The sequence below is a fragment of the Oncorhynchus nerka genome, linkage group LG15 (genome assembly GCF_034236695.1).
Source record: "Oncorhynchus nerka isolate Pitt River linkage group LG15, Oner_Uvic_2.0, whole genome shotgun sequence".
Classification (NCBI taxonomy): domain Eukaryota; kingdom Metazoa; phylum Chordata; class Actinopteri; order Salmoniformes; family Salmonidae; genus Oncorhynchus; species Oncorhynchus nerka.
In genome coordinates this window covers 37,938,164-38,010,252 of record NC_088410.1, presented here as the reverse complement: position 1 = coordinate 38,010,252, position 72,089 = coordinate 37,938,164, and the positions used below count along the sequence as shown (strand labels likewise).

The 72,089-nt window shown below is 42.9% G+C and overlaps 2 protein-coding genes across 2 annotated transcripts in view; both read right to left on the bottom strand.

The window, feature by feature from the left end:
• Positions 1-13,235: 13,235 nt before the first annotated feature.
• LOC115103560 (voltage-dependent calcium channel gamma-4 subunit-like) lies at positions 13,236-44,037 on the bottom strand. The gene is made up of 4 exons (XM_029624398.2): positions 43,542-44,037; positions 16,573-16,656; positions 15,670-15,810; positions 13,236-15,479 (listed from the first exon to the last, which is right to left on the bottom strand). Exons 1-4 carry the CDS (start codon positions 43,756-43,758, stop codon positions 14,938-14,940), a joined length of 984 nt encoding a protein of 327 aa, XP_029480258.1. The 5' UTR covers positions 43,759-44,037; the 3' UTR covers positions 13,236-14,937.
• Positions 44,038-62,276: 18,239 nt separating this feature from the next.
• LOC115103559 (voltage-dependent calcium channel gamma-5 subunit) overlaps positions 62,277-72,089 on the bottom strand; it is a 29,359-nt gene continuing 19,546 nt past the window's right edge. Inside the window, exons 4-6 of the mRNA XM_029624397.2 lie at positions 66,683-66,823; positions 65,455-65,600; positions 62,277-64,978 (exon numbers count right to left, since the gene is read on the bottom strand). Of these exons, the coding sequence (XP_029480257.1) occupies positions 64,706-64,978; positions 65,455-65,600; positions 66,683-66,823 (560 nt within the window). The 3' untranslated portion in view covers positions 62,277-64,705. The remainder of the gene's footprint in view (positions 64,979-65,454; positions 65,601-66,682; positions 66,824-72,089) is intronic.

Sequence of the window (72,089 nt, the reverse complement as noted above, 5' to 3'; positions counted from 1 at the left end):
TTACGTACTATTGTTTGTACAGATGAACGTGGTACCTTCAGGCATTTGCAAATTGCTCCCAAGGATGAACCAGACTTGTGGAGGTCTACAATTTTTCTTCTGAGGTCTTGGCTGATTTCTTTTCATTTTCCCATAATTTCAAGCAAAGAGGCACTGAGTTTGAAGGTAGGCCTTGAAATAGATCCACAGGTACACCTCCAATTGACTCAAATGATGTCAATTAGCCTATCCGAAGCTTCTTAAGTCATGACTGTTTAAAGGCACAGTGTATGTAAACTTCTGACCCACTGGAATTGTGATACAGTGAAATAGTCTGTCTGTAAACAATTGTTGGAAAAATTACTTGTGTCATGCACAAAGTAGATGTCCTAACTGACTTGCCAAAACTGTAGTTTGTTAGCAAGAAATTTGTGGAGTGGTTGAAAAACAAGTTTCAATGACTCCAACCTAAGTGTATGTAAACTTCCGACATCAACTGTATGTATATTAAATGCATAAAATTATCTAAATTGTGACACTTTATTTGTACTTATATTCTTAGTATATCAGATAAAGAGAACAACAAATATACTTTGAATACATCTTAAGTACATTTTATGTATATTTCTAATAAATGAGAAGTATACTAAAATTCGAATTCACTGTAAATGTGTTGTATGTTTGATGTAGTTGACCAAATAACGTCATTGTATTATTAGTATACTAGCATCATCAATGAAATTGTTTTTGAATTAGAATTCCTGTACTTTCTTTACAAATAAAGTGCATTTATGTTTTTCAAGTAAACTTATACAAATAGACATCTACTTATTAACCACATTGGCTATTGTAATTAGCCATGTAAAGGTTAACTTGATTGACCAAGGCATCTTCTCAGCCAATGTTACAACAGGCTACTTACACAGCACTTGTGGTGGGAGCAGCACTTTAGAAGCAAAATTGTTTAACTGTGCACCAGTAGCATTTTGCACTTTAGATGTTCACATTACACTGATAAATTAACAATGAAAAACATTTGTAATGTGTAACGTGTAATTCAAAGTACAACATTATTAAATTGGAAAACATCAACAAATGTGAATAAGCTAAATAAGAGGAAAAGCATCATATTATAAATCAACTTAAAACTGCAGAAAATTATCCTGGGTAATGGTGGAAAAAAGTACTCAAATACCTGAATAAAGAGGCCTTAATAAAAATGACTAAGTAAAGATAAGTCACCTAGTAAAATACTACTTAAGTAAAAGCCTTAAACGATCTGGTTTTAAATGTACTTAAGTACCGTGGTGGAAAAAGTACTGAATTGTCATACTTAAAAAGTAAAAGTACTTCAAATTCCTTATATTAAGCATATCATTGCCTGTGTGTGTGTGTGTGTGTGTGTGTGTGTGTGTGTGTGTTCAAAGGTTTGGGATCACTTAGAAATGTCTTTGTTTTTGAAAGAAATAGAGTGTAGACATTGTTAATGTTGTAAATGACTATTGTAGCTGGAAACAGCAGATTTTTAATGGAATATCTACATAGGTGTACAGAGGCCCATTATCAGCAACCATCACTCCTGTGTTCCAAAGGCACGTTGTGTTAGTTTATCATTTTAAAAGGCTAATTGATCATTAGAAAACCCTGGAGTGATAGGTGTGCAGAAGATGATGAATGCGCAAGTAGAAATACTGGGGTGTAAAGGAGGAAAAAACAATATGGGGATGAGGTACAGTATAAGCACCATGTGACCACGCAGCCGTCATACCACTCAGGAAGGAGACGCGTTCTGTCTCCGAGAGATGAACGTACTTTGTAGCGAAAAGTGCAAATCAATCCCAAAACAACAGCAAAGGACCTTGTGAAGATGCTGGAGGAAACAGGTACAAAAGTATCTATATCCACAGTAAAACGAGTAATATATCGACATAACCTGAAAGGCCGCTCAGCAAGGAAGAAGCCATTGCTCCAAAACCGCCATAAAAAAGCCTGACTACGGTTTGCAACTGCACATGGGGACAAAGATCGTACTTTTTGGAGAAATGTCCTCTGGTCTGATGAAACAAATATAGAACTGTTTGGCCATAATGACCATCATTATGTTTGGAGGAAAAAGGGGGAAGCTTGCAAGCCGAAGAACACCATCCCAACCATGAAGCACGGGGGTGGCAGCATCATGTTGTTGGGGTGCTTTGCTGCAGGAGGGACTGGTGTACTTCACAAAATAGATGGCATCATGAGGAGAAAATTATGTGGATATATTGAAGCAACATCAAGACATCAGTCAGGAAGTAGAAGCTTGGTCGCAAATGGACAATGACCCCAAGCATACTTCCAAAGTTGTGGCAAAATGGTTTGGTAACAAAGTCATGGTATTGGAGTGGACATCACAAAGCCCTGACCTCAATCTTATAGAAAATGTGTTGACAGAACAGTAAAAGCATGTTCGAGCAAGGAGGGCACTAAACCTGACTCAGTTACACCAGCTCTGTCAGGAGCTATGGGCCAAAACTTATTGTGGGAAGCTTCTGGAAGGCTACCCAAGTTAAACCATTTAAAGCCAATGCTATCAAATACTAATTGAGTTTATGTTAACTTCTGACCCACTGGGAATTTGATGAAAGAAATAAAAGCTGAAATAAATCATTCTCTACTATTATTCTGACATTCTTAAAGTAAAGTGGTGATCCTAACTGAACTAAGACAGGGAATTTTTACTAGGATTACATGTCAGGAATTGTGAAAAACTGAGTTTAAATGTATTTGGCTAAGGTGTATGTAAACTTCCGACTTCAACTGTAAATGCTAATAAAGTAATATTAAATGTGTATATATATAAAAAATATTTATTACATTTTAAATATACTTTAGTGTCTTTCTTACAGATACTTAAATATATTAATGAAGTATGATTTAAGTATATTTAAAGATGCATTTTTCTGACTGGGTTGTGATGATGGAGTCTATTGCTAACACCTAGAAAGGACACCAGTCAGTGATTACCACCCTGCCGCTGTCTTACTGACAGTTGTGGCTACTTTGCGTGATGTATTGTTGTCTCTACCTTCTTGCCCTTTGTGCTGTTGTCGTGCCCAATAATGTTTGTACCATGTTTTGTGCTGATGCCATGTTGTGTTGCTACCATGCGGTGTTGTCATGTGTTGTTACCTTGTTATGTTGTCGTCTTAGGTCTCTCTTTATGTAGTGTAGTCACTTGTTGTGATGTGTGTTTTGTCATATATTTTTTTTAAATATTTAATCCCAGGCCCCCTTCCCGCAGGAGGCCTTTTGCCTTTTGGTAGGCCGTCATTGTAAATAAGAATGTGTTCTTAACTGACTTGCCTAGTTAAATAAAAAAACAGCAACAGTTCAGATTTGTTTATGATGTTTCTGTGGCTGAATTAGACTAATCCGCTAATTTAAAGGCATGTTCACATACTTTTGGCCATGTAGTCTATTTAAAGTCACAGAATGCATTTATAGCACATTGTTTGTTAAAGACTTCATGTTAGTATTTTTCCTGAAGCACAAAAAGCATTGTTATGATTGAAAACAATTGTTGTATTCAACACACTGAAACCAGACACATACTACAGTATGAAGTATTGCCTCCAGAAATATGTTTTGGGGTTGTTCTCCTAGTCTCTGAAACGGAACCTTTTATTATACTAATGACAAATCTCCACTTTTAGTTGTTTTTCATTGTTCTTAAAGTAAAACTATAATAGTTTTTGGAATTGAGGGAGAAGGAAAAGGAGAGATTTCATTTTAGCACAGCAAACTTCTTTGTATGTTAATTTCTAAACCAAAACACAATAGAGAGGGCAAGGAAGCGCTCAACCACACTTTCAGATTTAGTATCAATTACAGTAAAACAGTGTCTGATATTTCATCTTCTGAAACAATACAGTCCTCAAACATAATCAAATGAATTTAAAAAATGTACCCTCACACATGGATGTATTCTACAGAGTGATTAGGAACAGAACGCTAGGGGATTGAATTCCCGCTATGAGAAATGTCGGCCATTTTGAAAATGAGGATTCAAGCTTTTAAGAAGAAAAAATGTTGCGGGATGGCAGTGTTTTTTCCCCAGTTCTGTGTTCTCTGTTTGAGTATTCAGACAATATCTTGGAACTATAAATGTGGATGAGCACAACTCTTTGGTGCTCTCAACTCAATAAAATCATGTTTCACACAGTGAAAATGACTTTTTTGTTCAGACACTTGGAATCATATACAATACATATTTTAGAGGGATGCCTGACAGAGATTTCAGTGGATTGATGTTGTGTGTCCCTGCCCTAAGAATGGGCCTTAAAGACAAAAAGCCTGGCAGATGATAGAGCTACTCTCATTCATTCTGTGTCTCATTTTTACCCTCTCTCTCTCTCTCTGTAAATGGTTTACCAAGGCAGCATCACCACATACACTGCTCCCAAGTGACGCAACAGTCTAAGGCACTGCATCTCAGTGCATGAGGTGTCACTAATAGTCCTTGGTTTGAATCCAGGCTGTATCACATCCAGCCGTTATTGAGAGTCCCATAGGCTGGCGCACAATTGGCACCAGCGTCGTCCTGGGTAGGCCGTCATTGTAAATAACAATTTGTTCTTAACTGACTTGTCTAGTTAAATAAAGGTTTAATTAAAAAAATAACTTTCATGTGCCCCAATGGAGTTTTCAGAGATTAGCCAAAATAAGGCCTATAGCCTAATATTATCTTCCCGGAATAACATTACAATTAAGTAGTACTGGCTGTTACCATGACGATGGCAGACATCAATACCTACATTGAGAGAGGAAAAACATCAAGCGGATGGCTACTCTTTTCTCCCTGTTCACCCATGACTACTGCCTGTTCTACCACGACTGCGTGGCCAAATACGACTCCGACATCATCAAGTTTGCTGATGACATGGCGATGGTAGGCCTAATCACCGACGGCGATAAGAGTCTTGGCACCGCCCTTGACCGAAAAAAGTGCTACAGAAGGTGGTGTGGACAGCCCAGTACATCACCGGGGCCGAACTCCCTGCCATCCAGGACCTCTATATCAGGCTGTCAGAGGAAGGTCCGAAAGATTGCCAATGACTTCAGCCACCCAAGTCATAGACTGTTCATTCTGCTACTGCCTGGCAAACGGTACCGGAGCATTGGTTCTCGGACCAACAAGCTCTGAGACAGCGTCTACCCCCAATCCAGAAGACTGTTAAATAGTCATAAGACTGCTAAATAGTTCCTTAAATGGTTACCCATTCTATCTGCACTGACGCTATGCACACTCACAAGACAATACAGTATACTATACACACTATACTCACACACTACACTGACACTCTCACACAAAACCACTCTCATATACTACATACAGTTGAAGTGGGAAGTTTACATAAATATATTTGGCTAAGGTGTAAGCAACATTTTTCACAATTCCTGACATTTAATCCTAGTAAAAATGACCTGTTTTAGGTCAGTTAAGATTACCACTTTATTTTAAGAATGTAAAATGTAGGAATAATAGTAGAGAGAATGATTTATTTCAGCTTTTATATCTTTCATCACATTCCCAGTTGGTCAGAAGATTACATACACTCAATTCGTATTTGGTAGCATTGCCTTTAAATTGTTTAACTTGGGTCAAATGTTTCAGGTAGCCTTCCACAAGCTTCCCACAATAAGTTGGGTGAATTTTTGGCCCATTCCTCCTGACAAACCTGGTGTAACTGAGTGAGGTTTGTAGGCCTCCTTGCTCACACACACTTTTTCAGTTCTGCTCACAAATTATCTATAGGATTGAGGTCAGGGCTTTGTGTTGGCCACTCCAATACCTTGACTTTGTTGTCCTTAAGCCATTTTGCCACAACGTTGGAAGTATGCTTGGGGTCATTGTCCATTTGGAAGACCCATTTGCGACCAAGCTTTAACTTCCTGATTGATGTCTTGAGATGTTGCTTCAATATATCCACATAATTTTCCTGCCTTATGAAGCCATCTATTTTGTGAAGTGCACCAGTCCCTCCTGCAGCAAAGCATCCCCACAACATGATGCTGCCACCCCCGTGCTTCACGGTTGGGATGGTGTTCTTCGGCTTGCAAGCTTCCCCCTTTTTCCTCCAAACATAATGATGGTCATTATGGCCAAACAGTTCTATATTTGTTTCATCAGACCAGAGGACATTTCTCCAAAAAGTACGATCTTTGTCCCCATGTGCAGTTGCAAACCGTAGTCTGGCTTTTTATTGGCGGTTTTGGAGCAGTGGCTTCTTCCTTGCTGAGCGGCCTTTCAGGTTATGTCGATATAGGACTCGTTTTACTGTGGATAGAGATACTTATGTACCTGTTTCCTCCAGCATCTTCACAAGGTCCTTTGCTGTTGTTCTGGGATTGATTTGCACTTTTCGCACCAAAGTACATTCATCTCTAGGAGACAGAATGCGTCTCCTTCCTGAGCGGTATGACGGTTGCGTGGACCCATGGTGTTTATACTTGCGTACTATTGTTTTTTACAAATGAACGTGGTACCTTCAGGCATTTGGAAATTGCTCCCAAGGATGAACCAGACTTGTGGAGGTCTACAATTTTTCTTCTGAGGTGATTTCTTTAGATTTTCCCATGATGTCAAGCAAAGAGGCACTGAGTTTGAAGGTATGCCTTGAAATACATCCACAGGTACACCTCCAATTGACTCATATGATGTCAATTAGCCTATCAGAATCTTCTAAAGCCATGACATCATTTTATGGAATTTTCCAAGCTGTTTAAAGGCACAGACAACTTAGTGTATTTAAACTTCTGACCCACTGGAATTGTGATACAGTGAATTATAAGTGAAATAATCTGTCTGTAAACAATTGTTGGAAAAATTACTTGTGTCATGCACAAAGTAGATGTCCTAACCGACTTGCCAAAACTATAGTTTAACAAGACATTTGTGGAGTGGTTGAAAAAGGAGCTTTAATGACTCCAACCTAAGTGTATGTAAACTTCCGACTTCAACTGTACGCACACATACTTTGTCTATGGAGATTGCTTGGCTTTGTACTCGATTTTATACACCTGTCTGCAACAGGTGTGGCTGAAATAGCTGAATCCACTAATTTGAAGGGGTGTCCACATACTTTTGTGTGTATATACAGTGCATTCAGACCCCTTGACTTTTTTCACATTTTGTTACGTTACAGCCTTATTCTAAAATGGATTAAATTGTTTTTTCGCCTCATAAATCTAGAAGAAAAAAATATTACATTTACATAAGTATTCAGACCTTTACTCAGTACTTTGTTTTTGCACCTTTGGCAGTGATTACAAACTCGAGTCTTCTTGGGTATGACGCTACAAGCTTGGCACACCTGTATTTGGGGAGTTTCTCCCATTCTTCTCCGCAGATCCTCTCAAGCTCTGTCAGGTTGGATGGGGAGTGTCACCTCACAGCTATTTTCAGGTCCCTCCAGAGATGTTCAATCAGGTTCAAGTCTGGGCTCATTGAGACTGCGTTGTCTTGGCTGTGTGCTTAGTCATTGTCAGGTTGGAAGATGAACCTCTGGAGCAGGTTTTCATCAAGGATCTCTGTTCTTTGCTCCGTTCATCTTTCCCTCGATCCTTACTAGTCTCCCAGTCCCTGCCGCTAAAGAACATCCCCACAGCATTATGCTGGCACCACCATGCTTCCCCGTAGGTGCCAGGTTTCCTCCAGACGTGATGCTTGGCATTCAGGCCAAAGAATTGAACCTTGGTTTCATCAGAGCAGAGAATCTTGTTTCCGTCTGGCCACTCTACCAATAAGGCCTGATTTGATGGAGGGCTGCAGAGATAGTTTTCCTTCTGGAAGGTTCTTCCATCTCCACAGAGGAACTCTGGAGCTCTGTCAGAGTGACCATCTGGTTCTTGGTTACCTCCCTGACCAAGGCCCTTCTCCCCCGATTGCTCAGTTTGGCCGGGCGGCCAGCTCTAGGAAGAGTCTTGGTGGTTACACACTTCTTCCATTTAAGAATGATCGTGGCCAGTGTGTTCTTGGGGACCTTCAATGCTGCATACATTTTTTGGTACCCTTCCCCAGATCTGTGCCTCGACACAATCCTGTCTCGGAGCTCCACGGACAAATCCTTTGACCTCATGGCTTGGTTTTTGCTCTGACATGCACTGTCAACTGTGGGACCTTATATAGAAAGGTGTGTGCCTGTCCAATCAATTGAATTTACCACAGGTGAACTCCAATCAAGTTGTAGAAACATCAAGGATAATCAATGGAAACATGCACCTGAACTAAACTTTGAGTCTTATACTATAGCAAAAGGGTATGAATATGTATGTAAATAAGGTATTTGTTTTTGATTGTTCATTCATTTGCAAATATACCTAAAAACCTGTTTTCGCTTTGTCCATATTGGGTATTGTGTGTAGATTGATGAGAAAATACGTATTTAATTAATTTTAGAATAAGGCTGTAACGCAACAAAATGTGGAAAAAGTCAAGGTGTCCGATTACGTTCTGAATGCCCTGTATAGTATCCCTCAAATACCTTATACACCTGCACAGTGATATGGTACTGGTACTCCCTGTATAGAACTTCATTAGTGTCCTATTCCTTTTGTGTTACTATTTTTATTTTTATTATTTTATATATTTATTATTTGTTCTTATATATATATATTTTTACTCTACCTAGTTGGGAAGGGCTCTCTTCTTGAAGCATACCAAAATCACTAGCGGGAAGCTGTTCAGAAATAAAATAAAAATATACAGTGCAAATCATGTTATGGTGATAGCCATGGACCAAGGTTAAAGTAAAGAAGTTAAAGTAAATAATGATTGAAAGTTCATGATAAAAAAATCTAATGAAGCTGTCTATCAATGTGAAGTTCAAATGAAAAACTAACATGGAAAAGGTTGATGATTAAATGTGTTCCTAAAAGGACTGCCATTCACTGTTTTGTCGGTCATCTTCTCCTCAATTGCTATGAGACAGACCCAGACCAATCGTTCAACAGAGTGCAGGGGTACTGTCACACAGTAGCTCGCTAACTAACAGCTAAATCATTGGCCAAGTGGAACACAAAATCCTGTCATTTCTGTCTCTATTAGAGGGGGAAGAAAATCACTGGCGCACACTGGAAAAAAAGCTTAGCTTTATCATGGATGAAACTATCGGTGGTGAGGGGAGAGAATTGTTCAAATCAAATCAAATCAATCAAATTTTATTTGTCACATACACATACACATGGTTAGCAGATGTTAATGCGAGTGTAGCGAAATGCTTGTGCTTCTAGTTCCGACAATGCAGTAATAACCAACAAGTAATCTAACTAACAATTCCAAAACTACTGTCTTATACACAATGTAAGGGGATAAAGAATATGTACATAAGGATAAATGAATGAGTGATGGTACAGAGCAGCATAGGCAAGATACAGTAGATGGTATCGAGTACAGTATATACATATGAGATGAGTATGTAAACAAAGTGGCATAGTTAATGTGGCTAGTGATACATGTATTACATAACAATGCAGTCGATGATATAGGGTACAGTATATACCTATGCATATGAGATGAATAATGTAGGGTAAGTAACATTATATAAGGTAGCATTGTTTAAAGTGGCTAGTGATATATTTACATCATTTCCCATCAATTCCCATTATTAAAGTGGCTGGAGTTGAGTCAGTGTCAGTGTGTTGGCAGCAGCCACTCAATGTTAGTGGTGGCTGTTTAACAGTCTGATGGCCTTGAGATAGAAGCTGTTTTTCAGTCTCTCGGTCCCAGCTTTGATGCACCTGTACTGACCTCACCTTCTGGATAATAGCGGGGTGAACAGGCAGTGGCTCGGGTGGTTGATGTCCTTGATGATCTTTATGGCCTTCTTGTAACATCGGGTGGTGTAGGTGTCCTGAAGGGCAGGTAGTTTGCCCCCGGTGATGCGTTGTGCAGACCTCACTACCCTCTGGAGAGCCTTACGGTTGAGGACGGAGCAGTTGCCGTACCAGGCGGTGATACAGCCCGCCAGGATGCTCTCGATTGTGCATCTGTAGAAGTTTGTGAGTGCTTTTGGTGACAAGCCGAATTTCTTCAGCCTCCTGAGGTTGAAGAGGTGCTGCTGCGCCTTCTTCACGATGCCGTCTGTGTGAGTGGACCAATTCAGTTTGTCTGTGATGTGTATGCCGAGGAACTTAAAACTTGCTACCCTCTCCACTACTGTTCCATTGATGTGGATAGGGGGGTGTTCCCTCTGCTGTTGCCTGAAGTCCACAATCATCTCCTTAGTTTTGTTGACGTTGAGTGTGAGGTTATTTTCCTGACACCACACTCCGAGGGCCCTCACCTCCTCCCTGTAGGCCGTCTCGTCGTTGTTGGTAATCAAGCCTACCACTGTTGTGTCATCCGCAAATTCATGGCTGATGAACAGAACAGGATGTATGTTCAGTGGACCATTATTGGATAACAAAGGCATCATACTCTGTCTCCAGAAGTCGTGAGTGACAACTAGCAAAGGAAGCAGCAGAACCACGCAACCAACCCTGATGATTTAAACACACATAGTCACCTGAAACGACACACATAGTCACCTGAAACGACACACATAGTCACCTGAAACGACACACATAGTCACCTGAAACGACACACATAGTCACCTGAAACGACACAAATAATCACCTGATGAAATAAATCAAAATAGCCACTAAAAATAAACACCAAAAGATCAACTGTGACAACGACGAGACAGCCTATAGGGAGGAAGTCAGAGACCTGGCCGGGTGGTGCCAGAATAACAACCTATCCAAGACTAAGAGATTATTGTGGACTACAGGAAAAGGAGGACCGAGCACGTCCTCATTCTCATCGACGGGGCTGTAGTGGAGCAGGTTGAGAGCTTCCAGTTCCTTGGTGTCCACAACAACAACAAACTAGAATGGTCCAAACACACTAAGACAGTCGTGAAGTGGGAACGACAAAGCCTATTCCCCCTCAGGAAACTAAAAAGGTTTGGCATGGGTCCTGAGATCCTCAAAAGGTTCTAGAGCTGCAACATCGAGAGCATCCTGACTGGTTGCATCACTGCCTGGTATGGCAACTGCTCGGCCTCTGACCGCAAGGCACAACAGAGGGTAGTGCGTACGGCCCAGTTCATCATGGGGGCTAAGCTGCCTGCCATCCAGGACCTCTACACCAGGCGGTGTCAGAGGAAGGCCCTAAAAATTGTCAAAGACCCCAGCCATAGACTGTTTTCTCTGCTACCTCATGGCAAGCGGTACCGGAGTGCCATGTCTAGGACAAAACGGCTTACCCCCAAGCCATAAGACTCCTGAACAGGTAATCAAATGGACACCCGGACTATTTGCATTGTGTTCCCCCAACCCCTCTTTTTACGATGCTGCTACTCTCTGTTTATCGTATATGCATAGACACTTTAACCATACATTCATGTACATACTATCTCAATTGGGCCGACCAACCAGTGCTCCCGCACATTGGCTAACCGGGCTATCTGCATTGTGTCCCACCCACCACCCGCCAACCCCTTTTAACACTACTGCTACTCTCTGTTCATCATATATGCATAGTCACTTTAACCATACCTACATGTACACACTACCTCAATCAGCTGGACTAACGGGTGTCTGTATGTAGCCTCGCTACTGTATATAGCCTGTCTTTTTACTGTTGTTTTATTTCTTTATCTACCTATTGTTCACCTAATACCTTTTTTTGCACTATTGGTTAGAGCCTGTATGTAAGCATTTCACTGTAAGGTCTACTACACCTGTTGTATTCAGCGCACGTGACAAATAAACTTTGATTTGATTAGAATCTAACACAAGGATCCAATGACGGGTGAACAATCCCAGGAATGAGTCAGGTGAACTCTAAATGAACTCCGGTGATGTAATAGGCGTATTACCCAATTCCCTTCTAAAGTCTCCAGTTGGGAGAGAGAGGAGAGATATTGGAGTCTGTTAGTAGACTCATGCTTGAAGTGACTTGATGTTGATTCCCTTCATTCGCACCCTGTGGACGCTCGTAATGTCTTAATGCCTTCCGCGCTGCCACAGAATGGAGCATTACAGGCCTATCAAGCCTGCCTCATTAGCTCAATGTGAGGGGGAACTGAACACCATGAACAATGTGGCGTAAAGGAAGTTGACTCTGAATTAGGGGCCTTTTTAAGCCTTGTTCACACTGCAAGCCTTAATGATCAAATCCATTTTGGAATATTGACTGTCCAAACAGCAAGTACCCAAATCAGATTTGTGTGTGTTCAGACAGAAGTAATTTGCTGACATGGCTACGCTAGTTGTCATAGTAAAAATGGGTGTGTGTGTGCAGTGGTGTAGGCTGATTGGCGGTGGTGCTCCTACTTCCGATCACTCAGAAGTTATGTAGCAAGTTAAAGTGACAACAATACCTGCCATGGATGTTTCCCAGTTGCTTTGAATGTTCAAAATCATAGTGTGAGAACATGATCCAACTTTCAAAACAAGTCCTTTTTAGTTAGCCACAGCAGTCAACTAGCTAGCGGTTTAGCTCTCTAGCGCATTCACTCATTTGTTTGTAAACAATTAACTAGCTAGTTGGCTACATGTTCTTGTCAAACTGTCAACAAGAGTAGCTAGCAAGAAGGAAGATATTCCAAATAACAGTCTAAAACCCACTTGAGGGCAAATAAATCAGATTTGACCATTCAGACACAAGTCGCATGGCCAGGAATCAGATTTCTATCGGACTTCAAACCCCCTACAGAGGTGGTTAGAAATGTGGCTTCAACTATCCAATTCCATGTGCTTTTGGGCTGTTCGGAAAATAACATATTCAAGTAAGATATGCAATTTTTGGGTGGGGAGGGGCTTTAGTTTTCCAACACGTAAGGGAATGACATTTTCTCAAGATGCTGATCCAAGGTAAGTTTAGCATTTTATCCCCTCATGTTTAAGGTTAAGATTTTAGTACGCTGATGCTAGATCTGTGCCTATGGGCAACATCTACATGGGAACTTGCCATACACACAGTCCTCCACAGAAGTACATGATTAATAGGTAGACTCATAAACAACAAGACATAGCCCAGTGTGATCTCACCTCTATTCGTGGACACTGATGACAGTCTTTATGGCATTAGATAAGATATAACACAAATGCTTTTCTGTAATATACCTAATAGGTAACACTTCATAATGGTGTAAATGAGTTAATACCAACACAGCGTCCCTGAGCAAAATCAAAAATAAACTAACACTCAATAAAGACAATGTACGTTTGATTGAAATAAATCTATTATTTATATTGATTGGAATGTTATTCATGAAAAGGAGTTCAGTATTTCCATACATCCCCGTACTTATTTTCAATCTACAAAGGGTTAGTATTTGGATATTTACTAATAGTAAGAGTATGGCAGTGGCTCAGATAATAGTACAAACATACAGGTACACCAGTTCCCTCCAATACAAAGACCACAGAGGATAGATAGATGAGTATCACATAACAGTTGGAGAGAAGGATTAGAGTTACAAAATTCCAGTAAGTTTACCAAAATTCCCCGGTTTTAGGAGAACATTTGCTATCTAGGACCAAAAAGGGTTCTTCAGCTGTCCCCATATCAGAACCCTTTGAATAACCCTTTTTAGTTCCAGGTAGAACCTTTTGGTGTTTAATGTATACTGAACAAAAATATAAAACGCAACAATTTCAATGATTTTACTGAGTTACAGTTCATATAAAGAAATCAGCTAATTGAAATAAATTCACTAGACTCTAATCTATGGATATTACATGACTGGGGCACAGGCATTGATTGTCCTGGGAGGGAATAGGCCCAACCACTGGGGAGCCAGGCCCAGCCAATTACAATGAGTTTTTCCCCACAAAAGGGCTTTATTACAGACAGATAAATACTCCTCAATTTCATCAGCTGTCCAGATGGCTGGTCTCACACGAATCTGCAGGTGAAGAAGCCGGATGTGGAGGTCATGGGCTGACATGGTTAGACGTGCTGCCAAATTCTCTAAAACGTTGGAGGCGGCTTATGGTAGAGAAATTAACATTAAATTATCTGGAAACAGCTCTGGGGGACATTCCTGCAGTCAGCATGCCAATTGCACACTTCCTCAAAACTTGAGACATTTGTGGCATTGTGTTGTTTGACAAAACTGCACATTTTAGAGTGGCCTTTTATTGTGTCCAGCACAAGGTGCACCTGTGTAATGATCATGCTGTTTAATCAGCTTCTTGATATGCCACATCTGTCAGGTGGATGGATTATCTTGGCAAAGGAGAAAATGTTCACTAACAGAGATGTAAACAAATTTGTGCACAACCTTTTAGAGAAATAAGCTTTTTGTGCGCATGGAACATTTCTGGGATCTTATGTTCATATTTTTTATTCAATATAGAACCCTTTCCAAAAGAGTTCTACCCGGAAGCAAAAAAGGGTTCTACCCAGAACGAAAATAAGGGTTCTGCTACAGCCAAAACAACTATTTTGGAACCCTTTTTCTAAGTGTAATCAGAATATTTAAAGTGTGTTGAAAGTGTATAGCACCAGTTACAATGGCAAAACCCCTCAAGTGAGTTTTATCACTTGACAACATCAAAACAACAAGATATGACTACCATTTGTTGAGGGGTATGCAAAACACTATCATGTATCACAAAAGCATTGCTACTAAAGGTCTGGGTTTCTGTAGTCTTTTTGTAAATGGACTTATATTAGCTTTACTTTTTCGTAATAAACCTTAGGTAAGGTTCCATTTCTCCTCCACATCCAAACGAAGACAGACGGCAATTTGTTATACCAAAGAAAAGAGCACACTCCATCATATGAACTATGACCTTTCAACATGGAAGATGGTCTGGGTTTTGTAGCTGCAACAATGATCCTGGGTCTTGTGCTGTCCAGCTGTTTCCTTTACAGTTTTGTGAAGTCTCCTGTATCCTTCCAAGTTCAGAGATTCGTTCCAACTCTCACACGGGAGTCGTTCTCCTGTTCACACCCTCCTTCAGATCTTTCTGGAAGCAGTTGTGGACCTGCAGGAAACTTGAGTCACGCTCTGGACTACAGTACCCAGCTATCCCACTTTTCATAGTGTCCCTGCTGAGGGCGTACATGGAGATCCCACTCATGGGCATCCCAAAGCTTGCTCCACTTCCTACGCCTGCTCCCCCTCCTCCTCCCATCTTCACCCCGACGGGTGAGGTCTCTCGGGACGGGTCGGTGGAGCGGGAACTGGAGCGTCGCCGCCGGTAACGGTAACTAGGGATACGGGAGTAGGGCGAGGTGGTTTTGATGAACTCACGCCTCGCCCGGCACCGCGTCTCCTTGTTCTTCTCGATGTAGATGTTGACAGCGAGAACGCCGACGGACTCGGCCACGATGAAGGACAGAGCTCCGAAGTAGAAAGACCAGCCGTATCCATAGCTGCCCTTATTGTTCTCGTCCTTCTTGTCGCTGGGGTCACCGGCATTACTGGAGATGTAGACGATGATGCCGATGATGTTGCTTAGACCTGAGGAGATACATAGAGAGGTATAAATGAGAGGTGCTTGGAGGGCCTTGCCCATACAGTAGCTTAGTGTTTCCAAAAGTACATACAGTATATGTAAAATTAGTGGGTAATGTCTACTCCAAGGCAATGCTAAATGTGCAGGGAATCGCCACCATTGCAATATTATTAATAGCTGTGTGACGTCACCTACCTGCAGCCACAAACAGGATGCCGGCGCTGAGCAGGATGTTGTTCCTACTGCTGTAGATCCTCCCAGCCCCGACACACAGTCCTCCCAGCAACAACAAGATGTTGCTCAGGATGGGGAAGAGGCTGGAGGCCCGCACTATACCTGTATAGTACACAGCAGTTAGGATGGTTAGCATGTTTGCAACGTTAGCATGACTACAACATCAGTATGTTTAGGATGATTAGCATGTTTCAGCATTAGCACGTTCAGCATCGTCACTAACTCACCATCTCTGTACATTTTCTGCTGTTATTGCATTATGGATGTACAGAGAAGTGTGCTAGTACTTTTAACATTGTTGTTAACGCACCATTTTGGCTGCTATTGCATTACATGCATGTAGCCAAATGTAAAGGACAAGACATTTTTGGCATCATCACTAACACACAGTTGAAACTATGACACAAGCCATTTTTTCTTAGTTCTTAGCATTGTTTTAGAAATATATTTTTATAAGGTTGTTTCCAATACACAGCAGGCCAAGAGCTAGCAGCGGTTAGCACACCCTAAATTTCTATTTATTTTTGATACTTACGTACAGTATATTTAAAACCAAATACTTTTAGACTTTTACACTTATTCTAGTAGTATATTTTCTAGTTACGTAACTTTAATTTTACTCAAGTCTATATAAACTCAGCACTTATGTCATCGGTCTCTCTATAGCTCCAATTACTGTCATGACATCATGCTGTTATGGACCAGGGCCAAGGGAGTATTGACAGATAAAGCACACCTTGTCCACTGACTACCATTGAGTATCTACGGGCAACCATTGAGTATCTATGGGCATTGTGTGCTTTTACACACGATGATAAAGGATGAAAAGACATCTGGATGTGGTGGCGGGAGACAGGCACTTACGTAAGATGTATTCCGAGCTGTCTGTGTCATAGTTGTTATCTTCTGGGAAGTGATTGATCCGAAGACAGCTTCCTTTGTTGATCCCTGTGGAGTCCAAAGAACCACAGAAAGTCTTGTTAGAAAAGGACATTTGAAACATGGCTAAAGATTTTTATACAGTACCAGTCAAAAGCTTGGACACACCTACTCATTAAAAGGGTTTTTCTTTAAAACAATGAAATAACACATATGGAATCATGTAGTAACCAAAAAAGTGCTAAACAAATCCAAATATATTTGAGATTCTTCAAAGTAGCCACACTTTGCATTCTCTCAACCAGCTTCATGAGGTAGTCACCTGGAATGCATTGCATTTAACAGGTGTGCCTTGTTAAAAAAAAAAATATTTCCTTCTTAATGTGTTAATGTGTTTGAGCCAATCAGTTGTGTTGTGACAAGGTAGGGGTGGTCTACAGAAGATAGCCCTATTTGGTAAAAGACCAAGTCCATATTATGGCAATAACAGCACAAATAAGCAAAGAGAAATGACAGTCCATCATTACTTTAAGACATGAAGGTCAGTCAATGCAGAACATTTCAAGAACTTTAAAAGTTTCTTCAAGTGCAGTTGCAAAGAACATCAAACGCTATGATGAAACTGGCTCATGAGGACCGCCACAGGAAATTAAGACCAAAAGTTACCTCTGATGCAGAGGATAAGTTCATTAGAGTTACCAGCCCCAGAAATTGCAGCCCAAATAAATGCTTCAGAGTTCAAGTAACTGACATCTCAACATCAACTGTTCATAGGAGACTGCATGAATCAGGCCTTCATTGTCAAATTGCTGCCTAGAAACCCCTACTAAAGGACACCAATAAGGAGGAGAGACTTGCTTGGGCCAAAAAACCCGAGCAATGGACATTAGACCGGTGGAAATCTGTCATTTGGTCTGATGAGTCCAAATTTGGGATTTTTGGTTCCAACCGCCCGTGTCTTTGTGAGACGCAGCGTAGATGAACAGATGATCTCCGCATGTGTGGTTCCCACCGTGAAGCATGGAGGAAGAGGTGTGATGGTGCTTTGCTGGTGACACTGTCAGAGATTCATTCAGAATTCAAGGCACACTTAACCAGCCTCGTTACCACAGCGATACGCCATCCCATCTGGTTTGCGCTTAATGGGACTATCATTTGTTTTTCAACAGAACAATTACCCAAAACACACCTCCAGGCTGTGTAAAGGGCTATTTGACCAAGAAGGAGAGTGATAAGTGCTGCATCAAATGACCTGGCTTCCACAATCACCTGACCTCAACCAAATTGAGATGGTTTGGGATGCAGAGTGAAGGAAAAGCAGCCAACAAGTGCTCCGTATATGTGGGAACTGCTTCAAGACTGTTGGAGCGAGTGGTCGCATCCGCACTTCGGTCTGCAGGTAGTATAACTTTTCATTACATTTCATTACATTTCATTATAGTACAACGGTTTGATTTGTCTAATCTTAGCAATTTCTTCTTAGCTAGCTACATAGCCGTCATTGTATCAAAGATAATTGCGTAATTATCGTATTTCGTCGTCCTAACGTAGTCTACACTGCTATCTGCCCAGCAGCTAGCAAACGTCCACCGTTTACCGAATAGCAGCACCGTAGAAACTATTACACTCAACTGAACGACTTGATTAGTGTAGTGTTAGCTAGCTACATAGTTGTCTTTGCTGTCTTCGTATCCAAGATAATTGTGTAGTTTAGAGTGTGTAGTTTTAGAGTGATTATCTTAATTTACCGAGGTTAGCTAGCCAGCTATTTGTCGTCCTTAACGTAGGAGACACTGCTAGCTAGCCAACAGCTAGCCAACGTCTACCGAATAGAACTTCCGCACTCAACAACCCGGTCCGCTTCGCTCCACAGGTAGTATCACATTTTCATTTCATTTCATTACAGTACAACGGTTTGATTTGTTTGATCGTAGCTAGCTACATAGCTAGCTACATAGCCGTCTTTGTATCAAAGATAATTGTATAGTCTAGAGCGATTTTCTAGGTTAGCTAGCCAGCTATTGTCGTTCTTTTAACGCAACGTAATGTAATCAACACTGCTAGCTAGCCAGCTAGCCCCCGAATAGCAGCACTGTAAAAACTATTACACTCAACGGAACGACTTGATTAGTGTAGTGTCAACAACGCAGCCACTGCCAGCTAGCCTACAAAGTCAACAACGCAGCCACTGCCAGCTAGCCTACTTCAGCAGTACTGTATCATTTTAATCATTTTAGTCAATAAGATTCTTGCTACGTAAGCTTAACTTTCTGAACATTCGAGACGTGTAGTCCACTTGTCATTCCAATCTCCTTTGCATTAGTGTAGCCTCTTCTGTAGCCTGTCAACTATGTGTCTGTCTATCCCTGTTCTCTCCTCTCTGCACAGACCATACAAATGCTCCACACCGCGTGGCCCCGCGGCCACCCTAATCTGGTGGTCCCAGCGCGCACGACCCACGTGGAGTTCCAGGTCTCCGGTAGCCTCTGGAACTGCCGATCTGCGGCCAACAAGGCAGAGTTCATCTCAGCCTATGCCTCCCTCCAGTCCCTCGACTTCTTGGCACTGACGGAAACATGGATCACCACAGATAACACTGCTACTCCTACTGCTCTCTCTTCGTCCGCCCACGTGTTCTCGCACACCCCGAGAGCTTCTGGTCAGCGGGGTGGTGGCACCGGGATCCTCATCTCTCCCAAGTGGTCATTCTCTCTTTCTCCCCTTACCCATCTGTCTATCGCCTCCTTTGAATTCCATGCTGTCACAGTTACCAGCCCTTTCAAGCTTAACATCCTTATCATTTATCGCCCTCCAGGTTCCCTCGGAGAGTTCATCAATGAGCTTGATGCCTTGATAAGCTCCTTTCCTGAGGACGGCTCACCTCTCACAGTTCTGGGCGACTTTAACCTCTCCACGTCTACCTTTGACTCATTCCTCTCTGCCTCCTTCTTTCCACTCCTCTCCTCTTTTGACCTCACCCTCTCACCTTCCCCCTACTCACAAGGCAGGCAATACGCTCGACCTCATCTTTACTAGATGCTGTTCTTCCACTAACCTCATTGCAACTCCCCTCCAAGTCTCCGACCACTACCTTGTATCCTTTTCCCTCTCGCTCTCATCCAACACTTCCCACACTGCCCCTACTCGGATGGTATCGCGCCGTCCCAACCTTCGCTCTCTCTCCCCCGCTACTCTCTCCTCTTCCATCCTATCATCTCTTCCCTCTGCTCAAACCTTCTCCAACCTATCTCCTGATTCTGCCTCCTCAACCCTCCTCTCCTCCCTTTCTGCATCCTTTGACTCTCTATGTCCCCTATCCTCCAGGCCGGCTCGGTCCTCCCCTCCCGCTCCGTGGCTCGACGACTCATTACGAGCTCACAGAACAGGGCTCCGGGCAGCCGAGCGGAAATGGAGGAAAACTCGCCTCCCTGCGGACCTGGCATCCTTTCACTCCCTCCTCTCTACATTTTCCTCCTCCATCTCTGCTGCTAAAGCCACTTTCTACCACTCTAAATTCCAAGCATCTGCCTCTAACCCTAGGAAGCTCTTTGCCACCTTCTCCTCCCTCCTGAATCCTCCTCCCCCCCTCCTCCCTCTCTGCAGATGACTTCGTCAACCATTTTGAAAAGAAGGTCGACGACATCCGATCCTCGTTTGCTAAGTCAAACGACACCGCTGGTTCTGCTCACACTGCCCTACCCTGTGCTCTGACCTCTTTCTCCCCTCTCTCTCCAGATGAAATCTCGCGTCTTGTGACGGCCGGCCGCCCAACAACCTGCCCGCTTGACCCTATCCCCTCCTCTCTTCTCCAGACCATTTCCGGAGACCTTCTCGCTTACCTCACCTCGCTCATCAACTCATCCCTGACCGCTGGCTACGTCCCTTCCGTCTTCAAGAGAGCGAGAGTTGCACCCCTTCTGAAAAAACCTACACTCGATCCCTCCGATGTCAACAACTACAGACCAGTATCCCTTCTTTCTTTTCTCTCCAAAACTCTTGAACGTGCCGTCCTTGGCCAGCTCTCCCGCTATCTCTCTCAGAATGACCTTCTTGATCCAAATCAGTCAGGTTTCAAGACTAGTCATTCAACTGAGACTGCTCTTCTCTGTATCACGGAGGCGCTCCGCACTGCTAAAGCTAACTCTCTCTCCTCTGCTCTCATCCTTCTAGACCTATCGGCTGCCTTCGATACTGTGAACCATCAGATCCTCCTCTCCACCCTCTCCGAGTTGGGCATCTCCGGCGCGGCCCACGCTTGGATTGCGTCCTACCTGACAGGTCGCTCCTACCAGGTGGCGTGGCGAGAATCTGTCTCCTCACCACGTGCTCTCACCACTGGTGTCCCCCAGGGCTCTGTTCTAGGCCCTCTCCTATTCTCGCTATACACCAAGTCACTTGGCTCTGTCATAACCTCACATGGTCTCTCCTATCATTGCTATGCAGACGACACACAATTAATCTTCTCCTTTCCCCCTTCTGATGACCAGGTGGCGAATCGCATCTCTGCATGTCTGGCAGACATATCAGTGTGGATATCGGATCACCACCTCAAGCTGAACCTCGGCAAGACGGAGCTGCTCTTCCTCCCGGGGAAGGACTGCCCGTTCCATGATCTCGCCATCACGGTTGACAACTCCATTGTGTCCTCCTCCCAGAGCGCTAAGAACCTTGGCGTGATCCTGGACAACACCCTGTCGTTCTCAAATAACATCAAGGCGGTGGCCCGTTCCTGTAGGTTCATGCTCTACAACATCCGCAGAGTACGACCCTGCCTCACACAGGAAGCGGCGCAGGTCCTAATCCAGGCACTTGTCATCTCCCGTCTGGATTACTGCAACTCGCTGTTGGCTGGGCTCCCTGCCTGTGCCACTAAACCCCTACAACTCATCCAGAACGCCGCAGCCCGTCTGGTGTTCAACCTTCCCAAGTTCTCTCACGTCACTCCGCTCCTCCGCTCTCTCCACTGGCTTCCAGTTGAAGCTCGCATCCGCTACAAGACCATGGTGCTTGCCTACGGAGCTGTGAGGGGAACGGCACCTCAGTACCTCCAGGCTCTGATCAGGCCCTACACCCAAACAAGGGCACTGCGTTCATCCACCTCTGGCCTGCTCGCCTCCCTACCACTGAGGAAGTACAGTTCCCGCTCAGCCCAGTCAAAACTGTTCGCTGCTCTGGCCCCCCAATGGTGGAACAAACTCCCTCACGACGCCAGGACAGCGGAGTCAATCACCACCTTCCGGAGACACCTGAAACCCCACCTCTTTAAGGAATACCTAGGATAGGATAAAGTAATCCTTCTCACCCCCCTTAAAAGATTTAGATGCACTATTGTAAAGTGGCTGTTCCACTGGATGTCATAAGGTGAATGCACCAATTTGTAAGTCGCTCTGGATAAGAGCGTCTGCTAAATGACTTAAATGGAAATGGAAATGGAAAAGCATTCCAGGTGAAGCTGGTTGAGAGAATGTCAAGAGTGTGCAGTGCTGTCATCAAGGCAAAGGGTGGCTACTTTAAAGAATATAAAATATATTTGGATTTGTTTAACACTTTTTTGGTTACAACATGATTACATGTGTTGTTTCATGTCTTCACTATTATTCTACAATGTAGAAAATAGTAAAAATTAAGATAAACCCTTGAATGAGTTGGTGTCTCCAAACTTTGACTGTGTGTGTGTGTGTGTGTGTGTGTTAAACAATCTGCATCAATGCTCAGTTGGAGTTAACAGTCACATGTACAGAGTTGCAGGTGCAATTGCAGGGCACAGTGAAAATCTTAGGCTTCGAGCTCCAACACGCAGGGGAGCAACAGGAGAAAGAATGTCCATAGGGGGAGTAGCAGGTAAGGTAAGTGAGAGTTGAGACAACACTACGCAACAACACTATACTAATCCAATGGTTGTACATGAACAATGTCTGCTCATTAGAAACATATACACTGCTCAAAAAATAAAGGGAACACTTAAACAACACAATGTAACTCCAAGTCAATCACACTTCTGTGAAATCAAACTGTCCACTTAGGAAGCAACACTGATTAACAATAAATTCCACATGCTGTTGTGCAAATGGAATTGACAACAGGTGGAAATTATAGGCAATTAGCAAGACACCCCCAATAAAGGAGTGGTTCTGCAGGTGGTGACCACAGAAACAGACTCCATGAGGGTGGTATGAGGGCCCGATGTCCACAGGTGGGGGTTGTGCTTACAAGCCCAATACCGTTGCAGGACGTTTGGCATTTGCCAGAGAACACCAAGATTGTCAAATTCACCACTGGCGCCCTGTGCTCTTCACAGATGAAAGCAGGTTCACACTGAGCACATGTGACAGACGTGACAGAGTCTGGAGACGCCGTGGAGAACGTTCTGCTGCCTGCAACATCCTCCAGCATGACCGGTTTGGCGGTGGGTCAGTCATGGTGTGGGGTGACATTTCTTTGGGGGGCAGCACAGCCCTCCATGTGCACGCCAGAGGTAGCCTGACTGCCATTAGGTACCGAGATGAGATCCTCAGACCTCTTGTGAGACCACATGCTGGTGCGGTTGGCCCTGGGTACTCCTCCTGCAATACAATGCTAGACCTCATGTGGCTGGACTGTGTCAGGTCTGGGAGGAGATCCCCCAGGAGACCATCCACCACCTCATCAGGAGCATGCCCAGGCGTTGTAGGGAGGTCATACAGGCACGTGGAGGCCACACACACTACTGAGCCTCATTTTGACTTGTTTTAAGGACATTACATCAAAGTTGGATCAGCCTGTAGTGTGGTTTTCCACTTCAATTTTGAGTGTGACTCCAAATCCAGACCTCCATTGGTTGATAAATTTGATTTCCATTGATAATTTTTGCGTGATTTTGTTGTCAGCACATTCAACTATGTAAAGAAAAAAGCATTGAATAAGAATATTTCATTCATTCAGATCTAGGATGTGTTATTTTAGCAGTGTATTATATCTCATGCCATGTCACAGTGGAAGTGAAGCTAAAATGGCTCCCAATACTCAATGCACTTCTGTGTTGAGCTGTAAAGTCTTAGAGATTGCAGTTTTGTCATACATTGGGGTTTCTTAATTGTCATAATTAAAAATAACAATACAAATGTATTGCCAAAGAAGACATGCCTATTATAATGCTGACTATTTTGTTATACCCCACTGATTTCCATACAAAACAAAACAATTTAACCTGTGAATTATTCATTTATATAATTTCAGTCTCTCGATGTGCAAAACTGATAGAGACATACCCCAAGCGACTTACAGCTGTAATCGCAGCAAAAGGTGGCGCTACAAAGTATTAACTTAAGGGGGCTGAATAATTTTGCACGCCCAATTTTTCAGTTTTTTATTTGTTAAAAAAGTTTGAAATATCCAATAAATGTCGTTCCACTTCATGATTGTGTCCCACTTGTTGTTGATTCTTCACAAAAAAATACAGTTTTATATCTTTATGTTTGAAGCCTGAAATGTGGCAAAAGGTCGCAAAGTTCAAGGGGGCCGAATACTTTCGCAAGGCACTGTACTTCTCATCAGAATGTTTATTTTTGTATAATACTGTGGCGGGGTTGCAGTATCTGTTCTCTGTCAATACTAAGTTGCTTGGGCCGGAGAGAGGTCAAGCGTGTATCTCTTGGCTCCACAATGTCTGTGTGCCAGTCAATGTGTCTCTGTGATCTTGTCAAGATAGGATGGATTTGATATATGCCTGTTGATGTGAGGATTTGTTTAGGTTCTGAGTTTGAGAAAATAACATAGTTTAGGAGACAAAGCTGAACGATAAATTATGCCAATGCTGTCTGGCTATGTGTGTCTTTGCTATAAAGGATCTCAGTTGCAATATGTAAGGGACTCTCAGAGAATTCATTTATAGACACTGAATTGATCTGAGAGTCACAGGGTTGTGATGGAGCTCATATAATTAAAGATGGACTTTATGATAACTCTGACTTGTGTGTGGTTTGCTCTCATGATTTGGTAAATACAGGAAATTTCCACGACACTTTAAACAGCTTGGAAAATTACGAAGAATTATCTCATGGCTTTAGAAGCTTCTGATAACCTAATTGACATAATTTGAGTCAATTGGAGGTGTACCTGTGGATGTATGTCAAGGCCTACCTTCAAACTCAGTTCCTCTTTGCTTGACATCATGGGAAAATCTAAAGAAATCAGCCCCCAGAAAAAAAATTGTAGACCTCCACAAGTCTGGTTCATCCTTGGGAGCAATTTCCAAACACCTGACGGTACCACGTTCACCTGTACAAACAATAGTACGCAAGTATAAACACGATGGGACGCGTTCCGTCTCCTAGAGATGAACGTACTTTGGGGTGAAAAGTGCAAATCAATCCCAGAACAACAGCAAAGGACCTTGTGAAGATGCTGGAGGAAACAGGTACAAAAGTATCTATATCCACAGTAAAACGAGTCCTATATCGACATAACCTGAAAGGCCGCTCAACAAGGAAGGAGCCACTGCTCTAAAACTGCCATAAAAAAGCCAGACTACGATTTGAAACTGCACATGGGGACAAAGATCGTACTTCTTGGAGAAATTTCCGCTTGTCTGATGATACAAAAATAGAACTGTTTGGCCATAATGACCATCGTTATGTTTGGAGGAAAAAGGGGGATGCTTGTAAGCCGGAGAACACCATCCCAACCGTGAAGCACGGGGAAGGCAGCATCATGTTGTGGGGGTGCTTTGCTGCAGGAGGGACTGGTGCACTTCCCAAAATAGATGGCATCATGAGGACAGAAAATTATGTGGATAAATTGAAGCAACATCTCAAGACATCAGTCAGGAAGTTCAAGCTTGGTCGCAAATGGGTCTTCCAAATGGACAATAACCCCAAGCATACGTCAAAATGGCTTAAGGACAACAAAGTCAAGGTATTGGAGTGGCCAACCACAAAGCCCTGACCTCAATCTTATAGAACATTTGTGGGCAGAACTGAAAAAGAATGTGCGTGCAAGGATGCCTAAAAACCTCACTCAGTTACACCAGCTCTGTTTTTTTATTTCACCTTTATTTAACCAGGTAGGCTAGTTGAGAACAGGTTCTCATTTACAACTGCGATCTGGCCAAGCAGTGCGACACAAAACAACTGAGTTACACATGGAATAAACAAGCGTACAGTCAATAACAATAGAAAAAAAGAGTCTATATACAGTGTGTGCAAATGGCGTAAGGAGGTAAGGCAATAAAGACCATAGTAGCGAAGTAATTACAATTTAGCAAATTAACACAAGTGATAGATGAGCAGATGATGATGTGCAAGTAGAAATACTTATGTGCAAGAGAGCAGAAAAGTAAATAAAAACAATATTGGGATGAGGTAGGAAGATTGGGTGGGCTATTTACAGATGGGCTATGTACAGCTGCAGTGATCGGTTAGCTGCTCAGATAGCTGATGTTTAAAGTTAGTGAGGCAAATACAAGTCTCCAGCTTCAGCGATGTTTGTAATTCGTTCCAGTCACTGGCAGCAGAGAACTGGAAGGAAAGGCGGCCAAATTAGGTGTTGGCTTTGGGGATGACCAGTGAAATATACCTGTTGGAGCGTGTGCAACGGGTGGGTGTTGTTATCGTGACCAGTGAGCTGAGATAAGGCGGAGCTTTACCTAGCATAGACTTTTAGATGACCTGGAGCCAGTGGCGATGAATATGTAGCGAGGGCCAGCCGACTAGAGCATACAGGTCGCAGTGGTGGGTGGTATAAGGGGCTTTGGTAACAAAACGGATGGCACTGTGATAGACTGCATCCAGTTTGCTGAGTAGAGTATTGGAAGCTATTTTGTAGATGACATCACCAAAGTCGAGGATCGGTAGGATAGTCAGTTTTACTAGGGTAAGTTTGGCAGCGTGAGTGGAGGCTTGTTGCGAAATAGAAAGACGATTCTAGATTTGATTTTGGATTGGAGATGTTTAATATGAGTCTGGAGAGTTTACAGTCTAGCCAGACACATAGGTATTTGTAGTTGTCCACATATTCTAGGTCTGAACCGTCCAGAGTAGTGATGCAAGTCAGGAAGGCGGGTGCGGGCAGCGAACGGTTGAAAAGCATGCATTTGGATTTACTAGCGTTTAAGAGCAGTTAGAGGCCAGGGAAGGTGTGTTGAATGGCATTGAAGCTCGTTTGGAGGTTAGTTAACACAGTGTCCAGAGAAGGGCCAGATGTATACAGAATGGTGTCGTCTGCGTAGAGGTGGTCAGGGAATCACCCGCAGCAAGAGCGACATCGTTGATATATACAGAGAAAAGAGTCAGCTCCTCTGTCAGGAGGAATGGGCCAAAATTCACCCAACTTATTGTGGGAAGCTTGTGGAAGGCTACCCGAAACATTTGACCCAAGTTAAACAATTTAAAAGCAATGCTACCAAATACTAATTGAGTATGTAAACTTCTGACCCACTGGGAATATGATGAAAGAAATAAAAGCTGAAATAAAGAATTCTCTACTATTATTCTGACATTTCACATTCTTAAAATAAAGTGGTGATCCTAACTGAACTAAGACAGGGAATTTTTACTAGGATTAAATGTCAGCAATTGTGAAAAACTGAGTTTAAATGTATTTGGCTAAGGTGTATGTGAACTTCTGACTTCAACTGTAGGTGCAAGTGATTGACAGGCAATGGTGGAGTGAGAGGTAAATTGAGTAGCCTCCCATCCCGGAAGGGTTTTCCTGTGTTTGTTTGGACACTTTTAATTTGATATGCCCGTTTGTTTATTTTTTTAGATTGCCGTTTAGGTCACTGTGAACATTGAAAAACTGCTTGGGCTGGCAGATCAAGCTTAACCTGAATCCTGGCGAGTACACAGTCTGCCATAAAGACACATGCATTGCTTAACTGACTTTCATGTGAAATGCACACATTTATATCAGATTATGAATGACTTAGGTAAACTTAGGTCCCCTAGACGTAGCAAGCTTAGTTTCACCTCCATATTTGAAACCAACCGAGGACAGGAAAGTCAGTCTGCACACCCACAAAAGAGTTCTGATGTTCTTCAGCCCCAAGGCACCTTCCATTGAAAGAGTTTGACTCTTGGTTAAGAAAATGTTCTCTGCACTTTTAAGGGAATAAAACATGGCGGTGACATGAATATTGAAACGTTTCTCACTTTTCCACTGAAATTGCTGCCTCAACCAGAGGTTGGGAAGTCAAGTGTGCGAATGAACAGAGACTTACTTCACGCTTGGACTTAATTCACTCTAAAACAGATAATAATTTATGAGACAAGATAGTAATGTAAACATGCCTTTTAAGTGGTTTATTTGTCTGTGTGTGGTGATTCTATTTTTCTATGACTGGTATCTAAGGCAATTTTGTATTCTTCCCCTCTAATCAGGAACTGATTCAGGACACCAGGTGAGTGGAATCTATGAGCAATCAGTGCATTTAACCTTTTTTTACACTGCCTCATTGCAAACTCACTGTACTCTACCCGCACTGACACACACAACACTCTCCACATACACTGCTGCTACTTTGTTGATTATCTATCCTGATTGCCTCGTTCTAATTAAATAAAGGTTCAATAAATAAAATCAAAAATACCCCTGCGCATTTATTCGGTACCAGGACTCCTTGTATACAGCATAATTATTATTATTTATAGTGTTACTATTTTTATTTTTATTTGAAAATGTTCTTACTTTTTAACTCTGCATTGTTGGGAAAGGGCTCGTAAGCATTTTGCGGTACGGAGCAACTACCACCAAACAGTCTCCACTGTCACAATGGAAATCAATGAGAAAGCTACGACCAGGACACCCAACTTAGAAGGGACTGAGAGACCCCTAAAACGCCTCCAAAATGGACCCCCTGGTCTGGGCACAACCCCCACATCGTGGACCACTGCCCCAGACACTCCCTGGGCCCACAAGCAGCCAACACTCCAATTTGAAACGCACATAAAACAGCTGGAGTGCACCGCTCTCTAACACATTGTATAGCCCATGGGAGAACAGTGACACAGTCACCCGACATCACTGGGAAAATAGAAAAACACCTCACAGGAACAAAACTCTGGGCTGGTTACAACCCCAACATAGGAGACTTCTACCTCCTATAGCCCCAGGACTCTAACTCACACTCACGAGGAACCAAGGCCAACAGAACACAACAAGAGCCCACCGCTCTCTATTGCTACAATGGAAGTCTATGGGGAAATCGATAACATAGATGGCTGAATTCACAGACATCCTAAGAACTTCAAAATACTTCCAAAATGGACCCCCTGGTCTGGGCACCTATCTAACATGGTAAACCACTGCCCCAAACACCCCCTGGGCCTGTCTGTAGTCAGCTCTGATGTGAGTACCCCCAATAGCAGTCAGCAGTCAGCTCTGATGTGAGTACCTCCAATAGCTGTCTGTAGTCAGCTCTGATGTGAGTACCCCCAATAGCTGTCTGTAGTCAGCTCTGATGTGAATACCCCAAATAGCAGTCAGCAGTCAGCTCTGATGTGAGTACCCCCAATAGCTGTCTGCAGTCATGGCATAGACTATTTCCCTCTGGCTCATAGTGAATGTCAGCTCAGGTGTTAATTACATTTACAAGTCAAGTGTAATGCGTTTGTCGACAATCCCGGTCAAGCTGATCTCAAATAGCTGTTGTAATGACAGCCTGGCTACTGAGCATGGAGAGAGAGAGACCAAGTTACCCAGACTGCACTGGTCTCTCTGGGTCTCCCAACGCCTCTGTATTTGCCTGTCTTACTGATAATATGGGATTGAAGAGACACACACTCCTTAATGCTTGTAGTGGGTCAGAAGCCATTAATTGCAATTGAAATGACTGGTTAGTGTTCAACTCAGGGATGCAGACTGGTGAGGGCCCAAAAATAATATTTTTTTTTGCATGCAAAACATCTGTGTGAAGCTGTTAACATCTCTGTTAGCCCCGTCTCGCAGGACAAAAATCTGTCCCTGATATTCACTCCTACACTCTATATAACACATTTAACTTCACACCGTTTACTGTATAATACACTGAACAAAAAATATAAATGCAACATGCAACGATTTTACTGAGTTACAGTTGATATGGAAATCAGTCAATTGAAATAAATAAATTAGGCCCTAATCTATGGATTTCACATGACTGGGAATACAGATATGCATCTGTTGGTCAAAGATACCTTAAAAAGGGTGGTGGATCAGAAAAACCAGCCAGTTTCTGGTGTGACCACCATTTGCCTCAGAGTTGATCAGGCTGTTCATTGTGGCCGGTGGAAGGTTGTCTCACTCCTCTTCAATGGCCATGCAAAGTTGCTGGATATTGGTGGAAACTGGAACACGCTGTCGTGCACGTCGATCCAGAGCATCCCAAACATGCTCAATGGGTGACATGTCTGGTGAGTATGCAGGCCATGGAAGAACAAGGATACTTTCAGCTTCCAGGAATTGTGTATATATCCTTGCAACATGGGGTTGTGCATTATCATGCTGAAACATGAGGTGAAGGCACGACAATGGACCTCAGGATCTTGTCACGGTATCTCTGTGCATTCAAATTGCCAACAATAAAATGCAAGTGTGTTCATTGTCCATAGCTTATGCCTGCCCATTCCATAACACCACCACCACGAGGCACTCTGTTCACAACGTTGACATAAGCAAACCACTCGCTCACACCACGCCATGTGTTCTGCCATCTGCCCAGTTCAGTTGAAACCAAGATTAAATCTGTGAAGAGCACACTTCTCCGGCGGTGAGTATTTGCCCACTGAACACGTTTACGAAGTCGAACTGCAGTCAGGCCAAGACCCTGGTGAGGAAGACGAGCACACAGATGAGCTTTGCTGAGATGGTTTCTGACAGTTTATGCAGAAATTCTGGATGTGGAGGTCCTGGGGTGGCGTGGTTACACATGGTCTGCGGTTGTGAGGCCGGATGGACGTAACAACATTGGAGGCGGCTTATGGTAGAAAAGTTAACATTCAATTATCTGCCAACAGCTCTGGTGGACATTCCTGCAGTCAGCATGTCAATTGCATGCTCCCTCAACTTGAGACATCTGTGGCATTGTTGTGTGACAACACTGCACATTTTAGTGGCCTTGTATTGTCCCCAGCACAAGGTGCACCTGTGTAATGATCATGCTGTTTAATCAGCTTCTTCATATGCCCCACCTGTCGGGTGAATGGATTATCTTGGCAAAGGACAGACGCTCACTTACATAACTGTTAACAAATGTGTGCAGAAATTGAGAGAAATAAGCTTTTTGTGCGCATGGAACATTTCTGGGATCTTTTTATTTCAGCTCATGAAACAAACACGTTACATGTTGCCTTTAGATTTTTGTTCAGTATAGTATAGGCTATGCCAACTGCAGAAAATAGCTGATTTGCTCATATCCATAGGCAGGAGGAATGTAGTAAGGTCCGGAATATACAGTTGGAAGTTGGAAGTTTACATACACCTTATACATTTAAACTCAGTTTTTCACAATTCCTGACATTTAATCCTAGTACAAATTCCCTGTCTTAGAAGTAGTTAGGATCACCACTTTACTTTAAGAATGTGAAATGTCAGAATAATAGTAGAGAGAATTCTTTATTTCAGCTTTTATTTCTTTCATCACATTCCCAGTGGGTCAGAAGTTTACATACACTCAATTAGTATTTGGTAGCATTGCCTTTAAATTGTTTAACTTGGGTCAAACTTTTAACTTCGGGTAGCCTACCACAAGCTTCCCACAATAAGTTGGGTGAATTTTGGCCCATTCCGCTTGACAGAGCTGGTGTAACCGAGTCAGGTTTGTAGGCCTCCTTGCTCTCACACACTTTTTCAGTTCTGACCACAAATTTTCTATAGGATGAGATCAGGGCTGTGATGGCAACTTCAATACCTTGAATTTGTTGTCCTTAAGCCATTTTGCCACAACTTTGGAAGTATGCTTGGAGTCATTGTCCATTTGGAAGACCCATGGGGTGGCAGGGCAGCCTAGTGGTTAGAGCGTTGGACAAGTTCATATCCCGAGCTGACAAGGTACAAATCTGTCGTTCTGCCCCTGAACTGTTCCTAGGCCGTCATTGAAAATAAGAATTTGTTCTTAACGGACTTGCCTAGTTAAATAAAAAGGTAAAATTTAAAAAATTTGCGACCAAGCTTTGCCTTCCTGACTGATGTCTTGAGATATTACTTCAATATATCCACATAATTTTCCGTCCTGATGATGCCATCTACTTTGTGAAGTGTACCAGTGCCTCCTGCAGCAAAGCACCCCCACAAGATGATGCTGCCACTCCCGTGCTTCACGGTTGGGATGGTGTTCTTCGGCCTGCAAGCCTCCCCCTTTTTCCTCCAAACAAAACGATGGTCATTATGGCCAAACAGTTCTATATTTGTTTCATCAGACCAGAGGACATTTCTCCCAAAAAGTACGATCTTTGTCCCCATGTGCAGTTGCAAACCGTAGTCTGGCTTTTTATTGGCGGTTTTGGAGCAGTGGCTTCTTCCTTGCTGAGCAGCCTTTCAGGTTATGTCGATATAGGACTCGGAGCGGCAGGGTAGCCTAGTGGTTAGAGCGTTGGACTAGTAACCGGAAGGTTGCAAGTTCAAATCCCCGAGCTGACAAGGTACAAATCTGTCGTTCTTCCTAGGTTTTGGCCTTTCTAGGGAGTTTTTCCTAACCACTGTGCTTCTACATCTGCATTGCTTGCTGTTTGGGGTTTTAGGCTGGGTTTCTGTACAGCACTTTGATATATCAGCTGATGTAAGAAGGGCTATATCAATATATTTGATTTACTCCTACCTACATGTAAAAATTACTTAGACTAACCTGTACCCCCGCACGTTGACTCGGTACCGGTACTCCCTGTATATAGCCTCATTATTGTTATTTTATTGTGTTATTTTTTTAACCTTTAGTTTATGTAGACATTTCTGCCAATGTGTGTGCGCATGTGTAGGCTACCTGCCCCTCCCCAAGCTACTGTAGCCGACTGACGTTACAAGCGGGATTCAGAAATTAGGGTGAAGTTATTTATTTAATTAGAATGAACTTTTTCAATGCTAGTTAAGGATACTAATGGTATCACATTTCACACTACAAAAAGATCTGCACATACAGCTTGTTAGCTAGCTAGCTCCATCTGGTTCAACGTTTAGCCAACTCTCTGAAGTTCAAAGACATTTAAAGTTCCTCCATAGAAGCCGCTCCTCTGAATGTATAATTCTGTGGGCCTAATTCAGATAATGCATGTCAATAAGCTCTTCAAGCCAAGCCTCCTCCAACCTCTCTCGCTCTTTCGCAATACGCAAAATGTAGTTGTCATCTTGAGCCCTACAGTTGTCTGTCCATCGCACATGTAAACAACTATAGATTGCCCACTCCACAGCAAGCTGCTCTATCCTTACTGATTGGTGAATGAATTTAATGTTGAGCTAAATGTAAACATTTCAGAGGTTTAAAAAGGAACAATATAAACCATAACTTTTTGGGGGTTAGAACCGGTTCAGAACTTTATTTTGCAGGTTGGAACAGTGGAATGGAACGAAAAAAATATGGTTTTGTTCAGAACGAAATGATTGGAAAAAAATAGTTGATGATTCCAACCCCTGCCTGTGAGCAATCACACTGTTGGCACTTAAAAATCACCTGGCCTGGCCGCTGCTGCCCCTAGTGGCGGGGTGTGTATATTGAAAATGGACTGTCTAACTGTGGTACACCCTAACCACTAAAATACATAATTTCCTAGCAGTGATAGAAAATGTCCCTCGCAGATTTGACAATAATTTAAAATAAATTAATAATTCACAGGTTAAATTGTTTGTTTTGTATGAAAATCAGTGGGGTAACAAAATAATCAGCATTATATTAGGCATGTCTTCTTTGGCAATCAATTTGTATTGTTATTTTTAATTATGACAATTAAGCAACCCCAATGTATGGCAAAACTGCAATCTCTAAGACTGAGTGAGTGCCTTTACAGCTCAACACAGAAGTGCATTGAGTATTGGGAACCATTTTAGCTTCACTTCCACTGTTTATTTGATTTCACCTTTATTTAACCAGGTAGGCAAGTTGAGAACAAGTTCTCATTTTCAATTGCGACCTGGCCAAGATAAAGCAAAGCAGTTCGACACATACAACTACACAGAGTTACACATGGAGTAAAACAAACATACAGTCAACAATACAGTAGAAAAACAAGTCTATATACAATGTGAGCAAATGAGGTGAGATAAGGGAAGTAAAGGCAAAAAAAGGCCATGGTGGCGAAGTAAATACAATATAGCAAGTAAAACACTGGAATGGTAGATTTGCAGTGGAAGAATGTGCAAAGTAGAAATAATGGGGTGCAAAGGAGCAAAATAAATAAATACAGTAGGGGAAGAGGTAGTTGTTTGGGCTAAATTATAGATGGACTATGTACAGTTGCAGTAATATGTGAGCTGCTCTGACAGATGGTGCTTAAAGCTAGTGAGGGAGATAAGTGTTTCCAGTTTCAGAGATTTTTGTAGTTCATTCCAGTCATTGGCAGCAGAGAACTGGAAGGAGAGGCAGCCAAAGGAGGAATTGGTTTTGGGGGTGACCAGAGAGATATACCTGCTGGAGCGCGTGCTACAGGTGGGTGCTGCTATGGTGACCAGCGAGCTGAGATAAGGGGGGACTTTACCTAGCAGGGTCTTGTAGATGACCTGGAGCCAGTGGGTTTGGCGACGAGTATGAAGCGAGGGCCATCCAACGAGAGCGTACAGGTCGCAATGGTGGGTAGTATATGGGGCTTTGGTGACACTGTGATAGAATGCATCCAATTTATTGAGTAGGATATTGGAGGCTATTTTGTAAATGACATCGCCGAAGTCGAGGATCGGTAGGATGGTCAGTTTTACAAGGGTATGTTTGGCAGCATGAGTGAAGGATGATTTGTTGTCAATTCTAGATTTAACTTTGGATTGGAGATGTTTTATGTGAGTCTGGAAGGATGGTTTACAGTCTAACCAGACACCTAGGTATTTGTAGTTGTCCACATATTCTAAGTCAGAACCGTCCAGAGCAGTGATCCTGGACGGGCGTGCAGGTAGCGATCGGTTGAAAAGCATGCATTTAGTTTGACTTGTATTTAAGAGCAATTGGTCGGCCACGGATGAGAGTTGTATGGCATTCAAACTCGCCTGGAGGGTTGTTAACACAGTGTCCAAAGAAGGGCCAGAAGTATACAGAATGGTGTCGTCTGCGTAGAGGTGGATCAGAGACTCACCAGCAGCAAGAGCGACATCATTGATGTATACAGAGAAGAGAGTCGGCCCAAGAATTGAACCCTGTGGCACCCCCATAGAGACTGCCAGAGGCCAGGAAAACAGGCCCTCCGATTTGACACACTGAACTCTATCAGAGAAGTAGTTGGTGAACCAGGCGAGGCAATCTTTTGAGAAACCAAGGCTATCGAGTCTGCCGATGAGGATGTGGTGATTGACAGAGTCGAAAGCCTTGGCCAGGTCAATGAATACGGCTGCACAGTATTGTTTCTTATCGATGGCAGTTAAGATATCGTTTAGGACCTTGAGCGTGGCTGAGGTGCACCCATGACCAGCTCTGAAACTAGATTGCGTAGCGGAGAAGGTGGGGTGGGATTCAAAATGGTCAGTAATCTGTTTGTTGACTTGGCTTTCGAAGACCTTAGAAAGGCAGGGTAGGATAGATATGTATGTAGCAGTTTGGGTCAAGAGTGTCCCCCCCTTTGAAGAGGGGGATGACTGCAGCTGCTTTCCAATATTTGGGAATTTCAGACGACACGAAAGAGAGGTTGAACAGGCTAGTAATATGGGTTGCAACAATTTCGGCATTTTAGAAAGGAAGGGTCCAGATTGTCTAGCCCGGCTGATTTGTAGGGGTCCAGATTTTGTAGGCCCTTCAGAACATCAGCTGACTGGATTTGGGAGAAGGAGAAATGGGGAAGGCGAGGGCGAGTTGCTGTGGGGGGCGCCGTGCTGTTGAACGGGGTAGCGGTAGCCAGATGGAAAGCATGGCCAGCCGTAGAAAAATGCTTATTGAAATTCTCAATTATGGTGGATTTATCGGTGGTGACAGCTTTTCCTATCCTCAGTGCAGTGGGCAGCTGGGAGGAGGTGTTCTTATTCTCCATGGACTTTAATGTCCCAGAACTTTTGAGTTTGTGTTGCAGGAAGCAAATGTCTGCTTGAAAAAGCTAGCCTTGGCTTTTCTAACTGCCTGTGTATATTGGTTTCTAGCTTCCCTGAAAAGTTGCATATCACGGGGGCTGTTCGATGCTAATGCAGAACGCCATAGGATGTTTTTGTGTTGGTTAAGTGCAGTCAGGTCTGGAGAGAACCAAGGGCTATATCTGTTCCTGGTTCTAAATTTCTTGAATGGGGCATGCTTATTTAAGATGGTGAGGAAGGCATTTAAAAAAATAACCAGGCATCCTCTACTGACGGGATGAGGTCAATATCCTTCCAGGATACCCGGGCCAGGTCAATTAGAAAGGCCTGCTCGCTGAAGTGTTTCAGGGAGCATGTGACAGTGATGAGTAGAGGTATTTTGACCGCTGACCCATTACGGATGCAGGCAATGAGGCAGTGATCACTGAGATCTTGGTAGAAAACAGCAGGTGTATATTTAGAGGGCAAGTTGGTTAGGATGATATCTATGAGGGTGCCCGTGTTTACGGCTTTGGGGTGGTACCTGGTAGGTTCATTGATCATTTGTGTGAGATTGAGGGCATCAAGCTTAGATTGTAGGATGGCTGGGGTGTTAAGCATTTCCCAGTTTAGGTCACCTAGCAGCATGAGCTCTGAAGATAGATGGGGGGCAATCAGTTCACATATGGTGTCCAGAGCACAGCTGGGGGCAGAGGGTGGTCTATAGCAGGCGGCAACGGTGAGAGACTTGTTTTTAGAGAGGTGGTTTTTAAAAGTAGAAGTTCAAATTGTTTGGGTACAGACCTGGATAGTAGGACAGAACTCTGTAACCGCCCCCTTTGGTCGTTCTATCTTGTCTGAAAATGTTGTAGTTAGGGATGGAGATTTCAGAGTTTTTGGTGGTCTTCCTAAGCCAGGATTCAGACACGGCTAGGACATGGGGGTTGGCAGAGTCTGCTAAAGCAGTGAACAAAACAAACTTAGGGAGGAGGCTTCTAATGTTAACATGCATGAAACCAAGGCTATTACGGTTACAGAGGTCATCAAAAGAGAGCACACTATGACATGGCATGAGGCATAATATATTTTTCTAATGAGCAGACATTGTTCATGTACAACCATTGTTGGATTAGTATAGTGTTGTTGCGTAGTGTTGTCTCAACTCTCACTTACCTTACCTGCTACTCCCCCTATGGACATTCTTTCTCCTGTTGCTTCCCTGCATGTTGGAGCTCGACGCCTAAGATTTTCACTGTGCCCTGCAATCGCACCTGCAACTCTGTACATGAGACTATTAAACAATCTGAATCCATGCTCAATAATAATCAATAATTGAGATCAATAATCTGTCTGTAAACAATTGTTGGAAAAATGATGTGTCATGCACAGAGTAGATGTCCTAACCGACTTGCCAAAACTGTAAATGTAAACTTCCGACTTCATCTGTAAATGCATATTGATCTGCATATCATTGTGGCAGTAAGGGGAATACACACTATATGAAACCATCTTTAGCTTACCTTTCAGATAACTTTACGCTGTATATTTCCACACATACTTACTCTACCTCCCTGTCTCACACACATCCTCTCTCTCTCTCTTACACACAGACTCACATCACTCTCTCTTTCTTGACATGAATTGTAGCCCAATGTTCTAACAAAACCCTAAGAAGGTATCGCTCAGCCTATAGAAGTCAGCTAAGTACACAGACTCATGATTTACCCAGGAGATTTACAGGGAGATATCATTAGCTTTGGTTCTGGTGTACACTGTAGCGTTGGATACAGGACAGTACTCAATCTAATATTGCCTCAAGGTCTCGCTCACACACACGCAGCTTCCAACTAAGAAAAGTTAGGCACCAAACAGAATTGAAGGAACACCAGAAAAATTTCGATTTAAGACAGTTTAGAATGATTTATATTTATTTATATTAGGTATATGCATCTTACCTTTGAAGCACCATCTCTTTGAGTAGGCTATCATTTCCTTTTTCATTCTTCCTGTGCAATCCACATTTGTGCATAGCCTATTGGTCAAGTTACCAGGTTGTTTAGGTAACATGACGGAACAAGGTAGTTTATCAAAACAACAATCAGCGGCCTGAGTAGTTTAAAATGGCCCGCAACGTGGTTTATGAAATTATATAAAACGTGAGACGTAGTTTTCAACGACATAAAAGGTGCAAGCATGACTGTCACTGTGCTCCGCTTTCCCTCTATGGCACTGGGGCTGCGTGACTAGCCTGACCTCATTGACTAGAGGTAACAAAATAAGCTAAATCCGGGACACTCAAATTAATATATGTGATATTTGGTATGGTTATATAAAACCGATAGTTACTTAAGGCAAAAGTAGGGTGGTTGGGCGGGCATATAACGAACGTTCTAGCAAACCAAAGGTTGCGAGTTCGAATGTCATCACGGATAACTTCAGCATTTTAGCAACTTTTCAACTACTTACTACATTTTAGCTACTTTGCAACTTCTTAGCATGTTAGCTAACCCTAACCTTAACCCCTAGCCTAGCTTATGTTAGCAAGCTAGCTAATGTTAGCCACCTAGCTAGAATTTGTAACATATACACTGCTCAAAACAATAAAGGGAACACTTAAACAACACAATGTAACTCCAAGTCAATCACACTTCTGTGAAATCAAACGGTCCACTTAGGAAGCAACACTGATTGACAATAAATTCCACATGCTGTTGTGCAAATGGAATAGACAACAGGTGGAAATTATAGGCAATTAGCAAGACACCCCCAATAAAGGAGTGTTTCTGCAGGCGGTGACCACAGACCACTTCTCAGTTCCTATGCTTCCTGGCTGATGTTTTGGTCACTTTTGAATGCTGGCGGTGCTTTCACTCTAGTGGTAGCATGAGACGGAGTCTACAACCCACACAAGTGGCTCAGGTAGTGCAGCTCATCCAGGATGGGACATCAATGCGAGCTGTAGCAAGAAGGTTTGCTGTGACTGTCAGCGTAGTGTCCAGAGCATGGAGGCATTACCAGGAGACAGGCCAGTACATCAGGAGACGTGGAGCAGCAGGACTGCTACCTCCGCCTTTGTGCAAGGAGGAGCAAGAGGAGCTCTGCCAGAGCCCTGCAAAACGACCTCCAGCAGGCCACAAATGTGCATGTGTCTGCTGAAACGGTCAGAAACAGACTACATGAGGGTGGTATGAGGGCCCGACGTCCACAGGTGGGGGTTGTGCTTACAGCCCAACACCGTGAGGACGTTTGGCATTTGCCAGAGAGCACCAAGATTGGCAAATAATCCACTGGCGCCCTGTGCTCTTCACAGATGAAAGCAGGTTCACACTGAGCACATGTGACAGACGTGACAGAGTCTGGAGACGCCGTGGAGAACGTTCTGCTGCCTGCAACATCCTCCAGCATGACCGGTTTGGCGGTGGGTCAGTCATGGTGTGGGGTGGCATTCCTCCATGTGCCTGCCAGAGGTAGCCTGACTGCCATTAGGTACCGAGATGAGATCCTCAGACCCCTTGTGAGACCATATGCTGGTGTGGTTGGCACTGGGTTCCTCCTAATGAAAGACAATGCTAGACCTCATGTGGCTGGAGTGTGTCAGAAGTTCCTGCAAGAGGAAGGCATTGATGCTATGGACTGGCCCACCCGTTCCCCAGACCGGAATCCAATTGAGCACATCTGGGACATCATGTCTCGCTCCATCCACCACGTTGCACCACAGACTGTCCAGGAGTTGGCGGATGCTTTAGTCCAGGCCTGGGAGGAGATCCCTCAGGAGACCATCCGCCACCTCATCAGGAGCATGCCCAGGCGTTGTAGGGAGGTCATACAGGCACGTGGAGGCCACACACACTACTGAGCCTAATTTTGACTTGTTTTAAGGACATTACATCAACGTTGGATCAGCCTGTTGTGTGGTTTTCCACTTTAATTTTGAGTGTGACTCCAAATCCAGACCTCCATAGGTTGATACATTTGATTTCCATTGATACTTTTTGTGTGATTTTGTTGTCAGCACATTCAACTGTGTAAAGAAAAAAGTATTTAATAAGAATATTTCATTCATTCAGATCTAGGATGTGTTATTTTAGTGTATACATACATACACACACGTTTTGCAAATTTGTAACATATGTTATAAATTAAAATGTGTATATCATACAAAATGGGATATCCACAAATTAATACATACCATGCAAAATGTAACATATCATACTAAATGGTGTGTCTCAGTTTTACATACAGAAGAATATACGAAATGCTCTGAGACCAGGTTGGCTTGATAGCCAGACTGGCCTGTATTCTTGGTTCTAACAATGAAAAGATACAATGTATCCACTTTGCTCCCACTGTGAGCTACTCCAATAATTAAACAAATGTAACAACAGAAGATTCCTCAATGTCTGCACAACCACAGCTCACATCACGGCTAAATTGAATTTGTTTCATTTTTTGGTACTTTTACCCCTTTTTCTCCCCGATTGGTAGTTACAGTCTTGTCCCATCGCTGCAAATCCCGTAAGGACTCGGGAGAGGCGAAGGTCGAGAGCCATGCGTCCTCCGAAACATGACCCTGCCAAGTCGCACTACTTCTTGACGGACTGCTCACTTAACCCAGAAGCCAGCCGCACCAATGTCTCGGAGGAAACACAGTACAACTGGCGACTGAAGTCAGCTTGCAGGTGCCCGGTCTGCCACAAGTAGTCGCTAGAGCGCGGCGGGATAAGGAAAATCCCAGCCGGCCAAACCTTCCCCTAACCTGGACGATGCTGTGCTGCCTCATGGGTCTCCCGGTCACAGCCGGCTGTGACACAGCCTGGGATCGCACTCGGGCTGCAGTGACACCTCAGGCAATGTGATGCAGTGCCTTAAACCGCTGCTCCACTCGGGAGGCAATTATTGATTTATTTTTTTTACTGATGGAGATGTGCAGAAAGAGCTAACAGAGAAAAGCAGGTGAATAATGGCTGGTAGGGGATGCGGCTGGCTAATCACAGCTGTCACAGGTGATACTGGATGAAGCACTCATTCTGATGATCCCCCCCCCACATATTTTCAGATCACTGATCAAAGAGATTGTCTAAGAAAGGAAGCCATCTTAGACAATTAGAACACAGCTGATATGTTTGACCCGTTGGCCTAATAAAGTTGGTGATGAGAGAGATAAACATATGAAGAGAGCGGGAAGAGAAGGGGAGTTTCTCTACCGTATGTCAGTCATTACTAGTTACCACAGCCACAAAGTCAGAAACCCTGCCTATTTCTAGAATTTCTCGTCATAAAATGTGATTTTAAATCTAAACACACTACTAACCTAAGCTTACATTTTTACGATATAGACCATTTTGACTTTGTGCCTGTGGTTACTAGTGGAATCTCTGTCTGTCTGCCTGCGAGACAACAGTGCATCCTTTATTACTCAGCATAGCTTTGCCATGGCAACCTCCTCCTGGTGCCCAAGAAGCACATTTCATGCCTACATCTCAGAGGAGCCCTTTGACATCCTACTAACTCATTCATACAGGGACTGGCGGGTGTGCGCATAGACGTGCGTACACACAGCACAATGTTTTGAAACCCCCAAAATGTGTTTTGCTAGCTATAAACAGTCTCTCACAGCCCCCCTTTGCTTATTACAAACATCATTCAACGATTACCTCACATTTCAAAACACCCAACAAGACCCATGTAACATCTTCATTATCATCAAGAAGTCTTTCTTATACAGTCTGGCAAGCAACAATAGCTATTCAAAATCAAATGCCATTCAATAACACAAAGAAAGAACCCCTCAGAGAGAGATTGATAGTCATTCAACAGGTGTCTATCTACTTAGAAGGAAGGAAATAAGACCCCTCTCACTCTCTTTGAAGCACGTCATCTCGTCTCCCGTCGACACAGGAAGGAAGCGCTAGTTAGGTGGGAATTCTTGTTTGATTTAAGGCGAGCTGTGAAGAAGATTCAAATGGTTCCGTGCGCGTCTTAAACGCCTCCCCTATGCTCTCACGCAGCGAAGAACATGTTTTTCAAGGAACTAAATAAAGCTAGAGCTTTACATTTGGAACACTTAGTTAAAGAGGAGAGTAAGTGTGAGGGCAATTTAGTAACTTGTAGTTTGCTACATACATGTTATGCCACGTTGGGGGGTTGGAGAAAAGGTAGGGAAAGTATAGAGGGCGGAGAAAGGGAAAGAGGATTGGGTTGGTAATGTTGCCACTTGACATTGTGTTGCCCAGCTGTGGACATGCATGGAATAGCAATGTCTCTCTCTCGCTCTCTCTCTCTCTCTCTCTCTCTCTCTCTCTCTCTGTGTTAGTATTCTTCTTTGCCAATGAATAATTTAATTTAGCAGTATGTAGCTTGCAATTCACGCTGTTAACTCAAAACATATTGACTGTGGAAGTTGAAATGGTCTTCTCCAGTTGCGTTAGTTCTCTCATCGCTTTCCGCCGCGCTTTCTGAAGACACGTTTCAGCGCCACGCACAATGGACAGCACCAAATCAGCCGGCTCGACTTTCAGACACTTCATGCGCACTTGATTCGACTTTGAAGAAACGCGTTTTATGCAATGCTTCACTTACTAGCCTACAGAATAAACAACGCCAAATAATATTTACCTAACAAATCACTTTTCTATCATATAGCAAGGTTTGATAATCAAAATTTTAAGTGGAAGTGTCCATTATACCCCGGGACAATTCACTTAAATGCACTTCACTTCGCTAGAGAATAATTTCTTAATCTCAACACTACAGCGGCATATTTATTAACGTAGTTGATTTCGCTTAACAGTGACGCAAGTAAAATGGAAGAGCTGGCTAGTGGCTACTTCAATGGAGAAATAACTGGGGCTTGGTAGGGAAAAGTAGAGACCCAAAATCAAATAATTATCCATCATGTCATTTATATGCTATATTGATCTGGATGTGACCAAATCGAAGGACACCACTTAACAGATTGATCGTATTGATTAAGATGTATTGATAGATACAAAGCTCAGCACCTGGCTCAAATGGGTAGACATTATTAATTCATTTGACTGAATATTTCATTGCTGTGCAACTCTTTTAGCAAAGCCCAACCCAGCTCTTGTGTTGAAACGAGAAAACAATTTATATATTCGTTCGATCTCCTGTCGGTGAAAAAACATACATGGATTTGAATTTGATCAACGTTAAACCTATTTGCAGATAACTCTATTTCTAAATCTCACCCGTGTTTCCATAGCAATGTCTTGGGTGTAGTTGCCAAGCAACAGCATCACATACACTGAACTGGATGGACAAAGAACCGCCGTTTGGAGAAGCGCATCTAAACAATCTGAAGTTGAACTCGTAGTTGTGCACTCCTAAAAGTAACAGCCATTGATTATAAACGGGTTGAGTAGGCTATGAACTAGTTCTATTGCACATTTCCATACAGCCGTGCATTATGCATGCACAGTATAGGGTAACGAGGCCACGTCATATCCGAAGCAAAAACATAAAGTAGGTCTAATACATTGCATTACGCACAGGGATAACTCATGGTATAACGCGCCCACAATTATAGCCTACATCTCCAGCTGCACTACGCGTTCCAAGACCTCTGTTCTATCAAAACGTCCTAACAACTTTTCACTCTGTGCATGGACAGTTTATTTCAGTATAGGCAAGGTTGTTTTTCCTCAAACGCCCCCAACAAAGTCTTATCATAATACACTATGCTAACTAAAAACTGGTGTCACAAACTAAACATGTACTACTTTTACGCACTTCAATGATTCATACATCAGATACTTTCCTATATTAACCAAATGAAAAACTCAAAAGTAAAGACGAGAAAGCTGACAAAGTACCTTCTATACAACAAATTCGCCAAAGCCCGGAGTGCGTCAGGTCGCCTCTAGTTTTCTTGGGTTGCATGTCCTCGGTGGTGACATTGGTGGCGTTACATATGTACGCCCGAGAATAGAGCCAGTAGTCGGTCCCAATAGCTATTGTCATCAGACTGAAAGCTGCAAAAGCGCCCACGATGGTCAACAGTATCTGACACCCACGGTCACACCACGCCATGGCGCCTCATAATAATCCACAACGGGCTACAAACACACTAAAGAGGCACGCAGCAGAATATGGCTATCGTTGGTGTTTTTTTTTCTAGAACATCACTTTCATGTAAAACTTCAACTGGAGTGCTTCTTAATGAGTAAGTTCAATAGCTTTTTCCTTTGCACGCATCTCGAGGATTTAATTCCCCAAAGTTCACATTGCAGAAGTCGTTGATTCCTCCACAGTTTGAATTTTATAAACTTGCACGTTTCTTGACGAAGGATGTTTTTCGATGTGCGATTAGCTTTCACTTCTCAACTGAATTGATTTGCCAAGAGCGCAAGATCTTCTACCAAGACCACACCTTCTATTCAACTAACCAATGAGCGACGAGAATGATCGGTCTCGAGTCGACATCAGAAAGATACTACATAAAACTGATATCTAATAAGGCAAACACCCATATCCCATTGAAGAAGAAAAAATGAAAATATACTGAAATAAATAAACGCAACATGCAGCAATTTCTAAGATTTTACTGAGTTACAGTTCATATAAAGAAATCTGTCAATTTAAATACATCAAATAGGCCCTAATCTATGAATTTCACATGACTGGGAATACAGATATGTGTCTGTTAGTCACAGATACCTTTTCAAAAATGTAGGAGCGTGGATCAGAAAAACAGTCAGTATCTGGTGTGACCACCATTTGCCTCATGCAGCACAACACCTCTCCTTTGCATAACGTTGATCAGGCTGTTGATTGAGGCCTGTGGAGTGATGTCCCACTCCTCTTTAATGGCTGTGCGAAGTTGCTGGACATTGGCGGGAACTGGAACATACGTCGATCCAGAGCATTCCAAACATGCTCAATTGGTGACATGACTGGAACATGAACTGGGACATTTTCAGCTTCCTGGAATAGTGTACAGATATTTGCTACATGGGGGCGTGCATTATCATGCTGAAACATGAGGTGATGGCAGCGGATGAATGGCACTACAATGGGCCTCAGGATCTCGTCACGGTATCTCTGTGCATTCAAATTGCCATTGAAAAATATGCAATTGTGTTCGTTGTCCGTAGCTTATACCTGCCCATACCATAACCCCACCGCCACCATGGGGCACTCAGCAAACCACTCGCCTACACGACACCATAAACGCTGTCTGCGGTTGTGAGGCCAGTTGAATGTGCTGACAAATTCTCTAAAACGACGTTGGATGCAGGTTATGGTATAGAAATGAACATTCAATTCTCTGGCAACAGCTCTGATGGACAGTCAGCATGCCATTTGCACACTCCTTCAAAACTTGAGAAATTTTAGAGTGGCCTTTTATTGTCCCCAGCACAAGGTGTACCTATGTAATGATCATGCTGTTTAATCAGCTTCTTGATATGCCACACCTGTCAGGTGGATGGATGATCTTGGCAAAGGAGAAATGCTCACTAACAAGGATGTAAACAAATTTGTACACAAAATTAAAAAAAAAAAGTTAAATAAGGTTTTTATGTGTATGGAACATTTCTGGGATCTTTTATTTCAGCTCATGAAACATGGTACCAATATGTTGCATTTTATATTTTTCTTCAGTGTAGAAATGGTCAGAAAATGACCATAATTTCACCAAAAAATGTGGGATTAATTCACAAAAAAAGAGTGTAGATAATTCACTGCTGAAGTTAAGCTTGTCATCAAACCTCTGACTCCCATTTATTGGAATTGTGGTCTGCAGACTTTAGACCACTTTTGAGAGTTATGTCCAATTTAACTGTAATTTCAGGGGGTGAACAGTCTCTTTAAGGTCCGGGCATTTCCCTTTTTTTTTGCCTTTTGCAGAGCGTTTCCCTTTCACAGACACACAGAGCGAGAGAGAGCCTGCTGGGCTTGGCTACCTCGCTGTCCCTTTGAAAGAAAGCCCCCAGCCGCTCTCTGATTCACTTCCTGTCTGTGTGTGTGTGTGTGTGTGTGTGTGTGTGTGTGTGTGTGTGTGTGTGTGTGTGTGTGAGAGAGAGAGAGAGAGAAATGGGCCACTTGATGGGGTTGAAGCATATCCTTAACTGCTCCAGTGAATGGGAGTGGGGACATCCTCTGTGGGGAGACATTACAGTGGGAGACATCTCAGTGTTGTTTAGATAGGACATGAAGGTACTCAGGGTTGAGTTGTTTTCTCTTTGTAAGTATGTTAGTGGGTTTATCTCAGTATGATTCCAGTTTTAGAACATAGAGCATTAGAGAAAGCCTTGTGGTGTTAGTTCATCACTTTCCTCTTAATAGCTAACTTTGTATTGCACAGAGGGAAAGACAAAGACCAGAAAAAACAGAAATGTAATGTGTGAGACAAAGAAGAGGGAACAGCAAAGGTTATTTTCATTACTGCTAGTCTTTTGCATCTTGAACTCATGCAGACAGCAATATTAGAGACAATCTGCATAACCCCCTCCAATGGGATTACGCTGGTCGGCAATGAGCTTGAACTGAAATGGCATGGATGCCATCTGTTTCAATCATAGGCCTCCTTGGTATCAGTATGACGTGTTACACACAAATGTATAGTGCATTCGGAAAGTATTCAGACCCCTTGACTTTAGTTACAGCCTTTTTCTAAAATGGATTAAATATTTTTTTTCCCTCATTAATCTAAACACAATACCCCATAATGACAAAGGAAAAACAATTTTTTAGAATTGTTTGAAAAAAAACATGATCTTATTTACATAAGTATTCAGACTCTTTGCTATGAGACTCAACATTGAGCTAAGGTGCATTCTGTTTACATGTATTATCCTTGAGATGTTCCTACAACTTGTTTGGAGTCCACCTGTGGTAAATTCAATTTGACATGATTTGGAAAGGCACACACCTTTCTATTTAAGGTCCCACTGTTGACAGTACATGTCAGAGCAAAAACCAAGCCATAAGGTTGAGGGAATTGTCCGTAGAGCTCAGAGACAGGATTGTGTCGAGGCAGAGATCTGGGGAAGAGTACGAAATAATGTCTGCAGCATTGAAGATCCGCAAGAACACGGTGCCCTCCCTCATTTTTAAATGGGAGAATTTTGGAACCCCCAAGACTTCCTAGAGCTGGCCGCCTGGCCAAACTGAGCATTCAGGGGAGAAGGGCCTTGGACAGGGAGGTGACCAAGAACCCGATCGTCACTCTGACAGAGCTCCAGAGTTCTTCTGTGGCGATGGGAGAACCTTCCAGAAGGACAACCATCTCTGCAGCACTCCACCAATCAGGCCTTTATGGTACAGTGGCCAGACGGAAGCCACTCCTCAGTAAAAGTCACATGACACATGCCAAGCGTCATGTCTGGAGGAAACCAGGCACCGCTCATCACCTGGCCAATACCATCTCTATGGTGAAGCATGGTATTGGCAGCATCATGTTGTGGGGATGTTTTCAGGGGCAGGGACTGGGAGACTAGTCAGGATCGAGGGAAAGATGAACGGAGCAAAGTACAGAGAGTTCCTTGATGAAAACTTGCTCCAGAGCGCTAAGGATCTCAGACTGCGGCGAATGTTCACCTTCCAACAGGACAAAGACCCTAAGCACACAGCCAAGACAACGCATGAGTGGCTTTGGGAAGGGGAGCGTATACCAGCTAAATTGCTTACTGACTATACGCTAACGTTACTGCATGATTGTAGCAGGTTTACTAACACGTTAGTCCTTGAGTGGCCCAGCCAGAGCCCGGACTTGAACCCGATCGAACATCTCTGGAGAGACATGAAAATAGTTGTGCAGCGACGCTCCCCATTCAACCTGACAGAGCTTGGGAGGATCTGCAGTGAAGAATGGGAGAATCTCTCCAAATAAAGGTGTACCAAGCTTGTAGCATCATACCCAAGAAGACTCAAGGCTGTAATCGCTGCAAAAGGTGCTTTAACAAAGTACTGAGTAAAGGGTCTGAATGCTGATATTTCAGTTTTTTATTTGTAATAAATTTGCCAACATTTCTAAAAACCTGTTTTTGCTTTGTCACTGTGGTGTATTGTGTGTAGATTGGTGAGGGGGAAAAAAACATTTCAAAAATATTAGAATAAGGCTGTAACGTAACAAAATGTGGAAAAAGTCAAGCGGTCTGAATACTTTCCGAGTGGACTGTATCTGTGAGCGTAGCACTTCCAAGAATGCTATGTGCAAGTGGATATCTTAAAGATGGCTTCTTTTGAAGCTAATATGATGTCCAGTTATTTCAAATAATGACATTGATTTTATTGGAGTCACTCCAATAATTTGTAGAACTTTCTTCTGGTAAACCTCACCTAAAAATCATATTATTTAAACGCTTAGAAAAAAAGATGCTATCTAGAGCCTTAAAGGGTTCTTCGGCTGTCCCCGTAGAAGAACCATTTGAAGAACCTTTTCTGGTTGCAGGTAGAACCATTTTGGTTCCAGGTAGAATGCTTTTGGGTTCCATGTGCAGTAGAACCCTACAGAGGGTTCTAGATGGAACCCAAAATGATTCTACCTGGAACTAAAAAGGGTTTTACATGGAACCAAAAAGAGTTCTCCTATGGGGACAGCCGAAGAACCTTTCTGGAATCCTTTATTTTTTTATAAGAGTCGAGGGAATAGGGTGTCATTCAGGTCCAGTATGGTCCTGGGTATAGAGATGGCTTCCCCCTATGATGCCAGAGGAGATAGTGAGTGTCTAGACGGGGCTTGGAGCAGAGGAGGGGAGGAGAGAAAGAAAGGAACAAAGGAAGAGGGAATAAAGAGAACAAACCAATCCCTCAGGCTGTGGTAAGCTGCGTAGAAACAGAATTCTGTACTCAAACGTCACTAATGTAGCCTTGTGTGTTGTTAATGATGGACACCTCCACCATACAGGAAAAATTGTCAAGTTGCAACATTTAGGATCTTTTGAAGGGAAACTTCACCACTCTTTAACCTCATATTCGTTAAACGTGGTGACGTTTCCCTCGACCATTGACATAAAACCGTGCAGGAAAGATTACCTTCGGTGGGCGATTGCCTTTGAAAAGGTCCTGCTACAGAGAGACTCAGTGATGTGCTATTATTTAGTCATAGTGTTTTGGAGGTTTAAAGACGAAGGGGTTGAAGTGGGAGCCTGATTTTCAAAGGGTTGAGTCTCCACTCCCCCGAGTTGAATCAGCTTGGATCCTGTAGAGGTACACCAATGATTAAAAGCAAGATGCTCTTTTTAAATATTTCAAGCAGGTACCCAAGATGTTATACCTTGATACAAATTAGCTTTTTGATAATTGCCCGGGCAACAGACAGGGAAGGCAGAGGGAAGGAGGCACGGATGAACACACACACACGCATGCACGCACACACACACACACACACACACACACACACACACACACACACACACACACGCACGCACACACGCACACAAAAAAACATTTTGTTCACAACATTCTATATGCATCAAGTTTTTTTCTTCATTTCCTCAGTTGTATTACACACTATAAAACGCAGGACATGAATTGTATTCCAATGTTCTAACAAAGCAGGAGGCATCGCTCGGCCAATAGAAATCTCAATAGAAATCTCTCTGTGCATTTCAGCTTAGGATACACAGGCTCATGATTCACCCAGGCGATTTCATTTGCCCGTGTGCTGATGTGCGTCATGTTGGAGATAGGGCAGTACTCTGAAACTATTATGCTGGCTGTCTGGCTGGCTGTCTGTCTACCGCTCTCTCTCTCTCTCTCACTAACAAGAGGGATAGGAAACAGAGGAATAGAAAAACAAAGGAAACAGATCAAACCGTTTTCTGCCAAGTTCCCAAAGTATGAGAGGGAACGGCTAACCTGATATAACATTATTATATTGTAGCTATGGTTTGGGCCATTTAATTCTGTGGTACACACAAAGTCTGGGTCTCTGTGTGGATTAGGAGTGAGTGCTATTTGGTTGATGTTGTAATTTCCTTTGGACCGTTTTGGAATAATGAAATGAGGCTGTCAATCATTTCACAATTCCCAAATCAGTCAATTGTTATGTACGCACCATTTGGATTTATTATCGGTGAGTCACTTCGTAATGCACTTTTAACCTACGTCAAGCTACCGACTGGGGTCATTTAAAAAAATCATAGCCCAAAGGTAGTTTATTAATTAAATTCTTCAACATTTTCATAACTCTGTCAATCAACCTATTCCTAACAAATCTTAATAATTTCTCTATCAATATGGACTTAAAAAAGAAAACCCAATTCTGGTCCTTTGGGGTCTTGACCCCAACCACAAACACCTAATTCCGCCTATAGTAATTTGATAAATACACTTTGTATACCAAAAGTGAAGGACACCTTCCTAATATTGAATCATACTGGTCCTCCATGGGAATCACACCCACAACCCTGGCGTTGCAAGTGCCATGCTCCAGCAACTGAGCCACGCGAGAGACATGGGGTCATTTTAAGTGACAATAAGCGATCATGGCTTTCACCTGGATTAACCTGGTGAGTCCAAATTAGCGTTTCCGATAATGGACAAAATTGTCTAGGATATATGCTTAGTTGCAGTCAAAACAGCTCATAAAAGTATCAGTGGTATGAATAATTGGTAGAACCGTACAACAAATACCCTCTGAATGTACACATAGTGCTGTATTTGTGTGTATTATATGAAAAAGAAAATATTCTACTGAAAATGTTATATAACAGTGGAGGCTCCTCAGAGGTGGAAGGAGACCATCCTCCTCAGTGAATTTCATAAAAATAAAATGAATGTCTACAGTAACCTCAACATCACTCTGTAAGGTAGCTCCTTTTTGTAGTCGGAGGACAGCTGGCTTCCATCCTCCTATGGGTACATTGACTTCAATTCAAAACCTAGGAGGCTCATGGTTCTCACCCCCTTCCATAGACTTAAACAGTAATTATGACAACAACCAGAGGACATGAATTTCTCCCAAAATGAAGGAGAAGCAAGAGAGATATTTCATAATTTCTTGTCACCTTCAGTTTCACTTACTTAGCTAGAAAATGAAGCTAGCTGGCTGTGACTATCCAACACAACACTGGAACTCTTCCAAGTCAAGGTAAGCTTTTGGTTTTACAAATGTATTGCCAGGGCCCGAGCTAAACTGCTTATTGACTATACACTGTAACGTTACTTACTGCATGATGGTAGCGGGTTTACTGACGCATTAGTTCTATTAGCTATGTTGACTATGATGTTACTTTAGCTAATATGGTGACATCGATGTAGACTGTGTGTAACGGTTATGATATGGTTTGGCTTGGAAAGGTTTTTTCGCCAGGTGACATACAGCTGATGTGTTGTGCATTGAAGTCCACAAGTGAAGGGAAAAGGTGAGAGCAGGAGAGCACATAGATGCAAGAAGGAATACAACATGGCTGCTATGAAAGTGAACTGTGTTTACGCGTGATCAAGGGTGAATTCATTCCACCAATTCTGTTGAAATGTTTCTTAAATGGAAGCAAACGGAACGAAACAGGGATACACACACTTGAATTTGTCAAATAGAAACTATTGTTTGCAACTGTTGGACTAATGCAGGCAAGATTCTGCAAGGCAGTATTGAATGTGTTACTATCTGTCACCTAAACGTTCATTCATAGGCTAGGTTGTAGCAACGTCATGATGGGTACAGGGAACATTTGAGTATCATATAGTAGCCTAAACCTATTGCTGTTACACTGAACTGGGTGAATGGAATATGAATGACAGTCATCCAATATGCTGTAATAGAAATAAGGCCATGCTCATGAAAACAAATGTCCTCCCTCATCTTGAACGGCACTGTTGCATAAATACCCAAATTCCTATAATATCCTCCAATATTCTATGTGCAACTTGTTATGATATTGTTTCACTAGAAGCGATGCTGATGCTGGCTGTGGGGTAAGTAAATAAAGAAAACGAAGGCATGTTTTTGGTCAATGTCTCTCAGGATCACTTTCTTAAAGTGAATTGAATCACTTTTTGCCAGTAAAATTAAGAATTTCAAATGTTGGTGTACTGCCCCCTTAATGGAAGTTTTTTTTACCACATAAATATTACAGGCTGATATTTACTTCAAATTGATCACTAACAGGGATGTAAACAAATTTGTGCCCAAGATTTGAAAGAAATACATATTTTGTGTGTATGGAACATTTCTGGGATCTTTTATTTTAGCTCATGACACATAGGATCTTTACATGTTGCATTTATATTTTTACTCAGCATAGTACTAATGTAGAGTGTACTTTAGAAAACAAGGTTCACATTACAAAAAGGAAAAATGTGTATTTTCATTTGACAGAATGTGCTAATTTGTGTAATTTTGCAAAAATAAGCCTGTTTGAGTCATGCTTTGCTATGACTGTTGATTTCCCCAATAGTTTCTTCTTGGGGTCAAAATTACCCCAGTTGGTAATAGATGTCAAATATGTTGGTAGCTTGATGGTTAATCAACCTTACCCTCTTTCACAATGGGCCCATTGCTGGAAGTTCTTACATTCAAGTATGTAGCTTTAGTTAGCCTGTAACATATAGTCTCAGGGCCTTCACGTACAGTGATATACAGTGGGGTTTATGTAAGGCTATTGAGGAAGAAGGCATCCAGGGCCATAGTAATGATAATAGTCCTTGTCTAATGAGGTCTATCTCAGCGTTCTTATTTTTCTCCCCAATGGGCTCAGGAGAGGCAAAGGTGGAGTTATGCGTCCTCCGAAACATGACCCGCCTAACCTTGCTCCTGAACACGCGCCGCACCAATTTGTCAGAGGAAACACTGTTCAACTGGCGACCGGGGTCAGCCCGCAGGCACCCGGCCCACCACAAGGAGTCGCTAGAGCTCGATGAGCCAAGTAAAGCCCCCCCCAGCTAAACCCTCCCCTAACCCGGACAACGCTGGGCCAATACTCGTGACACAAGGAAAATGGCGGACGGAAGACAGGGTGGTGCGGCAGGTGCCGCTTCTCATTCGAATGCTGTAATTTTATCTAAACCATCAGGTGTACGCCGATCCCAGCTAAGTAACTCATGCAAAGAGTTAAAGCGCAAGTATGTGTTTTATCTCCAGTACTCTGCCATGATTGTCAGTTATGTAGCTGCTCTACTGATAATCTCAGTGCGTCCTTGCTGGGATGACACAATCAGTCTACTACCAGAGAATATCAACACCAAACACATTGGTTCACCGTTCCGCGGGAGCGGACAGTACACAGCATACCATAATGTTCTGAATAATGGCCAAGTCTACCTCGCTCCTTATTCTACTGAACCGCTTAGGCGTAACAAACACAAGTCCAACATTTATCGGAAACTGTTAAACTACCTGTTCATTACCCTCCTGCTCTCCTGGGATGTACAGCTGAATCCTGGGCCCAATATCACCGAGCCAGTGATACGACTCACCCGGCTCCAGGATAGATTTTGACTCTTCAAACATACCAGAGTCGCTATATGCGATCCCTGACTCTGCTTCTGGTACGCAAGCTATTTTAATTAGTTCCCCGCATCCAGTGCAGGCGGGAGGGATTGTTAATTGCGCTACCGAACTGCCCCTAATCAAAACGAAACAAAACGGCCTAAACCCAGCCGTCAGAAAACACAGAAAATGTAACTTTTTTCAATGTGTCAATCACTCTCGAGTCATCTGGGACCCACGAGCTAAGCCCAAGGGACTACTAGGGGGGCACTTGAACATTCGTAGTGTCATTCCAAAAAGTGATCAAATTCAACATCTACTCACAGACTCCAACCTTGACTTTCTCTGCCTCTCAGAGACATGGCTCCATAAACACTCTCCATGTGCTGCTTTGATTGTGCCTGGCTACAATGTTTTCAGGAGAGACAGGATTGAGGGAAGAGGAGGGGGTGTGATGATTTACATTAAAGAACATATCCAATGTAAACAAATTGAGTGGTCATGTGATAATGAACTAGAATGTATCGGCCTGAACGTTACACTGTCTCCCCAAATGTCTTTTACCCTCATTGGAATGTATAGGCCACCTTCCACCAAAAGTGTGTTTTTTGATCAGTTTAATACCATGCTTAGGGAATGTGATTTTGGGAAAGAGGTCATCTTAATGGGAGATTTTAACACTAATTATGAAGACAAGTGTTGTAGGAAAACCCTCAAACGGATCACTAATACCTTTGACCTTACACAGCTAGTTAAAGGGCCAACCAGGGTGACTTGTTGCTCTAAAACACAGATTGATTTGGTGTTCAGTAATAAACCAGAGAGAGTGACTAAATCATTCAATATGGTTACTGGGCTGTCTGATCATAATCTGACACTTATAGCCAGAAAGCTGTCTAAGAGCAGGTTTAACCTCTCTACTGTTAGAAAGCCGGATCAACTCAGAATACCTAGGAGTGAATTAAACTATTTTGAAAAAGCAATTAAGGGAATAAACTGGAATGATCTCTTGTCCTATACAGACGTGGAAGCTGATAGTCAGGTTTTTCTATCCACAATCCAGACTACAATAAATGGCTTCCTAAAGAAAATCAAATCCAAACCTGGCCAAAAGAGCACTCTTCCTTGGTTAAATGGAGAAATCTGGAAATTGATGAAAGAACGAGATTATGCTCTAAAAATAGCCCTAAAATCTAAATTAGAGCATGACAGACGTAGGTTTACCATGTTGAGAAATAAGGTGATGAAAGAAATCAGACAGGCCAAGGCAAACTTTTTTATTAACATAATTGGTGAAGCAAAGGGAAATTCTAAATTGATATGGGAGAATCTAAAAAAGTTAACAGGTAAAGACCATAGTAACACTGCAAAAAGACTAGAAATCATGGTGAATAACAATCTAACACAGGATGCAGTCGAAATAGCAATAGCCTTCAATTCCTACTTTATTGACTCTGTCAGGGTACTGACACAGAACCCCTCCACTGGTTTCTCGGGCTCAGTGCTAGTGAATGACACTCAACCTGTCTTCATCATAAGGGAGGTTTCTGAGTCAAAGGTGAACAAGGTGATTAGCTCACTAAAGAACTCTAAAGCCAAAGATGTGTTTGGGATGGACTCTACCTTTCTTAAAAATACAAAGAGTCACTCATTGGCCCCATTACTAAGGTCACCAACACATCTATTGGTCTCGGTGTGTTTCCAAGGGTATGGAAGTCGGCCATAATAACGGCCATCTTTAAATCAGGCGACCCTGCTGATGTGAGTAACTACAGGCCCATTAGTATACTACCTGTGGTGTCAAAGGTTGTTGAAAAGTGTGTAGCAGAACAACTGATTGCCCACCTCAACAACAGCCCCTTCACATTACACTCCATGCAGTTTGACTTCAGAGCGAAACACTCCACAGAAACGGCCAACTGCTTTCTTCTGGAAAATGTGAAGTCCAAGATGGACAAAGGGGGTGCTGTTGGGGCTGTGTTTCTGGACCTAAGGAAGGCTTTTGATACTGTTAACCATGAGATTCTCATCACAAAATTGTCCAAGTTCAACTTTTCCCCTGATGCCTTGAGATGGATGAAATCATACCTTGAAGGCAGAACTCAGTGTGTCAGAGTGAGCAATGAGCTGTCGCCCACTCGTAGCTATGATGTGGGCGTGCCCCAAGGGTCAATACTGGGGCCCCTCCTGTTCAGCCTGTACATTAATGATCTGCCTTCTGTCTGTACTGGGTCTGAAGTTCAAATGTATGCAGATGTTACAGTGATATATGTGCATGCAAAGAGCAAACAACAAGCTGCACAAGAACTCACTACTGTAATGGTCCAGGTTACAAAGTGGCTCAGTGACTCGTGTTTGCATCTCAATGTGAAAAAAACTGTTTGCATGTTCTTCACAAAGTGGGCAACAGATGCTACTGAGCCAGATGTCTATGTATCAGGGGAGAAGCTCCAGGTGGTATCCGATTTTAAGTACCTTGGCATCATACTTGATTCCAACCTCTCTTTTAAAAAGCATGTGAAAAAGGTAATTCAAATAACCAAATTCAACCTAGCTAATTTCCGATTTATACGAAATTGTTTGACTACAGAGGTAGCAAAACTGTACTTCGAAACTATGATACTCCCCCACTTAACATACTGCTTGACTAGTTGGGCCCAAGCTTGCTGTACAACATTAAAACCTATTCAGTCTGTCTACAAACAGGCTCTCAAAGTGCTTGATAGGAAGCCCAATAGCCATCATCATTGTCACATCCTTAGAAAGCATGAGCTCTTGAGTTGGGAAAATCTTGTGCAATACACCGACGCATGTCTTGTATTCAAGATCCTTAATGGCCTGGCTCCCCCTCCACTCAATATTTTTGTTAAACAGAAAACCCAGACATATGGTAGCAGATCCACAAGGTCTGCCATGAGAGGTGACTGTATAGTTCCCCTAAGGAAAAGCACCTTTAGTAAATCTGCATTCTCTGTGAGAGCTTCCCATGTCTGGAATACACTGCCATCAGACACACATAACTGCACCACATATCACACTTTCACAAAATGCTTGAAGATATGGCTAAAGGTCAATCAGATTTGTGAACATGGTCCCTAGCTGTGTGTTGCCGCTTTCCATGTTGTCTGTTGTCTGTAGCTTGTGAGGTGTGGAAACACTTTGTTGCTTTTATGAATTTTGTATTGCTGCTTTTTGTTCTGTCTGTATGCTACGTCTTGCTTGTCCTATGTTGCTCTGTCTGTATGCTATGTCTTGCTTGTCCTATGTTGCTATGTCTTGCTTGTTCTATGTTGCTATTGTCTATATTGTAATTGTTTTTAATAACCTGCCCAGGGACTGCGGTTGAAAATTAGCCGGCTGGCTAAAACCGGCACTTTTACTGAAACGTTGATTAATGTGCACTGTCCCTGTAAAAATAAACTTAAACTCAACTTAAACTCAACTCATAGTGCGCCTTCCTATGGGACACCCAGTCACGGCCGGTTGTGGAAGGAACCCAGGTCTGTAGTAGCGCCTCGAGCACTCGGGAGGCCTCTATCTCAGAATTCCTGATCAATAGCTGGTTTGGGCGAAGTAGAGTTGAATAATGCACCCGCCCTCTCCTTTAGCCATCCCTCTCTCTTCCTATCTTCCCTCATCCCCCTCTATTTCTCGCCCCCTTTCCTCATTCCCTCGGCACACTGTTCGTATACCTGTTAGCTCACCTCGGCAGACTGTTCTGAGACCTGTTAGCTCACCTCGGCAGACTGTTCGGAGACCTTCAGTTCACCTATGCCTTCTGGTGATGTTGAGAAAGTAAACAGAAAGCTGATCACCATCTATTCCAGATGGACGGCCAAGGTGGCGCTGACAGAGGGCCACAATGTCCCCACGGTGGCGCTGACAGAGGGCCACAATGTCCCCACGGTGAAGCTGACAGGTGTATGTACAGGGTCCTGACATCGTTGTCACATTGATGATTACTGTGTTTTTTTTCTATGTGTGTGTGTGTGTGTGTACATGCACGGCAGGTTTATGCTAAACATGTTTCAACATTAGTGTTAGAGTTTAGTGTGAGTATCCTCTGACCTTCCTCAGTTCTCCTGTCACCCAGAGGCTAGGACTGAGGCGTCACAGATGAAGACGGACTCAGCTGAGAGACAACGTTTCTGTGTAAAAAGATCTCATTGTAATAATCACTCAGTTGAAAGTTTGATATTTCACCCAAGATGAATGTTTTTTCCTCCATGGTCCACAGTTGATATGTTTTGGACAAATATTTGAATGTCTTTGTTGAGACTGTTTTTTTTAGTTTAACATGGTAAATATAGAATGATCACAAAGTAGATGAAATAACATGTTTTCAGTGACAATGAATGGTGCTTCTATAGATGAAGCCCTGACCTGTCTTTATACACTAGATGGCATTGTGGTACAGTGCCACAGCTCCCCATCTTCTGCATGTCATCACATTTGGATCTCGAAAAGGTGGATGATGTTCGCTCTGTTTATCCACACAGGGTGCATCACAAATAGCACTTTATTCCCTACTTAGTGCACTACTTTCGACCAGCCCTGGTCAAAAGTAGTGCACTATGTAGGGAATAGGGTGCCATTTGGGACGGACCTGAATTGATGACAGAGGGGTGATAACACTGCAATAATCTTTAAAAAGGGTGCATCTCAAAAAAGCTGACATCTCAATACTTTAACACACCACTTAATGTAACATTTCTAGCGTTGATTCAGAAGTTACAGTCACTCTGTACATGTGAAATTTACACTAAATGGTGTAAAATAACCCCCCAGTGCTGGTGTTAATAACCAGAGTTATTGTTTTACACTGTGGAGAGTAAAACAGTCCTATCAAAACCACACCCATTATTATAATATTTGCCAGCATGCTCTACTGCACGTTTTTAGGATTGTTTTTAACATCTGTGTTTGCATGTACATTGATCGATTAACTACAGAAAGATAAATAACTGTCATGACGTTGCCCTGTTGGCGAGGTTTATGACCCCCATACATACCCTCCTCCCTTTCCTCTTTCTACTCTACAGATGGGAATGTTGGAAGCCCTTTGTTAACATGGAGAGAGTCTGGTAACATCAAAAGGGGAAGGGAACAGAACCATATTTCGGTAATCCAACCAGCTGAAAATCTGCGTGGGTACTGAGACATTATTACTGATGATAGGATGACAAACTGTATCTTGGAAATATTGTGTAACATCATGGAATTGTTGTGCAATTTAAATGTTTAAATATGAAACTATTTGTGAAAAGATTAAATGTAATTTTAGCTTCTAAATGAGAGAATGGTTTTCATAAAGTAAAAACTCTGCTCACTCAGTGGCCCCGCCCAAGTGAACAGACATTGGTTGTAAACTATGAAACACGCCCTTCTCTCCCACCACTACATAAGCCCCTTTACAAAAATGTAACTTTGTGTTCCCGAGGACGTGAGGACTGCTGTCCATACGTTAAAAGGGGTAATATCAACTACACAACTAAGCCAACCTCAGCGTGAGCTCTAGTTGAACAACAATAACCTAATGAAATTAGCATCGTGTTCCCGGTGACGTGAGGACTGCTGTCCATACGTTAAAAAGGGTGAATTTAATGTGGAAGTGACGATCGACACACTGTAAGGATGAATTTCGACTACACCAGCAAAAATATAGCATGAGCTTAAAGTATGGCAACTTGGTATGAACTTTGAACTCTTATTCACTAAAGAAGTGATACCTCCTAGCCGTTGAGTTAGCAGCAGCAGCTGTAAACGTGGGCTAGGATAGGACGGACAATCTCTTCAGAAAGATAGGATTCTACAACGTATCTGTTCTACCACACGACGACGGTACAACAACGTATCCGTTCTACCACAAGACATATTCTTCAAAGGACAAAAGAGATCCCATCTACGACCAACCTATCGAAGCGCAGCTCAGAGTAAATATTTATTGCATTTTCCTTTTCCAAATGGGCGTTTTTTTAGAATGCATAAAATTCTGTCTTTAAGATAGCAAAACTGCATTTGGTCCGATAGAGACCCAAACCTTTTGTTCCTCAGTCTTCCCGCGCTTTCATTCAAATCCAACCCGCTTTCTTTGTGTAACCAGCCATCATATTGGTTCTGTCCACCAGGGACGTTTTCTTGTATGACATAATTAGTAATCAATGTATGACCCATCCTGTGTATATGTAGTTCTGTGTGATTATTTAGGTATTTAGTAAATAAATAATTAAACCAAATTTCGTATTGCTGATTCAACTTGTTAGCCAGGGTTCGTGAAGATAACCAAGAATTTACGACGTTCAGATGAGACTGAATATGGTGATAATTAATGATTGACTGCTATTGAGGTAAAAGATTACCAGGTCTTTAAGAGTTTATTCGGAAGATAACAGCTCTATAAACATTATTTTGTGGTGACCCCAGTTAGTTTAATCAGGTAATGTTCATTACAAATAAATTATTTTATAGAATAGCATGTCATATCACTTAATCCGGCATAGCAAAGACACGACATAACATACAGTACATTTTTATTTATTTAGTATGTTACCCCCTTTTTCGATCTTGTCTCATCGCTGCAACTCCCCAATGGGCTCGGGAGGCGAAGGTCGAGTGATGTGTCCTCTGAAACATGACTCGCCAAGCTGCGCTTAACACCCGCCCACTTAAACCTGGAAGCCAGCCGCACCGTGTCAGAGGAAACACCATTCACCTAACAACGAGGTCAGCCAGCAGGTGCCCGGCCCACCACAAGGAGTCGCTAGAACGCAATGAGCCAAGGAAAGCCCCCGCGGCCAAACCCTCCCCTAACCCGGACGACGCTGGGCCAATTGTGCGCTGACCTATGGGACCCCCGATCACGGCCGGTTGTGATACAGCCGAGGATCGAACCCGACACTACATTTAAAACAAATAATCCAATCAGTTAATTTGATTTATTGCACCTATTACTGAAATGCTTGTTCCGGTTTAAATGGTTACAGTAGTTTTTTTAATGAAGTCTCCTCTGGACAGATTTAAAAAATAAAGTAAAAATATGTTTGGTGTCTTCTGTGCCCATATGAATAACCCCTATGATGTAACTGGAATGATGAGATAGATGTTCTTCTTCTCTGTTTTTGTTTTATTATTTCACTGCCATACTGTGTTTGATCTTGTCTAGCCATCTTGTCTCAAGAGGACCACAATCGAAATAAGTCCCAGACTTTGTGCGTTATCCTCGATGATTTTATTCATGTGCATGTATGGCTTTTAAGTTTTATGTGTGCTTGTTTTTTTTAAATGGCCAAATGAATCAACTAAACTAACAGTCATTCTGAATGCAGCTTGCGGGTGAATAAAAATTCCAACTCTAGCTGGATTCCAATAGGAATGAAACATCACTTTGCAAGCCAGCATAATGTGACTTGCAGGCCTGATGTGGCCTGTAGACAAGGGGTTTCCTAACACCACTGTGTGAGGGTTAAACTAGATCATCAACTAGGCCAATAAGTAAGACCTTATGATACATGTAATATATTGTCAGAGTATAATTTTAATGATAACATTCACCCAGGAAGTCACTTGGGGAAAGTCAGAGGCCTTTAAAAGGAAAGAGTTCAACAATCATGTCTCTGTCACAAACAAATGCAGTTATGGGTGTTAATTTATTCAAAAAGAAAATGCAACCTGAGAAATATGCTAATTAGGCTTTACACCATACAGTGTTAAAACACCCCAAAAAAGTATTTACTGTAACACTACAAGCGTTAATTTCTTACACTGAGAAAGTGTAAAAGAATTATGTTCCATTTAAGTACGCATCACTCGGGTCTGAATCAGCCCCCATTATGTGTTAAAAAGAGTGCATCTCAATACTCAAGGGTACATCTCAAAACTCATGAGGGGTGCATCTCAATACTCTTAAAATGGGGACAAAAGTGTAAAATGGGCACATCTCAATACCCTAAAAGGGGGATATCTCAATAGTCTAAAGGGAATTCTTCATCAATTACTATACTAGTAAAGAGCATTGGCCATGCAGTGTACAACATATACGGCACTGTACTGTACTGCTAGACCAGCGGTTCCCTACCTTTTTTGGTTACTGAAGTTCTCTCTGCCCGGAGTACCCCTGAAGTACCCCCTCATGTGTATTTTACCAGTAGTCCTATGGTCTCACGAATCTTACCCCTACGGATAGGCCAAGTACCCCCACAGGAGTCCTAGTATCCCTGGAACCACTATACTACAGGGAGACCATGTGCAGCACATCACACAAATCAACAGATAATCCTTACACATATCATTACTCTTTTTATTTATTCCTCTATTATTTCTCTCTGAAATGCTTACTTCCCAGCAACGCACTGTTAGTATACACCGGTTGTTTACTAAGCATGTGACAAATAACATTTGATTTGAGATAATCTGTCTCTTGAGGTAGTGCAGTATAAAGTGGACATTTATTTTAAGAGGAGACAAGAAGTTCCACCTTGAGGTACTTCATCAAATACAGCAGTTATTTATTTATTTTCAACAGAGATATAATACAGTAGATTGCACATCGAACATCATGAAAATTACTCTTTGTAAAAATAAAAAATTACATTTCAACATCTCCAACGACTTCTTCTCTGACTTGAATATTTTCTAAAATATTATGCGTATTACAACAAATGCAAAAGCTCACATTTTGAATATGCGATGCAAGAGGCAAAGCAGCTATAACCACAGGCATAATATAAATACTGCATAAATGAATGGTTCTATGGCTTACCATGGCTACCAATGAGTAGAACATCCAGACGGTTATAACTTACACGTGTAATAGTCTATACAAAATGTATTTCAGTCTATGTACATGTTTATGATTAAATATATACAGTGTTAACACAAATACATTGTAATGAGAAGACTGTTCTAATCTGAAGAAACAACTCAAATAGTGTTTGACAATGTGGAGATAGTTCATATTTTTTGGCAGTTTTAACATTTTGATTTTTTTCTCAAAATATATGACTTATCCTTCAAACTGAACAAAGCTATCAAGTGGAAACATGCCGTATGTATTTTATGAAAAATGTTGCCTGTTGAACAACCACAATAATCGGATGTTTTCAGACTGAGCCACACGCTTTTCCACTCCAATACCCTTCTCCTTTTTTTCTACCCCCCCCCCCCCCCCCCCCTTGCGCACTGTGGGTAGAAACTTCTAGGCTGTCAATGAGACCACTGAACAAGAAAAAACATAGTAATTGTTATTTATTAACAATATTAACATCAGTCGCAACATTGAACATCGACAATAGTTGTGTCCTCTAGATTGATAATTGACTTTAAAATATACAAAGATTGAACAAATAATGGCATAAATACTATAACTTAAATATATGTATATGAGACAATATGTATTTTCAAGTTAGTCACATTTAACACAATAAGATTTTTTTCTAACTGAGTCTCTCCTTAATCAATGTCAAATTCCTAATGGCACCCTATTCCCTACATAGCAAACTACTTTTGGCCAGGGCCATGGGGTGCCATTTGGGACACACACAACAATCCAAAGACAAACTGCTTACATTTATTTGTATTTCATTTTGTATTTAACCTTTATTTAACTAGGTAAGTCAGTTAAGAACAAATTCTTATTTTCAATGATGGCCTAGGAACAGTGGGTTAACTGCCTGTTCAGGGGCAGAACGACAGATTTCTACCGTGTCAGCTCGGGGATTTGATCTAGCAACCTTTCGGTTACTGGCCCAACTCTCTAACTACTAGGCTACCTGACCCCCCTATGTAACTATGCATATGCAATCTGATAGAAACTTGTTTTAAGTATACATTTGACATTTCCAGTGATTTACTCCATTGCCAAAAAGCAGATTATTTTACAGGTACACTACCGGCCAAACATTTTAGAACACCTACTCATTCAAGGGTTTTTCTTTATTTTTTATATTTTCTACATTGTAGAATAATAGTGAAGACATCAAAACAATGAAATATCACATATGGAATCATGTAGTAACTAAAAGTGTTAAACAAAATATATTTTATATTTGAGATTCTTCAAAAAGCCACCCTTTACCTTGATGACAGCTTTGCACACTCTTGGCATTCTCTCAATTATGTCAAGAACAGCTCGAATAAGCAAAGAGAAACAACAGTCCATTACTTTAAGACATGGCTACCACAGCATTCTGCAGCGATACGCCATCCCATCTGGTTTGGGCTTAGTGGGACTATCATTTGTTTTTCAACAGGACAATAACCCAACACACCTCCAGGCTGTGTAAGGACTATTTGAACATGAAGGAGAGTGATGGAGTGCTGCATCAGATGACCTGGTCTCCACAATCCCCCGACCTCAACCAAATTGAGATGTTTGGGATGAGTCGGACCGCAGAGTGAAGGAAAAACAGCCAACAAGTTCTCAGCATATGTGGGAACTCCTTCAAGACGGTTGGAAAAGCATTCCAGGTGAAGCTGGTTGAGAGAATGCCAAGAGTGTGCAAAGCTGTCATCAGCAAAGGGTGGCTATTTGAAGAATCTCAACTATAAAATATTTGGGTTATTACATGATTACATATATGATATTTCATAGTCTTGATGTCTTCACTATTATTCTACAATGTAGAAAATAGTAAAAACAAAAGAAAAACCCTTGAAAGAGGTGTTCTAAAACTTTTGACCAGTAGTGTATATGTGCCTGGTGCACTATTAACAGCAAAATCAGGATTAGCTTATATCAACTTTGCATTCTTCATCAGCTACATTACATTCAAACTGGCTCTCCATATCTGATGGTCACAATGACCATCAAACCATGTTCTGAGGCTATACACACACTATTCTCCTTTCTCTCTCCTTTAGCTTCATCATCCCTTTACCCCCCCCCTTTCCACTGCATTATGTACATCCTGTAATTCTGCAGGGACTCCATGGATGTAGTAGTAGCTTCCTGGTTTCTTTCCATTCAAACATATACAAACATTATCTCTGTCTTTATTAACAGTACAACAGTGCTGAGCGTGAGATGGAAGATGAAAAAAAAATAATTAAATTGATCAATTACGTGTAATGAACATCCTGCTCTCTTGACGGGATGATTAAACCCACAGTCAAAATAAATAGATAATAAAGAGAGAAACATTTCACTTTCAATCTACCCACTTATAGTATATTATCTTACAAGTTATACAGTTGACAGAAGACCTACGTGGGTTACCGGGGAGATATCGGCTTCTATATTGACCAAGATCGAGAACGTACTGTATGGCGAAGGTGAACAAGGTCTGATTGAGAATCACTACTTCTACTGTACTTTGAGTAAAACCAGAGATGGAAGGTCGGCTGTGGGGGTCGCCATCTCCCAAATGTGTCAAAATTCAGAAAACTGCACTACAAGAGGACTTCAAAAGAGGTCGTCACACACATGGAAAAAGATACGCCCCCCCCCCCTCTCTCTCACAAAACGCAGCCTAGGCGCCTCCCCATCAGCCCTCTCAATCGCCCTCCTCCAGACCGAACAACCTAGTCTACCATCTCAGTCAGACTCTCCCTTCCTGGGGATGTGTGTACAACCCACTGCCCAGGCTCCAGGGCTTTACGCAGGCCTCAGCATGGGGAGGAGGACATGCGGTCATACTCGGGACACTTGAGGAGCGCTGGGTAGTTGGAGTGGAGGGAGTGGTTCATCTGGAGCGAGGCTTCGCTGGAGATGCTGGAGGGGCTGCGGCCGTGCTGGTCCCAGGTGTCCGGGTGGAGGAACTGACCAGAGTAGTCGGAGCAGTTGCTGTGGCGCGGACCGTATAAGCCCGGGTGGGGTCTGTACATCTCCTCGGCCGTGTAGCGTTTCATGAACAGGTAGACGGACATGACGCCGGCCGTCTGGAGATACATGACAGATGCAAGGGAGCAGGATAACTTACAGTATCCTCTTCAACAAATGATATCACAACTGCAGGGTTGTGCCTTGAGGAACAGTTAATTGCCCAATCAACCTAGATGTCCCCTTATCTGTATCAGGCTTAAGAATATGGGTATCATTACGCAAAATATTTGTTCTACATAGACCCCTAGACCCTATGTCAGCATTTCCCAAACTCTGTCCTCGGGATGCCACGTTTCGTTTTTTCCTTAGCACTATACAGGCGATTCAAATAATCAACCAATCATTAAGCTTTGATTATTTGAATCAGATGGGCAAAATTAACCAAAACGTGCAGTTTGGGAAATGCTGCCCTATGTACTACTCTACATTGACAGGTGTAAGCAAAATGCATAGGCTCTAGGGGTAGGTTAGGCTTTGGGGGTGGATTTGGGATTGGGCCCACAATGTAATGAAGAAGCAAGGAGGAAGTTACCTCAGTGAGCAGAAAGGAGATGGCAGCGAAAGCGAAGGACCAGCCATACTGGTAACTGAAGTAGGCCTCGTTGGTCTTGGTCCTGTTCAACATCTCATCATTAATACTGGAGATGTACAACACCAGGCCCACCACCAGAGACAGACCTAGCAGAGAGAGAGGAGGGATGGAGAGAAAAAAATGTGTGTGGGGGTGGGGGCGCGAGAGAACGAGTGTGTTTAAGAGAGAGAGCAAGTGATAGGAAGAATACAGATTCTTCTGCATAAGCAGGATGTTGTAATTCTATGGTGATATATTTGCATACTTGTACAGTATGTTAATGATATGCAACATTCCATTAGAAATAGAAATAGGTAGTATAGCCATCATGTTGTGATCACTGATACAGGACCCCAATTTCCTGTCACTACACAACAAGGGCTGCATTCTATGGTAATGCCAGTAACAATTGTGCATGCAAATCACTACTAGATGAAAAACCAAATAATGCGTCCTGGGGATTTAAAATTAAACCATATTGAGCCAGTTTCCTTGACACAGATTAAACCTAGTCCTGGACTAACACACATTGTTCATGGAGATCTGTCACATCTGCTCCTGCTACGCCCACGTGTTCATCCGGTGTCTCCTTGACCTGCAGCCACTCCCCCAGTACACTCTCTCCCTCTCTGTGTGTGATTGTGTGGTTGGAGACGGGTGTGCTGGAGAACCCCCACCAGCTGCAACCCGTTCCAGAATCAAGACCTCTACAAATACTCAGTCCTGCCACTTCCACTCTGCCAGAACATAATCTCTGCTCATTTTGCTGCTCTGACTCTGGCTCCTGTCCCACATCTCACCACCCTGCTACCCTGTTCTGGATTCACCACACCACCACTCCATTGGATTCCCCTCTGGACCTGTTTACCCTGTCCCAACCCAGCTCACTCCAACCTCAGCCTCCACATCTAGTTTCCTACAACTCATCCGAGCTTCCCCGGATCTGCACTCCATATCTCCCTGTGTTACACTAAATACCTTGGTTCATTGCATCCCCGTTTCTTCGCCTGAGTCTGCTCTTGGGTTCCCCTGTGCCGCTCCGCCTAACAGAGATTCTCCATTTAAATAGTTTATTAGTCCAGGACTAGGTTCAATCTGTGTCCAGGAAACTGGAATTTAAACTCAATAAATAATGTGAAGGATCTCTTGTTTCAACAAAATGCATTCACAGAAGTGATATGTCATTTACCTGAGAGGATGAAGAAGATTCCGGAGATGAAGGCCAGGATGGTACGGTGGGGCCGGATATGTCCGATGTTGCTCAGGACAAAACCAATGAACAAGAAGAAGAGACTAACCAGGGGGAAGGGAGTGGCTGAACGGATCATCTCTGGAACAGGGAAAGGAGAAAGAATGGATGATACATTTAGTAAGTTTGTTCGTTTGTTCATGAGTTTGTTCATTCATTGATTCAGTCAATTGTGTCAATTCATCCAAGTCAATCTATTGTGATGAGTCTGTGTTCTGCGAAGAGTTTAAATATACGAGTCAATTAAATGTGTTATCTAACCACTGAGATAAAGCACAACATGATTTTGACTCAGTAAAAGAACCCTAAAGCAGTGAATAGCATATAGCAAACACTAGATTTGTTTCCTGGTTAATTTGGTTTTGTAACTTTTTTTTAAACTTCCCACAGTTGATTGCTTTTCTCTCTTGAGGTCTCTGACAAACAAGGAGCAATATAGCTACCTCTGTTCCTGGTGTCATTCCATTTGCACACACCAAGGGGTGGTTCCACTGCCTGGGATGTCTCCACAGGCATCTCAACTTAAGGAGATGTTGCTGGGACCCCCACTGTGAGAATGGTTTCTCCCTGGATTCTCTATTAACCATACCAATATAACTGCAATCCCCAATTCTGACTTGTGCTCTAATATCTGCTTCACTGACTTCTGCTCTCGTAAAAGCCTGTGTTTTCTGCACATTAACACTAGAAGCTTATGACCTAAAATTGATCAATTGAAAGTGTGGGTTCACAGCTCCAATCCAGATGTGTTGGTCATTACTGAGACGTGGTTAAGAGAGTGTTTTGAATACTGATGTTTTCTGGTTATAACCTTTTTCAGCGAGACAGATCTTCCAAAGGTGGGGGAGTGGCAATCTTAACCAAGGATCACCTTCCATGCTCGGTTGTCTCCACCAAGTCTGTCCACAAACAATTTGATTTGCTGGTTTTAAGTATTAAACTTTCAAATAGCTCTTTGTTGACTGTTGCTGGGTGCTATCATCCTCCATCAGCACCGGCCTGTACCTTACCAGCCCTAAGCTCTCTCCTGGCCCCCTACACCAAGTCTGAATTTGTCCTGCTAGGTGACCTAAACTGGAACATGCGTAAACCACCTGACCAAGTCCTAAAGCAATGGGACTCCCTAAATCTCTCTCAGATTATTACCAATCCCGCAAGGTATGACTCCAACTCCCAGAAAAGGCTACTCTTCTTGATGTTATCCTCACAAATAATCCTGATAGGTATCACTCTGGTGTTTTCTGTAATGACCTTAGTGATCACTGTTTTACAGCCTGTGTTCGTAATGGATAAGAGCGTCTGCTAAATGACTTAAATGTAATGTAATGTAATGGCTGCTCAGTGAAACGACCTGTCTTGATTTTTCATAGACACTTGCTAAAATACTTTAATGAGCAAGCCTTCCTTCGTGAACTGGCCTCTGTAAAATGGTATAGAATCCGCTTGATCCCCTCTATCGAAGACGCGTGGACCTTCTTTTTTGATATTTTCAGTGGTATTGAAAATGAGAATTAAAAACATGTTCAGCCCCTGGTTCGACTGTGATCTTTTAGAGTTACTCCACCTCGAGAATTACATTTGGTGAAAGGCTCGGCACACGCATACTCAGGCTGACTGGCTCTCGTTCAGGCAAATGAGAAATAAGTGCACTCAGGCTATCCGGAAGGCCAAAGTTAGTTTAAGGAGCAGTTCTCTCTCTGTGGGTCAGACCTCAATAAGTTATTTAATCACCACTTCATTAAGACTCAGCCATGCCTCCTTGCCCATCCAACATTTCCTCATCTCCCACCCCTTTAATGTGACTATCCCCGATGTTTTGCCCTCTTTTTACCCTGGCTTTCTTGATGTCTATAGTTTTCTCTTGGGTATGCAATCTGGTTTCTGCCCAGGTTATGGTTATATCACCATTGCGCTGGATTCTAAGCAATGTTGTGCTGCTATTTTTATTTACTTGGCCAAATCTTTTGATACGGTAGACCATTCCATTCTTGTGGGCCGACTAAGGAGTATTGGTGTCTCTGAGGGGTCTTTGGTCTGGTTTGCTAATTACCTAAGAGTGCAGTGTATAAAGCCAGAAAATCTGCTGTCTCAGCCACTGCCTGCCACCAAGGGAGTACCCCAAGGCTCAATCCTAAGCCCCACGCTCTTCTCAATTTACATCAACAACATAGCTCAGGCAGTAGGAAGCTCTCTCATCCATTTATATACAGATACTCAGCTGGCCCCTCCCTGGATTGTGTGTTAAATGTTCTACAACAAAGCTTTCTTGGTGTCCAACAAGCTCTCCCTACCCTTAACCTTGTTCTGAACACCTCCAAAACAGGTCCAAATGTGGTTTGGTTTGGTAAGAATAATGCCCTTCTCCCCACAGGTGTGATTACTACCTCTGAGGGTTTAGAGCTTAAGGTAGTCACCTCATACAAGTACTTGGGAGTATGGCTAGACTGTACACTACCCTTCTCTCAGCATATATCAACGCTGCAGGCTAAAGTAACATCCAGACTTGGTTTCCTCTATCGTAATCGCTCCCCTTTCACTCGAGCTGCCACTAACCCTGATTCAGATGACCATACTACCTATTCTAGATTACAGAGACATAATTTATAGATCTGCAGGTAAGGGTGCTCTCGAGCGATTTGATGTGCTTTACCATTCGGCCATCAGATTTGCCACCAATGCTCCTCATAGGACACATGACTGCACTCTATACTCCTCTGTAAACTGGTCATCTCTGTATACCCGTCGCAAGACACACTGGTTGATGTTTATTTATAAAACCCTCTTAGGCCTCACTCCCCCCTATCTGAGATATATACTGCAGCCCTCATCCTCCACATACAACACCCGTTCTGCCAGTCACTTTCTGTTAACGGTCCCCAGCGCACACACATTCTTGGTTTGCTCGTCTTTTCAGTTCGCTGCAGCTAGCGACTGGAACAAGCTGCACAAAACACTCAAACTAGACAGTTTTATCTCAATCTCTTCAATCAAAGACTCAATCATGGCAAAGACACTCTTACTGACAGTTGTGGCTGCTTTGCATGATGTATTGTTGTCTCGACCTTCTTGCCCTTTGCGCTGTTGTCTGTGCCCAATAATGTTTGTACGATGTTTTGTGCTGCTATCATGTATCATGTTGTATTGCTGCCTTGCTATGTTGTCATCTTAGGTCTCTCTTCATGCAGTGTTGTCTCTTGTCATGTGTGTTTTGTCCTATATTTATATTTAATTTATTTTTGTATTTTTAATTCCAGCCGCCGTCCCCGCAGGAGGCCTTTTGGCAGGTCATCATAGTAAATAAGAATTTGTTCTTAACGGACTTGCCAGGCTAAATAAATACATAAACAACTATGCTATGAAGCAGGAGCAGACCACAGGTCAAATTTCATAGCCTGGGTAAAGAGGCAGGTCTATGCTACAGCTGTAATGAACACGATGGGCGACAGAGAGCTGATTTCAAGCACAGGGCGCAGCAGGTGTTTATTGTAAAGGACCACAGGAGGAGGCAGGTATCTGGGTCCAGGGGCAGGCAGAAGGTCATACACAGGGGCTTGTAAATGGCAACAGTACAGTCAGGGAAAAGGCTAGTAACGTTGTCCAGGAGATCAGGAAATCCGAAAGTACAGGCAGGGAATAGTCAAAAGGCGTCGTTAATGAGGCAAGCCTGGGGATCCAGCACCGTTCTTTAGGTCCGTATCCCTCCCAATCCACCAGGTAGTGGATGGCGACCACCCAGGAGCTTGGAGTCAAGGAGGACTTGGCGGAATAAGCCGGTGCACCGCCGATATCAAATGAAGAGGGTGAGCCACTGTACCTCACAGGCTTGAGATGGGACACATGGAAGGATGAGGAGATCCGGTAATGGCGGAGCAACTGGAGACTGTAGGTGACAGGATTGATGCGTTGTGTAATTTTGAAAGGACCAATGAACCAGGGACTGAACTTTTTGCAGGGGTCACGAAACTGAATGTCCCAGGTAGAGAGCCACACACGTTGCCCAGGTTGGAAGAGTGGAGTAGGTCAGCGAACTGTTTCTGCGAGAGGGAAGCTTGATGTAGGTGCCGATGTGCTGTCTAGCAAACCTGCTCACACTGTCGAAACCACTCATCGATGTCAGGCACAGTTCCGGGCTCTGTCTCCCATGGGAACACGTGGGTTGGTGTCCGAGGACAAACTGAAAAGTAGTGCGATGGAGTGAGGAATGCACCCGGGAGTTCTGTGCGTATTCGGCCCAGGCTAGATAGCGACTCCACTCGCGTGGTTGGTGGATGCAGTGTTGGCGAAGGTACTTCCCTATTTCCTGATTCAGGTGTTCCGTCTGCCCGTTGGCTTGGGGATGGTATCCGGAGGATAGGTTGATGGAGACTCCCAGCCGGTCGCAGAAGGCTCGCCACACCCTGGAGACGAACTGGGATCCCATACAGACGAAACACCTGTTGGAACATGCACTCGGCCATTTCCATGGCATTAGGTAGATACGGAAGGGGGATGAGTCGGCCCACCTTGGAGAACTGGTCCACTACAACTAAAATAGTAGTGAAGCCCGAAGAGTTTAGCAGATCAGTGAGGAAATTCATGGCGATGTGGGACCATGGTCTGTGTGGTGTAGGTAAATGCTCGAGCTTACCGGTAGGTAGTTGGCGAGGGCTCTTTGCCCATGTACAGACGGGACAGGAAAGCACGTAATCTCTGACGTCTGCTGTTAGGGATGACCACCAGAACTTGCGTGTCAGTAGCGCCATGGTCCGGGTGATCCTGGGATGGCCAGAACTCAGCGAGGTATGGTACCACTGCATTAGCTGGGGTCTGACGGATGCCGGAACGTAGGTCTTGCCTGCAGGGGTGTCGAGAGGTGCTGGGTCATGGCGTAGGGCCTCTTGGATGGCTGATTGGATTTCCCACTGTATGGGTCCCACGACACAAGACGGAGACAGGATGGGCTCGGGAGCTGGGTTAGAGGAAGGGGAGTCAAATAGATGGGATAAGGAATCGGCCTTCACATTTTTCTTGCCAGACAGATAGGTGACGGTGAAGTTGAAGTGGGTGAAGAAGAGCGCCCAGTGAGCCTGTCTGGGGTTGAGCCTCTTAGCACTTCCTAAGTACTCCAAATTTCGGTGGTCGGTAAGGACAAGGAATTGGTGATGAGCTCTCTCTAAACAGTGGACCCACTCTTCAATAGCCAGCTTAAATGGCGAGGAGTTCTCAGTTCCCGTCATCATAAACTCATCAAAAAAAGAAAACGCCCCTTTCTCAGGACTTTCAAAGATAATTCGTAAAAATCCAAATAACTTCACAGATCTTCATTGTAAAAGGTTTGTTTCCCATTTTCCCATGCTTGTTCAATGAA

What these genes read in the sequence shown, in the direction of transcription:
- LOC115103560 (XM_029624398.2), bottom strand. Translation starts at nt 43,758, where the DNA reads ATGGCGTGGTGTGACCGTGGGTGTCAGATACTGTTGACCATCGTGGGC. An exon ending in CAGCTCGGAATACATCTTAC is followed by an intron (nt 15,811 to 16,572) that starts GTAAGTGCCTGT and finishes TGTACTATACAG; the next exon opens with GTATAGTGCGGGCCTCCAGC. An exon ending in CATCCTGTTTGTGGCTGCAG is followed by an intron (nt 15,480 to 15,669) that starts GTAGGTGACGTC and finishes GTATCTCCTCAG; the next exon opens with GTCTAAGCAACATCATCGGC.